The following is a 66,237-nucleotide window of genomic DNA, read 5'->3' on the forward strand; positions in this document are numbered from 1 at the left end:
GTGATTGTCGATCCGAGGAGGCGTAGACGAATGTGGGTCCATCTGCTTTTGTTGCGCAGGATATATAAAGGCCATTTCCACCGTCTCTATACATCTCTGCGTAGCCATCCGGAGTTCTTTCAATATTGTCAGAAGTGCCTTGCTACATTTGATCTTTTGCTGGATATTGTGCGCCCTGGGATCACGTTTCAGGACACGAGGATGCCTAAAGCAATTTCTGCAGAGGAGCAACTTCTCACCTTACGGTATGTCTTAAAGCAATATGTTGATGTGTGAAGCAGCATATTTCATTTCCAGACCTTGAATCTTATAGATTTTTGTCCTTTAATCTAATATATAAAGCTCAAGTGTGTGTGTGTCCGGGATTGGCATCCGCACCGTCGCAGCTACAGCCACAAAATTTGGCACAGTCACACGTCTGGACCCTGAGAGCATCCTAGGCTATGTTGTGAGGCGAAAATTTAACCCTGCGCGTTCCAATTCACCAAACAATTTTGCTCTACGCCGACTCAGATGCCAGCAAGGTGGAGGTGGGGTACTGGTATGGGCTGGTATCATCAAAGATGAACTTGTGGGACCTTTTCCGGTTGAGGATGGAGTGAAGCTCAACTCCCAGACCTACTGGCAGTTTCTGGAAGACTTGAAAAAATAGGAAAAGGGAAATGGATTTGTGCTTACTAAAAATAGTCCTGTAAGCCGGTCGTGCCTATGGATCAAATGGCTGACCACCATGTGTAGCAAATGTAAGAAGAGAAGGAAGATCCGGCACTGAAGACTTGATTTTATCAAGTCTTCAGTGCCGGATCTTCCTTCTCTTCTTACAGTTTCTGGAAGACACCTTCTTCAAGCAGTGAGAAACTGGGTCTGAGCAGAAAAAGTAAATTAATGTGCATGCAAAATGTAATTGCATATGAACACATGACCTTTACACAGAGAAAACCAAAAACAAAACACAAAACAAATATCCTGGAATAAAAAAGTAAAAAAATATATTGCAAAAATTGCATGAAGGTAGTAATAATAGTAATAATAAGGGTATTTAGTTAACATAATTTTGATCAAAATAATGTAGAAGCCATCCCGCCACGTCACGGCAACCCTTGTGGGACAGTCCTAACTCTTGTATTTAAAACCTTTCCACTTGTCAAGTGACGTAAATGTGAACAAGGACAGAGGGACTTGCAACATGCAACATGCTGCATTTCGGCGCGCTCGGCGCACCGTCAAAAGTGCGCAGCACGCTACTTTCACACTGGCAGCGCATGATCTGCGCACCCTATGCTAAAGATAGGGTGCGCCGATCGCATGCGTGCAAATGCGAAAGTAGGCGGTGATCCCGGATGGGGCGGGCAGGGAGCCGGCTCGGGGCGGGGCTTAACGACGCAGGGCGCAGCGTTGTTTTAACGCAAATGTGAAACCAGCCTTAGTGCGCGCCGCGCCCCCTGCAGTCGAACGTCACTGACTGATGACGTGGCAGATAGCGGTGAGCAGCCATGGACGCAGGACAGGTGAGAAACTGACACCCAGCGACGGAGAGGTGAGTATGTCATTTTATTTTTACATGCAGCAGCAGCCGCGGCAGCACATGGGGGAATAAATCTAAGGAGCTTCTAATGGGGGCAGCATATGGGGGAATAATCTATGGAGCTTCTAATGGGGGCAGTATATGGGGGAACAATCTATGGAGCTGCATATGGGGGCAGTATATGGGGGAACAATCTATGGAGCTGCTTATGGGGGCAGTATATGGGGGAACAATCTATGGAGCTGCTTATGGGGGCAGCATATGGGGGAACAATCTATGGAGCTGCTTATGGGGGCAGCATTTGGGGGAACAATCTATGGAGCTGCTTATGGGGGCAGTATATGGGGGAACAATCTATGGAGCTTCTAATGGGGGCAGTATATGGGGGAACAATATGGAGCTTCTAATGGGGGCAGTATATGGGGGAACAATATGGAGCTTCTAATGGGGGCAGCATATGGGGGAATAATCTATGGAGCTTCTTCTGGGGACACCATATGGGGGAATAATCTATGGAGCATTTCCCACCCTAGACTTATACTCGAGTCAATAAGTTCTCCCAGTTTTTTGTGGCAAAATTAGGGGGATCGACTTATACTCGAGTATATACGGTAATTTCCTTTTTCTGCTCAGACCCAGTTTCTCATTTGTTTCATTGTGCATATAAGGGTGTGACCGCCCTGTTTCTGAGTTGGAAAATCCATCCTGTCTGGCCTATACTATTACTGGTGGTTCAGTCCCTCTGTCCTTGTTCACATTTACGTCACTTGACAAGTGGAAAGGTTTTAAATACAAGAGTTAGGACTGTCCCACAAGGGTTGCCGTGACGTGGCGGGATGGCTTCTACATTATTTTGATCAAAATTTTGTTAACTAAATACCCTTATTGCAATAACCTTCATGCAATTTTTGCAATATATTTTTTTACTTTTTTATTCCAGGATATTTGTTTTGTTTTTGGTTCTTCAAGCAGTGGTATAGGAAGAAGTCAGTATCGTTCAAGAAAAACATGATTTTCATGCAGGACAATGCTCCATCACATGCATCCAAATACTCCACAGCGTGGCTGGCCAGTAAAGGTCTAAAAGAAGAAAAAATAATGACATGGCCCCCCCTTATTCACCTGATTTGAACCTCATAGAGAACCTGTGGTCCCTCATAAAATGTGAGATCTACAGGGAGTGAAAACATTACACCTCTCCGAACATTGTCTGGGAGGCTGTGGTGGCTGCTGCACTCAATGTTGATTGCTAACAGATTAAGCAACTGACTGAATCTATGGATTGAAGGCTTTTGAGTGTTATCGTAAAGAAAGGTGGCTATATTGGTCACTGATTTTTTTTTTTGTTTTTGAATGTCAGAAATCTTTATTTCTAAATTTTGCGTTGCTCTATTGGTTTACCTGGGGAAAATAAACAAGTGAGATGGGTATATATTTGGTTTTTATTAACTTGCCTAATAATTCTGCACTGTAATAGTTACCTGCACAAAGATATCCTCCTAAGATAGCCAAATCTAAAAAAAAAAAAACCCACTCCAACTTCCAAAAATATTAAGCTTTTTTGGGTTGCTTGAGAACATAGTTGTTATTCAATAACAAAAAGAATCCTCTGAAATACAACTTGCCTAATAATTCTGCACACGGTGTATATTCTTGTGTATTACTGAACCAAGCCAGGGCATGTAATTTAATGTTGACCATGTATACTTTAGAAGTGATACACTATAAGCTTGATTAAAGCTTTATCAGTTGTTTGTTGGGCTGTGTAGTTTTTTTTTTTTCTTTGCTTCTCAGCTTCCTTTCATATGCTGGTCTGCATTTAGGTGAGGGAGAGAGAGAATTTTTTTCGTCCGCCAGAAAGGATTTCAGGGTTAATTTTCTCCCTGACTTCCTTTCTCCGGGCATGCACAATGGAAAATACGGATCCAACAAAAAAAACGTTGCAAGGTCCGTCCAAGCATGCCGGCGGACGGTAAAAATTTCGCGGATCCTCACAAAAAACGGATCCAACGGATGGCCATCCGTCAAGATCCGCCAGTAATGCAACTCAATGGGGAAAAAAACGGATCCGCAAAAAATGGCGGAACCGTTTTTTTCAGAACCTGGCGGATTTTGACTGATGGTCAAAAACGGAAGTGTGAAAGAGGCCTTAGGAGCAGGGACCCTGTCTCCCTAAAAAAGAGAGAGGGTGGACTAAGTCTCCCATTAGGACATTCCCAGATAGCAAGGGACCTTCATCGACTACTTACAGTAGGAAGGTGGACGCTGGGTTCTGCAGAGGCCGAAAGGGAGGTTTTGTCACTGTCCATAGTTTGTCTGTCAGTGGTCGCACAAAAACACAGACAATGGGCCTTACCTGGAGGCATTTCCCCGACCAGGATTAAATAATCAAGGTCCCAGAGTTACAAAGTTCTGTTCCTCCTCCCCCAGTTCAACAGGGGGGACCCTGAAGGGAACGCCCCAACATGGCAGCAGATACAGAGCTATTCCAGCACATGCCAACGTGGAACACACAGGAAGTGAACCGGAAGTTCGGGCTGACGTTACTTCTGGTGCACGCATCTGGAATACGCCGGCATTAGGAGAGGACGCCGGGGAGCTGCAAGAGGATCCCAGCTGCACATCACCGCACCGCTTACCCCCCCCGAGGAGACGCAGGAAAGGGGTCCTGAGTCACATGGAGACAGGAGCAGCATATGGAAGACAGCAGAGCCCGACCTCAGCTGCCCGGCAGTAAGTAAGCAGTCTCGGGCGCTCCAGATCGCCGGCCATGGCAGCACCATCGGGAGACCTCTTCATGCCCCATAAGGGACAGGAAAAACACTGGTGGTTGTAGGAAGGGGAGGGGTATTCAACCTTTGTGTTTCCTGTCCACCATTAGGGTGGGGAGATATCCTCCGATGCTGCGGTTGTGGAAGGTGACTGGAGAAAGTAGTACTTTACTGTATCGTCACCCATCCCTTGTAGATCGTGAGCCCTCACGGGCAGGTTCCTCTCTCATCCTGTATCCACAATCACTTGTATCGTTTAAGATTACTGTACTGTACTAACAAACTCGTTTAAGATTACTGTACTGTACTAACAAACTCTCCTTCATTCATGACTTCTTCCTTTCTAATTCTCTTAACCTTCTGGCTCTTACTGAAACCTGGATCCAGCAGTCAGATACTACCGCTGCTGCTGCTCTTTCATACGGGGGGCTACACTTCTCTCATACCCCAAGATCAGGCAATAGAGCTGGTGGAGGCGTTGGTCTGCTCCTATCACCAAAATGTACTTTTCAGGTTATCCCTCAAGTACCCTCACTTGTCTTCCCTTCTTTTGAGGTCCATGCCGTCAGACTCTACACCCCCTTCTCCATGCGAGTGGCGGTGGTGTATCGTCCTCCCGGCCCCTCCCATCAGTTCCTGGATCATTTTGCCACTTGGCTTCCACATTTTCTCTCCTGTGACATCCCTACCCTCATCATGGGAGATTTCAACATCCCCATTGCTCTTCCCCTCTCCCCATCTGCTACTCACCTTTTATCTCGAACCTCCTCATTTGGCCTTTCGCAGCTTACTAATTCTCCAACGCATGAAGACGGAAACTCCCTCGACTTGGTCTTCTCTCGGCTTTGTGCAGTGGATGATTTTGCAAACTCCCCTCTCCCGCTCTCTGACCACAATCTTCTTTCATTCTCTATCAAGAACTGCCAGGCTGCTCAGGTCACCCCCACTGTCCAGACTTATAGAAACATACAGGCCATTAACACCCAGAAACTTCTGAAGAACTTGCAGTCTTCATTGGCCCCTATCTCCTCCCTCTCATGTCCTGATTCTGCATTGAAGCATTACAATGAAACACTTCAAACTGCCCTGGATGAATTTGCACCCCCTATAAATAGAACACCACAACGCAGACGGCGACAACCCTGGCACACGGTGCAAACACGTTTCCTGCAGCGGTGCTCCAGGTGCTCCGAACGTCTGTGGAGAAAATCCAATCTACACGAAGATTTCATCCATTTTAAGTTTATGCTTAGAACATACAACACTGCCCTTCACCTCTCCAAACAAACCTATTTCAACACCCTCATCATCTCACTGTCCAATAACCCGAAACGTCTCTTTGACACTTTTCATTCTCTACTCAATCCAAGAGTACAGGCCCCAACCACGGAGCTCCGAGCTGACGATCTGGCCAATTACTTCAAAGAAAAAATTGACCAGATCCGACAGGAAATTATCTCCAAATCCCCTCATACCATGCACTGTCCTCCCTCCCCCACTGCATCTAACTCACTCTCTGATTTTGAACCAGTCACAGAAGAAGTAAGCAGGCTCCTTGCATCTTCTCGCCCAACTACTTGCACCAGTGACCCATTTCCGTCACATCTCCTCCAGTCCCTTTCCCCTGCTGTCACCCCTCACCTAACTAAAATATTTAACCTCTCTCTCTCTTCTGGTATTTTTCCCTCCTCATTTAAGCATGCCATCATACATCCACTACTTAAAAAACCATCCCTCGACCAAAACTGTGCCGCTAACTATAGACCTGTCTCTAATCTTCCCTTCATCTCTAAACTCCTGGAACGCCTGGTCCACTCCAGTCTTATCCGCTATCTCTCAGAAAACTCTGTTCTCGACCCTCTCCAATCCGGTTTCCGCTCTTTACACTCCACTGAAACTGCCCTCACTAAAGTCTCTAATGATCTGCTAACAGCTAAATCAAATGGTCATTACTCCATGCTAATTCTCTTGGATCTCTCTGCAGCATTCGACACTGTGGATCATCAGCTCCTCCTCACTATGCTCCATTCCATTGGCCTCAAGGACACCGTTCTCTCCTGGTTCTCCTCCTATCTCTCCGACCGCTCCTTTACTGTTTCTTTTGCCGGTTCCTCCTCCTCCTCTCACCTTCCCCTTACTGTTGGGGTTCCTCAAGGATCGGTTCTAGGCCCCCTCCTCTTCTCCTTGTACACTGCCCCTATTGGTCAAACAATCAGTAGATTTGGTTTCCATTACCATCTCTATGCTGATGACACCCAATTATACGCTTCTTCTCCTGACATCACGCCAGCCTTTCTAGAAAACACTGGCGATTGTCTAAACGCTGTGTCTAATATCATGTCCTCACTATATCTGAAACTGAACCTGTCAAAGTCTGAACTCCTTGTGTTTCCTCCCGCTACTAATGTACCTACACCCGACATTGCCATTTCCGTCTGTGGTTCCACTATTACTCCCCAGCAACATGCCCGCTGTCTTGGGGTCATACTTGATTCCGAGCTTTCCTTTGCCCCCCACATTCGATCACTGGCTCGCTCTTGTCATCTGCACCTCAAAAACATTTCTAGAATTCGACCTTTTCTTACTTTTGACTCTGCAAAAACTCTTACTGCTTCTCTTATTCATTCTCGTCTCGACTATTGTAACTCTCTTCTAATCGGTCTCCCTCTTACAAAACTCTCCCCTCCCCAATCTGTCTTGAATGCTGCAGCCAGGATCATATTCCTCACCAATCGTTACACCGATGCCTCTACCTTGTGCCAGTCATTACACTGGCTACCCATCCACTCCAGAATTCAGTATAAACTTATTACCCTCACCCACAAAGCCCTCCATGGCTCAGCACCACCCTACATCTCCTCCCTTGTTTCAGTATACCACCCTACCCGCGCCCTCCGCTCTGCTGATGACCTGAGGTTAGTATCCTCAATAGTCAGAACCTCCCACTCCCGTCTCCAAGACTTTACACGTGCCGCGCCAATTCTTTGGAATGCACTTCCCAGGTCAATACGATTAGTCCCCAATCCCCACAATTTTAAGCGTGTCCTGAAAACGCATTTATTCAGACTGGCCTATCGCCTCAACACATTAACCTAACCTATCCCTGTGTGGCAGAGCCAAAAGTTTTACCATAACCAGGTTCCCAGCATCATGTTCCCACATGCTTTATGCATCCATTAGCCCTCTGTGTCTGTACTGTTACACACTTAACATTATGGCTGGTCCATACAATCAGGGCAACTGTTACCACCCACCTTTCGTGTCTACCTCTTTCCTCATAGACTGTAAGCTTGCGAGCAGGGCCCTCACTCCTCTTGGTATTTGTTATAATCTACTGTATGTGATTATTGTTATGCTGTAATGTCTATTGTCTGTACAAATCCCCTCTGAAATGTAAAGTGCTGCGGAATATGTCGGCGCTATAAAAATAAAATTATTATTATTACTTGTTTTTGTTATGTATACCCCTCCTCACATGTAAAGCGCCATGGAATAAATGGAGCTATAACAATAAATAATACTGTAAGTCTTGGGAATCCCTGACCAATAAAAAAAGGAAACAAGACAAATTTTTTTTTTTTACTAAATATTAAGAACAGTTTAAAAGTGGAATAGAACCAGATACAAGATAAAACAATGAACATAAAAACATTTTTCAATAAAATATTGCAAAATAAAAAACTGTTAAGACAATTAAGAACAGTATGGATTCTTTTTGCCCATTTTGAGCAAAATCTCCTTCAGGTTTGGATCTTCTGCCCAGTTAACACCGCTGCCGAGAACCAATCTCTGAAGAAAGAAAAGGGGAAAATAAAGATGGTGAAAATATGGCCTTTTGCAGAACATCCTTATTTTAAAAGTTTAAAGATTTTGACTGCTCAGATAGGTAATTGACAGCAATCAGAGATCTTTATACACATCAGACAGTTTATCATCAGAAACTTGTCAAACATGAACGTCCCTACGGCATCTCCTGAGTCAGTGATCTCGCAGCGCCGCTGATCTCGGCTGTTCCCAATGCTCCAAGTCTAATACTTAGAGCCCGGACAGAAATCTCAACATTGGCAATAACTCCTTACATAAACTTCTATTGGTGAGCAAAGAGAGTAGGTGAAACCCACTGCTAAATATATAACCCTGAAACACAGAAAAGCACAGTAAAACAAACGTATAAAAATACTCTGTTGTAAAGAAATAACAGTAAATATCAAGTGCTAGTAAAAAGATGATAAAAAACAGGGTATTTGGGGGGCGTGGCCTAGGCAGCACACAGGACAGAAGCACATCACCACAGCTCCTAGACAAGGAAAAACAAGTGAATTTGCACCAAGAAATTAATTTAACTAGTTGAAACTGCATTATTACTAATAGAAAGGCAAGTGGATTCAACAAGACTGATCTGGCTTGAACTGCAGCTTACAAAGGGGCACTTTAATCCCTAGAGATCTGCTGGAGAGTGCAAGCAAAGAAACATCCTCACACCAAAAGTAAGAAGTGACTCATCCTCAGGAGACAAGCTAAGGAGGTGAGGGGGAAATCTCTGGTGGGTCTTACCTGGGATTCAGTGCCACGTGCACCCTCTGTCCCCCAACTAATTGCTCTTGACTGTTTGCTCCTTGACCAATTGCCTGGGATCCATTCACTCTGGTCTGGCAGTGTCTGGCCACTCACTCTGTTTCTCCTGAGACTGGCTGTTTATTCCCATCCATCAGCTCACACATATCTCCTGACTGCCTCGAGCTTCTCCTGGCATCCAGCCAGCTGCAGATTGCAGGGGGCCATCCACCTCACTGCTTCCAGGGGCTGCTCTGCTCAGGGGGAGCTGAAACCAACAGGGAGCTTGGGGAGACAGTGAAGCAGTGTCATCTTGCTGCACAGCACTATAGCTGGCAGATCAGCTCTTATTGTCTAGAAGTGTGTGAAACAGATTAGCAGCTCACTATACATCAGAGATTTTCTGCTACAGACTTTTCACAGGATTCACAAGAGAGGAAAATAGTTGAATATACTTGGAAACTGATCCCTAGGTGGACCCCCTCCCCCTCACAGCAACAGCACAAGGCAGGCACCTTTCTAATAAAACATCAATTAAAATCCCCGGCATCTTAAGAAGCACCCCTAGCCGCTGTTACATACGTTGAGACGCAAATTCTCACAAACCTAACTCTATATCTTTGAGCGAAAGAAGAAAGAAAGGGAAAGAAAAAGATAAGTAAAATAACTTGTGAAGTCATACAGATGAACATTCTCATAAAGTCTCATCTAAACATAGTGCCATTTACTGCACCTCTGCTGCAATTTGCAAGACCTTTTAGCACACTTGACCACTGTGTTTTTTTTTTTTTTTTTTTGTACAAATCTAATATAAAACACCAGTTCGCTCACATGATTTAATCACTTCTCCCGGTGTAGTTATATTAAATCAGACCTTAAAATGGGAAGATCCACTAAAACGCACACTGATGAGCCAAGAAAGCCTCATAAGACAACTAAAAAAAACCCAAGATGAAGACAAGGCTCAAAAACGTCTGCCCACTGAAACTCCTATGGGCAGTATATCTCAGACAGCCCCGCACAAATTGAATTTTGGCCCACTTCTAACCAATCATTGGTCAGATAGCGATGAAGATGTGGATTTTATACAAAATGATCCAGATATAAAAGGAATATATTAAAGCCCTACCCACAGCTGAATACATGAAAAACCTATTTAAAGATTTCACCCAAGCAGTAAAGGAAGAGATAGCAGATCTCAGAAATGATGTTAAGATTGTTAACGACAGAGTACAGAATTTAGAGACCAGCTCTGATCAGATTTTAACGCACGCCACAAGAGTCATAGAAATCTTAATAGAGAAACAAAAGAACAATTTCTGCAGAGAATTCACCTTGATGACCTGGAAAACAGGTCAAGGCGGAATAATCTGAGAGTTAGAGGGCTTCCGGAGAATATCCTAGACAAAGACATATTCACTACGTTATCTAGAATTTTCAAATTTTCAACAACATCATTGGAAAAAATGACGACAATGACCTAGGAATAGAAAGAGCCCATAGAGTCTATAGACCAAAGCCTTCTGGACCGGAGAGACCAAGAGACATCTTATGTTGTTTTCAAAGCTTCAGAACAAAAGAGGAGATATACCAAAAAGCAAGAGATGCGAAAAAAATAGAATTTGAAGACAGCGAGATTCAAATATTTCAAGACCTTACAAAGCTAAAACCCTGAATCTGAGAAGACAGTTTCAGCCCTTAACAAGAACAGTGAGAGACAAAGGCATTGCTTATAGATGACTTTTCCCATTTGGCTTGGCAATTCCCCTGAACAACAAAACTTTGTTTGTCAGAACCCCAGATGACCTGCCATTTGTCCTCCAAAAACTAGACCTGACGATTCTTCATGTCCCGGACTGGGCCACAGCAGAAGTTTTTCTTAATCTACCACCTCTTCCAAAAATTTTAAAATGGTCCACAGCAACCCCTTCCAAGTCAAAGAAAAAGAGAAGATTGAATGAGGATCTCAAGAAAACCCCCAACAAGGATATGGAAGAGGAAGAAGAGGTCGGCTGATGTTGTCAATTTAAACTGGTGTATGGCTCTACACGTCTGCTGAGACATTTACCAGCTGACATGTTCGCCAATTTTTTCTCTTTCTCTTCTGTTTTTCTCTTTTTACAAACCTGACACTAATTACTTTTGATGTTATTTGCTGTTTGATATATTTCTAGTATATTCATGGCATTTCTTCCCTCTCCCGCACGGAGGGGAGGGGGTACAGGAGAAATCTGGGCATGTTGTATGCATTTAGCATTATAGTCTAAGTTGACTAGTTTTAGTTACATCCTTGGATTGTAAAATGCTGCATTGTGTTTATGGTATTACCTGTTCAAATAAGACTCACCGGGAGTCTGTTCACCTGCAATTATACTTATTCTCATACACTTTCAAATCAACAGAGGGTTTTGTCATATCTATGTCCACACCCCCACAGGCCTAGACACCACCCTTTTGCATCTATACCTGGTTGGGCTCACATTGTTGCCTACATCCTAACCAACTGCAAAATCTTCTCAGGTTCTGTCTGAGAGTCACAAGCTTGTTGCTCATGTTCTGTAATAAACCTCCATTGTTTAGTTTAACCCCATATAACCCTGCCCCATCCCCAAGTCCTGCTAAAAAAAAAATGAAACTACTTAGTAGGACGCCCCCATTAAACTTTAATGGTTGATTTAAATATTGCTACCTTCAACGTAAGAGGTATGAACATCCCGAAAAAAAGGTCGCAAATTCTGAACTATCTAGGAAAAAATAAGATAGACGTCGTTTTTCTTCAGGAAACTCATTTTAAGCAAACCTATACACCTATCACTAAGAATAAAATTTTTACCAAATGGTGCAATGCCAATTCCCCGATAAAAAAAATAAAATAAAAATAAAGGAATATCCATAATTATAAACAAGAGAATTCCCTTCACACTAAAGAATGCTATATATGACACAGACGGAAGATATATACTATTAAAGTGCACAATTCACAATGAATTGTTTACCTTGGTCAACATATATACATATATATATATATATATATATATATATATATATATTTATTAACCCCTTCCTGACATCAGACGTACTATCCCGTCCATGGGACCCAGGCCCCTATGCCCATGGACGGGATAGTACGTCTACCGCGATCAGCGGCGCCCACGTGGTGAGCGCCGCTGATCGCGGCCGGGTGTCAGCTGATTATCACAGCTGACACCCGGCACAATGTGTCAGGGGCGGTCACGGACCGCCCCCGACACGTTAACCCCTTGCACACCGCGATCAAACATGATCGCGGTGTACCGGGGGTTAAAGGGAAGCATCGGCAGGGAGGGGGCTCCCTCCGTGCTTCCCTGAGCCCCCCGCAGCAGCGCAATGTGCAGCGCTGTAGCAGGGGGCTCCTTTCCTGCAGGCCCCCGAATCCAAGATGACGACGGGGGCCTTCGGGGGCCTGCAGGAAGCTGGCTTCCTCAGTGCCTGCAAAGCGCAGGCATGAGGAAGCCTTTGGCACTGCCTGCGACAGATCGCTGATCTGTCACAGCGATCTGTGATGTGACAGATCAGCGATCTGTCACAGGACAATGATGTTCCACCTGGGACTATTTAATAAAGTTAAAAAAAAAAGTGTTAAAATAAAAAAAAAAAAAAAAAGAAAAAAAAAAAAAAAATCGCCAAATAAGTTAAAAAACAAAAAAAAACACAAAACAATAAAAGTACAAATATTAGGTATCGCCGCGTCCTTAACGACCCGCCCTATAAAACTGTCCCATTAGTTAACCCCTTTAGCGAACCCCTTAAAAAATAAAAATAAAAAACAAAGCAAAAAATAATGATTTATTATCATACCGCCAAACAAAAAGTGTAATAACGCGCGATCAAAAAGACGCATATAAATATCCATGGTACCGCTTAAAACGTCATCTTGTCCCGCAAAAAACGAGCCGCCACACAGCATCATCAGGGAAAAAATAAAAAAGTTATAGCTTGCAGAATAAAGCGATGCAAAAATAATTATTTTTTATATAAAATAGTTTTCATTGCATAAAACCGACAAAACATAAAAAAAAACGACCTAACTGAGGTATCGCTGTAACCGTACTGACCCGAAGAATAAAACCGCTTTATCAATTTTACGGCACGCGGAACAGTGTAAGCGCACTCCCCCAAAAGAAATTCATGAAACGCTGTTTTTTGTTCATTCTGCGTCCCAAAAATCGGAATAAAAAGCGATCAAAAAATGTCACGTGCCCGAAAATGGTACCAATAAAAACGTCAACTCGTCCTGCAAAAAATAAGACCTCACATGACTTGGTGGGTCGAAATACAGAAAAATTATAGCTCTCAATATGTGGTGATGCAAAAACTATTTTTACAATAAAAAGCGTCTTTTAGCGTGCGACAGCTGCCAAACATAAAAACCGCCATAAATAGTAAATCAAACCCCCCGTTATCACCCCCTTAGTTAGGGAAAAATAATAAAATAAAAAAAATGTATTTATTTCCATTTTTCCATTAGGGTTAGGGCTGAGATTAGGGTTAGGGGTGTGTTGGGGTTCGGGTTGGAGTTAGAATTGGGGGTTTCCACTGTTTGGGCACATCAGGGGCTCTCCAAATGCAACATGGCGTCTGATCTCAATTCCAGCCAATTCTGAGTTGAAAAAGTCAAATGGTGCTCCTTCCCTTCCAAGCTCTGTCATGCGCCCAAACAGTGTTTTACCCCCACATGTAGGGTATCAGCCTACTCAGGACAAATTGCAAAACAATTTTTGGGGTCCAATTTCTCCTGTTACCCTTAGGAAAATAAAAAATTGGGGGCAAAAATATCATTTTTGTGGAAAAAAAATGATTTTTTTATTTTCACGTCCAAGCGTTATAAACTTCTGTGAAGCACTTGGGGGTTCAAAGTGCTCACCACACATCTAGATAAGTTCCGTGGGGGGTCTAGTGTCCAAAATGGGGTCACTTGTGGGGAGTTTAAATAGTTTAGGTACATCAGGGGCTCTCCAAACGCACATGACACCCGCAGACCATTCCATCAATGTCTGCATTCCAAAACGTCACTACTTCCCTTCCGAGCCCTGACGTGTGTCCATACAGTAGTTTTCTCCCACATATGGGGTATCAGCATACTCAGGACAAATTGGACAACAACTTTTGGGGTCCAATTTCTCCTGTTACCCTTGGGAAAATAAAAAAATGGGGACTAAAAGATGATGTTTGTGGAAAACATACGAATTTTTTATTTTAACGCCCGGGCGTTATAAACTTCTGTGAAGCCCTGGGGGGTTCAAAGTGCTCACCACACATCTAGATAAGTTCCTTGGGGGGTCTAGTTTACAAAATGGTGTCATTTGTGGGGGGTTTCCACTGTTTAGGTACATCAGGGGTTTTCCAATCGCGACATGGTGTCCGATCTCAATTCCAGCCATAAAAGTCAAATGGCGCTGCTTCCCTTCCGAGCTCTGCCATGCGCCCAAATAGTGGTTTACCCCCACATGTGGGGTATCAGCGTACTCAGGACAAATTGCACAATAACTTTTAGGGTGCTGTTACCCTTGGAAAAATAAGAATTGAGGGTGAAAAGATCATTTTTGTGGAAAAAATATGATTTTTTTAATTGTACCGCTGTACGTTATAAACTTCTGTAAAGCCCTTGTGGGTTCAAAGTTCTTACCACATATCTAGATAAGTTCCTTGGGGGGTCTAGTTTCCAAAATGGGGTCACTTGTAGGGGGTTTCCACTGTTTAGGTACATCCAAATGTGACATGGCGTCCGATCTGAATTCCAGCCAATTTTGCATTGAAAAAGTCAAACGGCGCTCCTTCCATTCTGAGCTCTGCCATGCGCCGAAACAGTCGTTCACCCCCCACATATCAGGTATCAGCGTACTCAGGACAAATTGCACAATAACTTTTGCAGTCCAATTTCTCCTGTTACCCTTGGTAAAATAAAAAAAAATTGAACCTGAAGTATTTTTTTTGTGAAAAAAAGTTAGATGTTCATTTTTTTTTTAAATATTCAAAAAAATTCCTGTGACGCACCTAAAGGGTTAATAAACTTCTTGAATGTGGTTTTGAGCACCTTAAGGGGTGCAGTTTTTAGAATGGTGTCACTTTTGGGTATTTTCTATCATATAGACCCCTCAAAGTGGCTTCAAATGTGATGTGGTCCTAAAAATAAAATGGTGTTGTAAAAATGAGAAATCGCTGGTCAACTTTTAACCCTTATAACTTCCTAACAAAAAAAAATTTTGGTTCCAAAATTGTGCTGATGTAAAGTAAACATGTAGGAAATGTTAGTTATCAAGTTTTTTGTGTGCCGTATCTCTGTGATTTAAGGGCATAAAAATTCAAAGTTGGAAAATTGTGAAATTTTCAAAATTTTTGCAAAATTTCCGTTTTTCTCACAAATAAACGCAAGTTATTTGAATGAAATTTTACCACTAACATGAAGTACAATATGTCACGAGGAAACAATGTCAGAATCACCGAGATCCATGGAAGCGTTCCAGAGTTATGACCTCATAAAGGTACAGTGGTCAGAATTGTAAAAATTGGCCCGGTCATGAACGTGCAAACCACCCTTGGGGGTGAAGGGGTTAATGACCTTGCAGGGGGCAGAGAGAGTAGAATTTCAATATTTGCAGATGACACTAAACTCTGCAGGGTAATCAATACAGAGAAGGACAATTTTACATTACATGAGGATTTATGTAAACTAGAAGCTTGGGCTGATAAATGGCAAATGAGCTTTAATGGGGATAAATGTAAGGTCATGCACTTGGGTAGAATGAACAAGATGTATAATTATGTGCTTAATTGTAAAACACTGGGCAAAACAGTCACTGAAAAAGACCTGGGTGTATGGGTGGACGACAAACTCACATTTAGGCCATGTGCACACGCTGCGGTTCTGGCCCTGCAGAACTGCAGCAGTTCCGCAGACATGGTACTTTACCATGTTAGCCTATGGGTTTTCAAAACCGCAGTGCTCACGCTGCAGTTTTTTACCTGCGGAAAAGCTGCGGGGTTTTTTCCGCAGCATGTCAATTGTTTCTGCGGATTCTGCTGCGGTTTCACACCTTTAACATAGTAGAGGTGTGAAACCGCAGGGCAAAACCGCAGCAAAACCGCAGGTCACTTTACCTGCGGTTTTACCTGCGGTTCCGCGGGAAAAAACCCGCAGGTGAATCTGCAGTGTGTGCACATAGCCTTAGCGGCCAGTGTCAGGCAGCTGCTGCAAAGGCAAATAAAATAATTGGATGCATTAAAAGAGGCATAGATGCTCATGAGGAGAACATAATTTTACCTCTATATAAGTCACTAGTGCGACCACACTTAGAATACTGTGTACAGTTCTGGTCTCCGGTGTATAAGAAAGACATAGCTGAACTGGAGCGGGTGCAGAGAAGAGCGATCAAGGTTATTAGGGAACTAGGGGGGTCTGCAATACCAAGACAGGTCATTACACTTGGGGTTATTTAGTTTGGAGAATCGAAGGCTCAGGGGTGAGCTTATTACAATGTATAAATATATGTGGGGACAATACCAAGACCTTTCTAATGATCTTTTTACTCTTAGACCTGTGACGGGGACAAGGGGGCATCCTCTACGTCTGGAGGAAAGAAGGTTTAAGCATACTCTCAGACGCGGATTCTTTACTGTAAGAGCAGTGAGACTATGGAACTCTCTGCCATATGATGTTGTAATGAGTGATTCCCTACTAAAATTTAAGAAGGGACTGGATGCCTTTCTTGAAAAGTATAATATTACAGGGTATATACACTAGTTTCCTTAATATCGCGTTGATCCAGGGAGCTAGTCTGATTGCCGTATGTGGAGTCGGGAGGGAATTTTTTTCCCTAATGTGAAGCTTACTGTTTGCCACATGGGGTTTTTTTTCCTTCCTCTGGATCAACATGTTAGGGCAGGTTAGGATAGGATATGGGTTGAACTAGATGGACTTAAAGTCTCCCTTCAACCTTAATAACTATGTTACTATATGCCCCCAATAGCAATCATTGCCCATTCTTTAAGAAGATTATTGATATTTTAGATAATTTTGCAGAAGGTCAAATAATTTTAGGAGGTGATTTTAATGTACCTCTACACACCTCTCTAGACACCTCAAACGGTCACTCTACAGTTCCCGCAAAAAAAAAAAAATCAGATACATAAAAAAACTATGAAATAACAGACTCATGATAGATGCTTGGAGAACAATACATCCCCCCACAAAAGATTATTCGCTTTTCTCCTCAGTTCATAACAAATATTCAAGAACTGATTATCTGTTTCTCCCCCATCTATTGAATACCATACAAAAAATTTCTTATGACACAATTCTTCTTTCAGATCATGCCCCATTATTTCTCAAAACAGCCATAGATCCACATAAAAGAGGGCCATTAAACTGGAAGCTAAATACTAAACTACTTAAGAACATCACACAAGAATATATAGCCACAGGCATAAAGAATTTCTTCAAAGAAAACCGCCCTCATGACAAACGCAACTCCAACACCTGGGAGGCTCATAAAGCTGTTCTTAGGGGAATCCTTATTGAATTGGGTTCCAGAACAAAAAAAGTAAAAGGAAATACTACTGAAACTCTTCTCAGATAAAAAAAAACTAGAGGCTTCACACAAACTAACACAGCTTCCCTCTCTAGAGAAAGATCTCTATAACTTAAGAGTTGAACTAAAGGCCCTCCTAAATCAAAAATTTGAAATTTTTTTTATCATATTCTCGGTTCAGAGCATATTCATCTGCAAATAAATGTGGCAAATATAATTAAGAAACAAATTAACTCCACGCACATACTTAAAATAAAGAATAATAAAGATCAGCTACTTTATAAAACAGAAGATATTGCCAAGGCCTTCTCAGATTTTTACTCAAATCTATACAATTTAAAACCCAATTATAGCTCTGCCATAGATAAGACTGTTAAAACACAAAATTTCTTAAAAGACCTATCCCTTCCCCAAATCACGGACCTTCAATCTAATTTTTTAGATAGTCCCATAACTAAAGAAGTGGAATAGGTGATAAACCGATCTCCAGGTGTGAAAAGTCCAGGTCCAGACGGTTTTTGGATTGAATACTACAAATATTTTAAACCTGAATTATCCCAACATTTGACAGATTACTTTAATCATATTAGTAAATCCAACAATTTCAAAAAAAGAGTCTCTAGTAGCCCACATCAGCCTCATTCCAAAAGAGAGAAAAGACCCCACCTCTTGTGGTAGTTACAGGCCAATTTCACTCATTAATAATGATGTGAAATTATACGCCAAAATATTAGCAAACAGAATACAAAAACTTCTTCCAGATCTGATAAACCCAGAACAAGTTGGCTTTGTCAAAGGAAGAGAAGCCAAGGATAATGTCATGAGGACAATCAACGCGATTCATCTAGCAAAACAACACAATATACAAATGTCGATTCTCTCCACAGACGCAGAGAAAGCTTTCGATCGCGTTGATTGGTATTTCATGGAACAAGCGCTTGCAAAATTTGGCTTCCCTCTAAATTTTATACATAAAATATCTGCCCTATACACAGCACCCTCTGCGATAATTAAAATTAATAACACACTCTCCGCCAGCTTTGACATAAAAAACGGCACAAGGCAAGGTTGCCCCCTATCGCCCCTTTTGTTTATTCTCTCAGAGACATTCTTGCAGAAAATACAACAATCCCCTAAGATCAAAGGATTGAAAATTGGCACAGTTGAATACAAATGTGCAGCATATGCAGATGACATACTTTTCTTTTTGGTGGATCCTGACAACTCTATTCAGGTTTTACTCAATGAGTTGCGCTTCTTTAACTCTATCTCCACCTTCAAAATAAATTTCACCAAGTCCAATATCATGCATATTTCTTTATCTCCTGAAAACAGAAGTAATTTAGCATCACTCTCACCATTTAAAGAATGCTCATCCATTCCATATTTGGGTACCAAACTTAGCTGCTCTCCTTCACGCCTTTTCGATTTAAACTTCAAACCATTGTTTCATTCGGTTGAGTCTGCATTATCAAATTGGAGAGATGTCCCGGTTTCATGGTTCGGTAGAGCCAACCTTATAAAAATGATAATTCTCCCCAAAGTCCTATACCTTCTCCAAACCCTCCCAATAGACATTCCTCAACAATTTTTTCAAAAACTTAAAAACTATTATTTTAAAATTTATATGGGCAGATAAAAACCATAGGATAAACCATAAAACCTTGGTAAAATCAAGATGTAGAGGAGGCTTAGGTCTCCCTGATTTTGAAACATATAGATTATCAACCCACATATCAAGAGTGATTGAGCTGCAAACCCCTTGTCCCACAAAACTTTGGGTTCCACTTGAGTTGAATGATCTTCATGATGGTTTTGCACACACCTATGGCCCACCCCATTTAATAGATTTAAATACAATATCACGAACCTGTACACTATGACTACCCTCAGATTATGGCACAAAACAAATAAAAAAATGAATCTTATTCCAAATATATGCAAAGCCACTCCTATCTTGCATTTGAACCCTAATAAATATAGATCCCTTAAGAGGAAAATCAGGCTCTCGATTGCCTTCAGAAACATGCCGATTTACTCATTGGTGCACAAAAACAGATGTATGAGCAAGAAGATGATCAGCTCACTCACTGAAAACCTTCACTTGAAAGATGAGGAAATTCAAACTCTACAGGAAGTAATAAATCTTTATCTCCCAGACATTTCTACCTCAGCACCTGATCAGCCAATTCTTAAATTATGAACACAAAAGGAAAGGGAAAAATGATAGCCAAAATAAATAAAAACCTAACCCAAACAGGAGATCCCAGATTTCATTAAAAAATGGGAATTCGAACTAAACACAAAATTTCTCCCAAAAGATATTATACAATCTTCAAAAACATCCACTTCCTAACATCTTCAGTGAGATTCCAAGAACTTAATTATAAAATTATATCAAGATGGTATAAAACACCTGACATAGTGAATAAAATAGACAGCTCAATCTCCCCTCTTTGCTGGAGATGCACCAGAGAGAAGGGTTCTCCATCTCACATTTGGCTGGAATGCACAAAAATGAAAAGTTTCTGTGAGAGAGTTCGAGTGCATATAAAGAAAACCTTAAACATAGACATCCCATTAACGTCAAATTTCATTCTATTCAATCTGGATCCTTCAAATTTACACTTTAAAAAGGCTCACTGATACCTCACCTGCTCAACGCAGCTAAAATAACTATCGCAAGACACTGGAAAGATGTAGAGATCCCTACCTGCAAAGAATGGATCAAAGAATCCAACCAAATCGGTATATACGAGAAAATTAGACTTTCAGGATCTAAAAACTTAAAGTCTCTAAACGCATGGGTAACCTGGTTGAATGCCTCAGAGAATCACCAAATAAGCACAACCGGTAATCCTTAATTTCTGTCCCTCTACAAATTTCTTTTGTTATTCATTTTTATTTTTCTTTACTTTACATATAGTTTGTTCTGTAATGTTCATGCCTTGATTTGAGCTTGATCTCTCATATCGCTTAGTTAACCTCTATATTTTAAGCAGGATTTTCTGACTCCTTACCCTCCCCCTTCCCTTCCCGTGTCCCTCCCCACCACTGCCCCTTGTCTTTTAAACTCTTCTTACAACCCTTTTGGTTTGCAAATCCACAGCCTTGTATGTTATCGTTGTGGTTTATTACGATTTTTTGTTTTTGTAATCTCATTCTTTTACTATTTCTGGAAAATGGAATTTTCCTTTCCTGTTATATTATTGAAATTTTCTAAATAAAGAATATATACAAAAAGAAAAAAAAAAAAAAGGGTATTTGGTTGATACGTTTTTTGCAAAAAGTGTAAACTAGGCCTCTCTACCAAACGTCAAGGTAACCCGTGTCAGAGAAATCCCTAACCGATGTATTTAAAAACCTGATCATGTGTATAGTACCTAAATGAGCAGGATTCAGACAGGTAATGTCCGATGTGCACACACTGCAGAGGACGGCTTTTATGTGCATGGCCCACAAGGGAGGGGTGGAAAACCTCCCTAATCTTGCAAAAACAATAAAATTAAATTATCTTCTATATATAACCCTGTAATTTAGGCGGTCTCTCCTCACTACAGAAATATCAAAGATGTGGACGCTATACAGTATGTGGTTTAGGCACACTGGGGCTCAGACGGGAGACTGCATTTGGAGCGCAGAATTTGCTGGATTTCTTTTGGCGGGAGAGGACCCATTTAGCTCTTTCAGAGCCTTTGTACTACCAGTAACGTGGAAGCCCACTATACTTCAGCTAACAGATGACAGATCTGAGTGGAGACTTGCTTTATAGGTGGATTGAGTTGAAGCTTTTACTGGGAACATTTTACATAACGTTTGGGATCACATTTATCCGGCGCTCTACACTGAGCACTTACTTTGGGGTTTCCATCTAAATCTGAGTGATGTGATTCAGATGAAACCCCCCGATGGATCCATTCATAATATTGAGGCAGATTTACTCTGGAATCTGTCTGGCCTCTGTTCAGCGGTGTCCTTCCTTTCAAAAGTGCACAAACCTGTGGTCAATGCTCGCCTAAAAAGATGGACACCACAGGATCACAGGTCAGATAGCGTCCACAGGCAGATTTATATTGTTTTTTTGTGTTTAGCTGCTGTAATACCCTAAGGCTATGTTCACACGACGGTTTTCCCCAAGTTTTTATGCAAATTTTCAGCTGCATTTTACAGTACCAGCAAAGTCTAAGGGATTTCAGAAATCTCATGCACACACATTGGTTTTATTTTCCTGACCGTTTTGAAAAATTGTTTTGTTTTCGAAAACCGCAGCATATCACTTCTTTCAGACTGTTCCGTTTTCTTTTTTTTTTTTTTTTTTTAAACCATAGTGAAAGTGTGCAAGTGCAATAATGCAGAAAAAAAGCAGGTATTTTGCACAAGAGACAACAAAAATGCAGGAAAACCTGCTTTTTGTAAGCAGCTTCTTACTGCCAAGAGAGCAGGTTTTGCCCGCAGGAAAAAGCAGCAAAAACGCAACATGTGATCATAGCCTAAAAGATGCTCTTTACACACAACAACAGGATTTTTGGGTTGCTTACCGTAAAATCTGTTTCTCGGAGCCTTCATTGGGGGACACAGAGACCTTGGGTGTATGCTGCTGCCACTAGGAGGCTGACACTATGCACAAAAAAAAGATAGCTCCTCCTCCGCAGTGTACACCCCACCGACCGGCAGAGAATTCCTCAGTTAGTGAGAAAGCAGTAGGAGAAGTAACAGAATAGGTTGACAACATAAACAACTCAACTGTAACCATTCAACCAAAGTAAGAACAGGAGCTGTAAAACATGGGAGGGTGCTGTGTCCCCCAATGAAGGCTCCGAGAAACAGATTTTACGGTAAGCAACCCAAAAATCCTGTTTTCTCGTTCGCCTTATTGGGGGACACAGAGACCTTGGGACGTCCCAAAGCAGTCCCTGGGGTGGGAAACAAATTTCCATCAGGCCAGCGGACTCACCACCGCGGCCTGCAGAATCCGTCTACCTAGGCTGGCGTCCGCCGAAGCGTAGGTGTGGACTCTGTAGAATTTCACAAACGTGTGAACCGATTACCATGTTGCAGCTTTGCAAAGCTGCTGTGCGGAAGCTCTGTGGCGCACCGCCCAGGAGGCACCCACTGCTCGAGTAGAGTGGGCCCTGATACCCGGAGGGGCTCCGCGACGCTTAACACGGTAGGCTTCCAGGATAGCCGATCTGATCCAGCGAGCAATGGTGGCTTTTGACGCCGGGTGACCTTTCCGCGCTCCATCAGGGATAATGAAAAGAGACTCTGTCTTTCGCAAGGAAGTCGTCCTAGACAGATAGACTCTTACCGCCCTAACCAGGTCCAGCTTGTTCAAGGACCGCTCTCGGGGATGAGTTGGATTCGGACAAAAGGACGGGAGCACGATATCCTCGATGAGGTGAAACGAGGACACCACCTTCGGAAGGAACGAGGGCGGAGGCCGCAGAACTACCTTATCCTGGTGGAGAACCAGAAAGGGAGAGCGGCACGAAAGAGCTGCCAATTCCGACACGCGCCGGACGGAGGTGATGGCCACCAGAAAGGCTACCTTCCAAGAAAGGAGAGAAAGGGAAATATCCCTGAGGGGTTCAAAGGGCGGACCTTGCAGAACCTCAAGAACCAGATTAAGATCCCATGGATCCACGGGCGCCCGGTACGGCGGGACCGTGTGAGCCACGCCCTGAAGAAAGGTCTTAACCTGAGGACGGGAAGCCAACGTTTTCTGAAACAGAATGGACAGCGCCGAAACTTGACCCTTCAGGGAACTGAGGGCAAGCCCCGCATCCAATCCTGCCTGAAGAAACGCTAGGACTGAAGGGAGCAAAAAGGACATGGGCGCGACGTCATTGGTCTCACACCAAGTGAAATAGGCCTTCCAAGTACGGTAGTAAATCTTGGAAGATGATGGCTTTCTGGCTCGGATCATGGTCTGAATTACGTGGTCGGAAAATCCTGCTCGTTTCAGAACCTCGGTCTCAACAGCCACGCCGTTAAATTGAGCGGCCGAGAATTGGGGTGGCAAATCGGACCCTGAGACAGCAGATCTGTTCTGTCTGGAAGCTTCCAGGGGGCGTCCGCGAGAAGGTTGACAATGTCTGCGAACCAAGACCTTCTGGGCCAATTCGGGGCGATGAGAATGACCGGAAGTCCTTCTGCCTTGATCTTCTTCAACAGCTTGGGAAGAAGAGGCAGAGGAGGGAACAGGTAGGGAAGTTCGAACTGGGACCAAGGAACGGCCAGGGCGTCGGCGCCCACTGCCAGAGGGTCCCGAGACCTGGACACGAATTGTGGGACTTTCCTGTTGAGGCGAGACGCCATGAGGTCTACATCCGGGGTTCCCCACCGAAGGCAGAGCAGATGAAACACTTCCGGATGTAGGGACCATTCTCCCGCCGCGAGACCCTCGCGGCTGAGAAAATCGCCGGCCCAGTTGTCTACGCCGGGAATGTGAACCGCGGAAATTGTCGGGACGGAAATCTCCGCCCAACGAAGAATCTTGGACACCTCCGCCAGGGCTGAAACACTCCGTGTTCCCCCTTGGCGGTTGACATATGCCACCGCTGTGGCGTTGTCTGTCTGAATCCGTACCGGCAGTCCCTTGAGGAGCCTTTCCCAGTGGACCAGAGCAAGATGGATCGCTCGAATCTCCAGAACGTTGATCGGTAGCGCTGATTCCCGATCCGACCATCGACCCTGAACAGTGTGGTTGCGGAACACAGCACCCCAACCGAGGAGACTGGCATCTGTGGTTACTATCTGCCAGTGAATGGGAAGGAAGGATCGACCCGATAGAATGAGGTGACGACAACCACCAGTTGAGAGACCGCTTGATCCGGTAAAAAAGATGGACAGGGCGATCCAGGGACCGAGGCGACCTGTTCCATTTCGACAGAATGGCCTGCTGGAGAGGCCTGGCGTGAAATTGGGCAAAGGGAACTGCCTCTATCGCCGCGACCATCTTTCCCAGGACCCTCATGGCTGTACGGAGGGATGGGAATCGCGAGGTCTGCAGCGATCGTACTTCCTGCTGCAGAGAGAGAATCTTTTCTTGTGGGAGAAAGACCCTTGACCGACGAGTGTCGAACAGAAGACCTAGAAAGACCAGGCGTTGGGTAGGAATCAGACAGGACTTTTTCCTGTTGACGATCCACCCGAAATTGGAAAGAGTGTCCAGGACGATTGACAAACTTTGGTGAGCCTGTTGGAATGAGGGAGCCTTGATCAGAATATCGTCTAGGTACGGGAAAAGAACGAGGCCTCTGACTCTCAACAAAGCCATCAACGCAGCCATGATCTTCGTGAAGACTCTGGGAGCGGTGGCAAGACCGAAGGGCAGTGCGACAAACTGGTAGTGGTGCTGTCGAATCGCAAAGCGCAGGAACTTCTGATGTCCGGAGAAAATTGGAACATGTAAATAGGCATCTTGGATGTCTATCGAGCACATGAATTCCTGCTCCTCCATGGAGGCGATGACCGAGCGAAGCGACTCCATGCGGAAGTGGCGAAGGCGGACCCTCTTGTTGAGCAGCTTGAGATCCAAGATGGGTCGAACTGCGCCGTCTTTTTTCGGCACTACAAACAGGTTCGAGTAGAACCCCGTGAAGCGCTCCGATTCGGGAACGGGCACAATCACCCCGGAACTGAGGAGAGCGGCGATAGCTGTAGAGAACCCCGGGATCAAGGCTGGATCCTTTGGAGGCCGGGATTCGAAGAAACGATCCCGTGGGAGAGAGACGAACTCTATCTTGTATCCTGAGGATACGACCTCCCTGACCCAGGCGTCCTCCACGGCGGCCAGCCAAACGTCCCTGAAGGAAAGAAGTCGACCTCCCAATTGGAAAGGCCCTTCGCGTGCCCGATGATAGTCATGCTGAAGTAGACCGTCCAGATCTAGATCTGGACGGTCTGCCCTGGGAGGAGTGGGGTCGCCAGGAAGGAGTGGGTCTGAAGGAAACTTTCCTTCTCTCCTGGCGAGCCTGCGGTCTGTTGGCTGGAGGAGTTGTCCGCCGTATTGAAACGGCGGAAAGTCCGAAAGGGTCGAAACTGACGCCTTAGTGGGGGTCTGCGAGGCTTGGACTGAGGGAGGAGTGAACTCGTGCCTCCGGTGGCGTCCTTAATAATCTGGTCCAATTGGGACCCAAAGAGGCGCACCCCCTGAAAAGGCAGGTTAGTGAGGGACTTTTTAGAAGACAAGTCCGCCTGCCATGCCTTTAGCCAAAGTGTACGTCGAATTGCAGTAACGTTGCTTGACGCCTGAACTGCACAGGATGCAGCATCCAAGGAAGCGGAGAGAAGATAGTCCCCAGCATGGGAGATCTGATTGGCGAGATTGGCCAAATGCTCCGGTTGCGCCTTATCTAAGATGCCCTGCCGAAGGTCGTCTGCCCACGTGGCTATGGTCTTTGCTGTCCAGGATGAAGCAAAGATTGGACACACCGCCGCTGAAGCCGCTTCAAAGGCAGACTTCGCCAGGGATTCTATAATCCTGTCATTAGAATCCTTTAGGGACGCCACGCCTGAAAGCGGGAGAACCGTGTTATTGGATAGCCTGGACACGGGCGGATCGACCGAGGGAGAGGCCGACCAGTTGTCCGTGAGCTCCTTAGCAAATGGGTAGAGTATGCCGAGACGTTTTCCTCTTTGAAAGCGTCTGGTCGGATCCTCTCTTTCCTTGGTAAAAATTTTCCCAAACTGGGAATGGAAAGGAAAAACCCTGGAGGGAGTTTCTGCCCGTCTGAACGAAACCTCCTGATCTGAGGATTTCGCAGGGGAGTCAGCAATATCGAAGGTATGATGGATCGCAGCAATGAGGTCCTGCACTGTGACCTTCATGCTTGCATCCTGGTCTGAATCCAGCTCTAAAATCCCCTCAGATGACCTGTCCGAAAGCGCTTCCCCTGACTCAGGAGAGGAGGCCCGAGAGAGAGACTGGTGAGAAGGGCTATGCGGTGAGATGGGACTAGGAGAGGATTCCGGCTGGGAATCTTGCCTGGGTCTTTTGCGACTACCGCTGGCTGATTCAGATGGAACAATTTGGGACCTGCTTGGCCCTGCTGAAGAGTCCAGGGGCAACTTATCAAGAATGGCCACCAGGGACTGAGACACCCTGGTGAGGTCTGCCACTGATTGAGATAGCGAGGAGGCCCAGCCAGGCATGGGGGGCTCACTCTCACCTGGGGCCGCAGATGGCTCCTGGACGGCGTCAGGCTGAATTGGATTGCTACAATCCAGGCAGAGGGGAGTGGACTGGCCTGAGGGAAGTTTGCGATTGCACGAAGAACATGCAAAGTACTTGACTAAAGTGCAGGGGGGGGCGGTAGAGCGGGTACGATCAGACTTAGACATAGTGAAAAGCTGAGGTAATGCCGGAAGGTTGGGGGGCAGAGGGCGGAGAAGGGTCAGTCTGCAGTGCAGAGCTACTCACGGTCCGGTGTCCCCAGAAGCGATGCTCTGCGACCTGTCAGTGGATGCAGGTCAGAGCGAAATCCGGCCGACAGACCTCCTGAAAAAACCAGCTGGAAAAGATGCTGTCCAGTGAGGAGCTGGTGCCCGGCTAACAGGCTGGGAAAATGGCGCCGTCCTGAGAAAAAGCGCGCCTTAGGAGAGGAGGGAGGGCGGAGCACCTCGCAGGGTTAAAATTGACCGCCCTCTAGCCAATAGCAGGCTGGGCAGGTGAAGGACAGGCGGTGGGAGGGCCTGGGAAGAGCGGGAGAGAAGCCCGCTTAGAAGAAAGGGGCGGGGGGCGTGGCCGCGACGCAGCGGTAGGCCCGAACTGAAGCCGGGGCCTAAATTAGTTGCGGCGGCCGCCTGTCAGCAGGGGGTCGGCGCGGAGGTCCGAAAAAGTGGGACGCCGCAGTCGCAAGTCGCTCCCAATGGGAAAAAACCCTGTGCTCCCTGTACCCAGAAAGGGGGGAGGGAAGGGGGGGGGGATGCCCAGCAACATTGAGCTGCCTATAGCCTTGTGGCGACTGCGAGCGACCGCAGCGCCTACCCCTGTGACCATTGAAGAGGTGACCGTCGGGAATGGGCAGCAGGTAAATAAATATGAAGCCGGGGCCTAATACTCACCTATCCACGATCCGTTACCTGTCTGAAGAAGTCTTGCGTCTCATCCAACCGACAGGCTCTGGTAGGCGAGTGGGAGGGAGACTGGCGACAAGGACCCCTGGAGTCGCTGGCACGTCTTGGTGTCGGCGTCCGTCTGGCTGGTCCTGCCGCGGAGAACTGCAAGGATACGGGGTGGCAGTACACGCCGTACTTGCAGACTCCATGTGGGAGTACAGATGTGACTTTTCACTCTGTATCCCTCCGTAGAACCTGAAAAGGAACGACGCACGACGAGGTAGATATGGGTCTAATAAAAGACCCGTGTCCACCTCCTACTGACACTAAGCTAAACTGAGGAATTCTCTGCCGGTCGGTGGGGTGTACACTGCGGAGGAGGAGCTATCTTTTTTTGTGCATAGTGTCAGCCTCCTAGTGGCAGCAGCACACACCCAAGGTCTCTGTGTCCCCCAATAAGGCGAACGAGAAAAAAGTTTTTCCTACAATATAATTCGGAGATATAATTTTTTTTTTTTTTTACATATCTGACAGTCATTGATGGCTTGTTTTTTTGCGGGACAAGCTGACGTTTTTATTGGTACCATTTTCAAGCACATAATGAGCAAAAAACAGCAATTCAGGATTTGAGTTTTTCTTATACCATTCCGCGTGTGGTAAAATTGATAAAGCAGTTTTATTCCTTGGGTCAGTAAGATTAAGATTGGTGCCTTTACACAAGAAAAACTTTTATAGAAACGAGAATTGTTTTTGCATCGCTTTATTCTGAGAGCTATAACTTATTTCTCCACTGAGGGAGCTGTATGGCAGCTTTGTGAAATGCAGGGAGAGGGATGAAGGAGCTTACCTCACGCTGAAAATATGTAGCTGGAAGATTTAGCCCGGGAGTTCCTCCTGAGGGTGCCATTTCCACTGGTGATCACAGGAAGGTAGACGAAAAATGGTCAAAGACTATGGCACAACCATCCAGGGATAAAATAAATTCTTTATTCAAACGTAATTAAAACATTAAAAGGCGAGGCCTCGTACCTTACGCGTTTCAGGTGTACACATACCCTTAGTCATAGGCTAACTGAGGCATAAGTGTAACAATCCAACATATATACATTGTATACATGTTGTATTGTCACACTTATGCCTCAGTTATGTTTGAATAAAGAATTTATTTTATCCCTACCTTCGTATGGCAGCTTTGTTTTTTGCGGGACAAGATGGTGGGTTTTTTTTGTTTTGTTTTTATTACGATGTTCATTGAAGTGGTTAACTAGTGTGACAGTTTTATAGATCAGATTTTTTTTCGTTTATTTTTGTCTTTACAAAAAATATACATATTTATAGGTTTAAAGGGAATCTGTCACCCCCTGTGCGATTTTGAGCAATTACTATGGGCATACAGGTTAATATAGTGGTTAAATCAGTCTTACCTGTATGCATCATAGCTGCTGTGTAGATCTTGAGAAATTCAATTATAATGTTTTCCGTTAATATTTTCTTCCAGGCTCTGGGTCGTGCAGTGCCTGGAATAAACCTCTGCCTCCTGACTTCTTTATAATGTCCCCCCCCCCACATCAGCGGCACACTGACCTGTTCGGCACTATAATCCCGCACATGCGCCATGCACGAGCACGGTTACTTTGGCCTTGTCCGCCCTCCTATAGGCAGCATCTGCATTGATCTTCTGCACAGGCGAGTCTCTGCTACTGCGCAGCAAGAAACGTCAGCGCTGTACAATGTTCAGCGCGCGCTGACATTTATTTTTAGTCGTCTGTTAAGGGGATAATTATGCCAACAGCTTGGCTGTTCTAAAATCTTGTCTTAGAGCCAGTGCACATCATTAATTACACTTTTTAACTACTTTTTCTGACTCTTTCAACAAGATGACATTGCTCAGCTGGAAAGGAAGCAAGGCTGGGTGTGCAACACTGAGTAGCAAAATTTTTCCACAAGTTGACTAAAAGCTTGTTCACACTTTTCCTTTTTCCTCTGCACTTTGCATCACCAGCAAAGTGAAAGATTTCTGAAGTCTCATGCACATTTTCCTTATTATTTCCTTGGGAATTTGAACCAAATGTTTCACCCATTTAAATGAATGAGAAAAAAACAACAAAAAAAAAATAATAAAGATACGTCAAAAATGTGCGTATTTTACGCAGCACTTTTTCTGCCAACACTGTTTTTTGTACAAAAAAAATCTGCTGTAAATATTCAACTTGTGCACATAACCCAATAAGGGATGCAATATATCAGACACAGACTTTTAGTAAGTCTGCGCCACTTTCAGTGTTCTCCTTCACTTTCTCTTTCTGTGGGTCCTGGTTTGTGAGACTAGCTTCTGACTGCATGCTCTGGTGTGATAACTTCCAAAAGAAAAAGGACGTAAAAGCGGGCAAAATTTTTAGATGCTGCCGATTGCTATAACATGGGAGTTATCTCACTCTCTCAAAACTCCTTACATGCCACAGTCACCAATACCTGTACCATGTGAAGGGTTAATGGACCTGCGGCAAACACTGACAGCACTCCCTCTCTGCTGCGGTGTCTGGTAGCACATCAGACAGTGGGAGCACTGAATAATGATCTCGGGGTGCAGACTCACTGCCTTTTCAAATCCCAATAGAAAGTAGCAAATCGATTGTGAAAACGCAGCTACAGAACGTGGTTAAAGTGAACAGCTGCTGTTTGTTAGCATCTTTCTATCGCGGTGTACATAGAAGGGGCTTCAGTGGATGAGTCCCATAATCTATCCATATGTCTCAACAGAGAAAGTTTTAAGCTTTATTTCAACAGGTTTTCTGAAGCGATGTATTAATATAAACACCACATTTACCTGGAAAACATTCTGAAGCACGGTCACAGTGTCAGATTCCTTTTTTATATAGTCACGTATTTTCTTAAATTCAGGGTTATCCAGCTGAACAAGGTCATTCTTCTGCTTTTCCTTCATAGCTCGGAGATCTGCCATCAATGTGGTACAGGTCTCTCTAAGTTCTGCCGATAAAACGAGAAAGGGAAAATGTCAATGTGAAGAGGGGGGCAACTGTATAGGGAGATGATATACTGGGATAGGGGATCGGACATGCAGCTCTAGCAAAAGGGACCTACTATCAACGTGTTATATCAAGCTAATGACTGCCAGCAGTCCCACAGTGCTGGTGAGAAAAGAAAAATACTGAATGCAAGTAATTCAAGCGTAAACTACATCGAGAATAAAAATAAAATAAAATAGATGGCACTAGACTCAAGAAGCAGCAAAACAAAAAGCGTAAAATAAAAGCAGCTTACGCATCCTCTGCTTTCTGATGTCAATCATCTTTTCTGCTAACATGCGAGACTCCTTCAAGAAAAAAAAAAAATCCATTCAACTCTCCACGAAGTACAGTAATATAATGAAATGGGGTGAAAGTACTTGTGTGACATGACCTGACTACCCACAGGTCTCATGCAGGAAAGCTGACAATTGAAGGTGAATGTAGGTTTACATTAATCAGAGGGAACCTCTCATGTTGTACAACACAGTATACAGGTGGACAGCACGGTATAGAGAAGGAAAAGCAGATCAGAACGACATAGGTTTGTTAGAAAGAATTCAGTGCAACTTGTATATAATTCATTGAAGTCCCTGGTGTCAGAGACATCGGTCTTGTGCACACGACTGATTATGTCGGACGAGTGTTAGGCCTGTTTCACACATCCGTTTTTTTTTTTTGACGACCGCCAAAGTGTGAAAAAACGGATCAGTTTCCGTTTTGCCACAAACGGATGCTACCGGATCCGTTTTTTGGACGGATCCGCTTTAGCCACTAATGCAAGTCTATGGTAAAAAAAAAAAAAACAGATCCGCCATAAAAATGGCGGATCCGTTTTTTTCCCCAAAACGGCAGATTTTGACGGACGTCAAAAAACGGATGTGTGAAACAGGCCTTACCTGTGGTTTTCACGGATCGCACTCATGCTTATGATATTCTATGGGGCTGTGGACATGTCCAATTTTTTCTTCAGGCCAAGTGGTCCAAGGAAAAAAAAAAAAAAAAAATCAGACATGTCCAATTTTCATCACCGTGTCGGATCAAAATCACCAGAACAAGTCAATGGGCCTGTGAAAAACATTGGACCGCACTAGGATGACATCCGAATGTGGTCTGACTGACAGAATGGGTATGGTGTTGAATTTTTTTTTTTTTCTCTCCACCACCGAATAAAACTGATGCCACTCTGATCAGAATTATCAGAATATTTTCCTGGGCATTCATAACAGAAAAATAAATTTTCCAAAATCCATCTACAAAACACAGTCCCTGTTATAGGAGTTGTTAAGTTCGGTTTCATAAACCTGCCATCTGGCCAGTATACTAGGGTGCATTCAGATGTTCAGGCTGAAAACTGGTATGTGGCAAAACTGACAAATCAATGTAAAACCTCAGGTACTTTTTTTAGATCGCCTCAATTGCAATATAACAGACAGAAAATATCAAAAACCTTTAGGACAGATCAGATGCTCCTTAGTTATCTCTTACCTTCTGTAACACATGTATTTGATCACAAAGACCTCTAGTGTGCTCCATGGTCTTGTATATCATCCTAAAAAACATGATGAGAATCATCCATCCAGCATTTCCCAAATTCAAAGAGCTGACTCCATTTTCTATTGCATCTACTATCAGCAAACTAGGATATTATACAGTCTGTAGACCAGTAGCACTGCGGATATCTCATACACTGCTGACAACCACTGAATGTGCCCTTACATACACTGAGCACTGGAGAATGATTATCATATCTACCAGCTAATTATATAGGTCAAAAGCAAATCCATTTATCAATTCAACCTGAATAGTCTCAATAGTACAGGTAACACAACCTGCAAATACAGAAAAATCCCAGAACCTGCAGCATAAGTGCCCGGGAATAACACTTACTGGGACTCTGGGGTCTTCTCGGATAACTTATTAAGTATCGCCTCGTATATATGCATCCTATAGGAAAGATAAACTGGTAATGAATATGTCATTCAAATAATTAAAAAGCAAAATAAAATAGTGTTTAGGCGGAATTGAGATGTCTGCATCTGACAGTCTAACTACAGACTGAGATGCATAGGCTCATAGACAAACGGGGCGGCGAGGTACAGGGCAGCGAGGTACGGGGCAGGGGACCAGCATGCATTCTGTATCCCCCATGTGAATTTGGTCTGTAAGTATACTGTAATATATTTGACCTTTATTTTTTGTCATGATTGAACTTACGTTTGTTTTGATACTTCGTATTAAATCCATTTATGCCCTTTACACCATGTTATTCCTTGTTGTGTAAAGCGCACAGGTGTCAGATCTTATAATGAACAACAGTCACACTTGCACATAGCAGGCTGGGCAGAGCTACATTAGCTTTACAAGAAAATGAAACATGTTAAAGCATCCTTTCATTGGACCCGTTGGGGCCCCCCAGTCAGCAAAATCGGAATTCGGACGTAATGCACCGACGGGGTCATAGACTATAATGGTGATGACAGGGTGAACGTACGCTCTGATGTGGGTTTTTTTTGAGGGGCGAGGGAGAAGAGGGTCAGACGTAAGCTGCGCTGGGACAGAGTAACGTGTGACAAAAACGCGATGTGGAAGCACCCTTAGCCTCAATTGAATTGTCAAATCTATAGGGTAGACGAACACTTTATGGTTGGCGATGGTCAGATTTTTGGGACCCCCACTGATTTTGCAGCTCTGTCCCCTTGAGGGGAATGGGCTTGTTGTATCTCTCTCCATAGGCAGTCAAGAGCACCACTGTGCAGGGGAAAGCGTAAAAGGAGATGCCCCGCCACACCAGCACTGGGGCTTCAAAAAGTCAAGTCCATAATGAGTATAGTGATGGCATATGCTATCGATATACAATCACTGCTTAACATGGGAATGGCCACCTCAAAAAAAAAAAAATTATATATATATATATATATATATATATATATATATATATATATATATATATATATATATATATATATATATATATATATATATTTTTATTAATTACAGGGATTTTTGTGTGTACTCACTGTAAAATGCTTTTCTCCGAGCCAATCATTGGGGGACACAGGACCATGGCTGTTATGCTGCTGCCACTAGGAGGACACTAAGCAAAACACACACAAAAAAAATTAACTCGTCCTCCGCAGTATACACCCTCTGCTGGCTCTCTCCTGAACCAGTTCGGTGCCAAAGCAGTAGGAGCTCACAAACAGAATTATAATAATCTTTATTTTTATATTTTTATATAGCGCTAACATATTCTGCAGCGCTTTACAGTTTGCACACATTTTCATCACTGTTCCCGATGGGGCTCACAATCTATATTCCCTATCAGTATGTCTTTGGAGTGTGGGAGGAAACCCACGCAAACACGGGGAGAACATACAAACTCCTTGCAGATGTTGTCCTTGGTGGGATTTGAACCCAGAACTCCAGCGCTGCAGGGCTGCAGCACTAACCACTGAGCCACCGTGCTGCCCAGAATTGCAATATGTCAAAATAAACAATGACTACAAGCCAATGGGCTAACCGGGCGGGTGCTGTATCGCCCAATGATTGGCTCGGAGAAAAGGATTTTACGGTGAGTACACACAAAAATCCGTTTCTCCTTCGCCTCATTGGGGGACACAGGACCTTGGGACATCCTAAAGCAGTCCCTGGGTGGGAAAACATCACAACAGGTGAAACCTCACGCACCCAATGCTTAAAAGATTAAATGAAGCCTACAGATGCGAAACTGCCGATTGCAGAAACTGTCTGCCGAGGGGCGCATCTGAAGAGGCTTGAGAATGAATGTTGTAATGCTTATCAAAAGGGTGAAGACTAGATCAAGTCGCAGTCTTACACACTTGCTGTGCGGAAGCCTGGTGCCGAATGGCCCAGGAAGCCCCCACTGACCGAGTGGAGTGTGCCTTAACCCCCGCGGGGATAGGCTGACCTTTGACACGGTAAGTCTCTTGGATCGCTGAACGGATCCATCTGGCTATCGTGGCCTTAGAATCAGGCAGACCTTTTCTGTGTCCCTCCGGAAGCACAAAAAGGGCATCCGATTTGCGGAAAGACGCTGTTCTGAAAATGTACTTTTGAGAGCCCTCACCAGGTCAAAAGTGTGAAGAGCTTTCTCAGTATGATAGACCAGACAGAATGAGGGCAGAACTATGTCTTCATTCAGACGAAAAGCCGAGACAACTTTAGGCAAGAAGGACGGGGACGTCCTGAGCACCACCTTGTCCTGGTGGAAAATCAGGAATGGAGGTTTGCACGACAAAGCCGCCAGTTCCGAGACCCGTCTGATGGATGTTATTGCCACAAGAAAGGTAACCTTCCACGAAGGGAGAGAGAGAGAGAGAGAGAGAGAGAGAGAGAGAGAGAGAGAGAGAGAGAGAGAGAGAGAGAGAGAGAGAGAGAGAGAGAAGGATCTTAGCTCGAAGGGGGTCTCTTGTAGGGCACTGAGGACCAAGTTAAGGTCCAAAGGCATCTTGTATGGAGGGACAAGATGCGACACTCCTTGCATGAAGGTCTTAACCTGCGGCTTGGAAGCTATCCGTCGCTGGAAAAGGACGGATAGAGCTGAGATTTGGCCCTTGAGAGAGGCCAGCGCTAGGCCCGAATCCAATCCCGCTTGAAGAAAGTCCAAAATGGAGGGGGTGGAAAACACCAACAGTGACCTTTATTTTTACACCATGAGAAAAATGTTTCCCAAACGCAATAGTAAATGCGCATGGAAACAGGCATCCTAGCGTTGATCATGTTAGATGCCACTCAACGCGAGAACCCGGCTTGGGATAGGATCCAGGATTCAATGGCCCGGCCGTTAAACTCAGCACTCTCGAGTTCTGGTGGCAAATGGGCGAGGAGATCCAAACGGTTTGGTAACCGCTAGGGGACGTCGGCGACTAGATGTACTAGCTCTGCATACCAAGCTCAGACTCTCAGAAGAGCAGCGTGATACCTATCCCCCTGGGGGCAGCGGACCATCCTGAGGGGAACCCCCCCGACACTGCTCCCAGGCCAGATGTAACAGAGCTGGGAATGCACAGAGGAAAGCTGAAAGGCTGGGCTCGGCAGATCATCCTCGATCCACCTTCCCTTTGATATGCAACATCCACGTTCTGCAGTGGTGGTACAGAGGGGCGCACAGACACTGATGAAGGCTCTATTACCTGAGGTAAACCATCGAGGGTTAGGCGGCGAAGCCATAGGGCAGTCCTTGTCTGGCTGAAAGCCTGGCTCCGGAAGGGGGTTTGAAGGGGGCGACACCCCATGTTCCCGTCCGTTGTAGGTGTGGAGAAAGCGGGCCCATTAAAGGGATCCATCGCCCCTAAGAGAGCTCAGGCATACAGTAACATTGCAGGGGGGGGTACGGGGAGGCGACACTCCGCGTTCCCACCCGTTTATGATTTTGGGAGATCGGGACTTTGAAAAGCCCCATCTCCCTTCCATTCCATGGGAAAAAATGTAAAAGGAAAAAAAGGAAGAAAAATATAAATTTTCAAAATACTAATAAAATTGGGGTCTGAAGACAGACCCAGTGCTTCCTACAGACACTAAGCATGAACTGGTTCAGGAGAGAGCTAGCAGATGGTGTATACTGCAGAGGAGGGGTTAACTTTTTTGTGTATTTTGCTTAGTGTCCTAGTGGCAGCAGCATAACACCCACGGTCCTGTATCCCCCAAGGAGGCGAAGGAGAAATGTGAATGCTATGAAAGACAGAGCAGAGATAACACTTGCCTTCGTAATAACAGCGACTTGTTATGATGCGTAACCTCCTCCTTTTCAATCTCATTTTTTAATTTTTCAATTCTATATTAAGAAAAAAAAAAATCAACAGTCAATTTATATGATTGACCTGATCTTTGCTATGGGCAATTGATTAATCCCAAACTTTTATGCCTATATACAAATCACAATTATATCAGTATAAAATATTTTATTCTGTAAAATAAATAATGTTCTTAAAGCAGTTTTCCCACGAACAAAAGATAATTTTAATCAATAGATTTTGAAATAATAATTTCCACAATTGGATGGGTTTAGACAAAATGTTCCTGTGCGGAGATAATCTTATAAATGTGCCCCTGCTGTGTATTGTGTAATGGCTGTGTCTGACCGTGCAGGAACATGATCTGATCATACCACAGCTCCTGGGAGGGGAGGAAGCAAAAGAGTATACAGACAGGACAACATGGGTCACAGCTGATTCTTTTTGTGAGTAAAACATTTTTCTGCTTGTTTTTAGACAATGTTTTACTTCAAAGAAAGAATCATTTGCGATTCCATGCTGTAATGTCTGTATAATTTGTTTTTTTTCTCCTCCACTGGAAATATAGTATGATCAGCAGGGCTGTGGAGTCGGTAAGCCACAGTTGCGACTCCGACTCCTGGATTTTATCAGGCTCCGACTCCTTTATAAATGGCCAATTCATAACAACAAATTTACTGTTGTAAAATATTAAACATCGTGCTTATTCAGTTTCTCACCATCATATAAGTAATCAGACCACTTAGAGCAAAAACTACATTTATTAGAATACAATTAGAATATAGCAAATAACTTTTATAAACTTTTCTAAACTGTAAGTAAATATGCAATAAACACTTTTATGCAGTTAATAAGACGAAATCTATAAATTTGTCCTCAGAAAACATGGATTTTTGTGAGTACTCACCGTAAAATCCTTTTCTCCGAGACGCTCATTGGGGGACACAGAGACTGTGGGTGTGTGCTTCTGCCGTCTGGAGGCCGACACTAAGTATACAAAAAAAGAGTTAGCTCCTCCTCCGCCGCATACACCCTCGCCCCCAGGCCGGGCGTAACTCAGTTTAGTGCATAAGCAGTAGGAGAACGCGCCTTAAACTCAGGCAAGAAACTATATGTCTGAAAAAGGGGCCACCCTAACCCTTGTACAAGGATTTGTATAACTCAAAATAAGTAAATGCCAACTGGCTGATAGGGTGGGTGCTGTGTCCCCCAATGAGCGTCTCGGAGAAAAGGATTTTACGGTGAGTACTCACAAAAATCCATGTTTCTCCTTCGTCTCATTGGGGGACACAGACTGTGGGACGTTCTAAAGCAGTCCTCTGGGCGGGATCTTAGCTCACCCATTCCATGCTAATTTGCGCCCCTGATTAGAGGTGCGCAACTGCTGCCTGGAGAATCTTTCTTCCCAGGCTTGCATCCGAGGATGCCTGGGTATGTACGTTATAATGTTTGACAAACGTATGCAAACTGGACCAGGTAGCTGCTTTGCACACCTGCTCCGCTGAAGCCTGGTGTTGCAGTGCCCATGAGGCACCCACTGCTCGTGCCGAGTGAGCCTTGATCCCTGCCGGAACCGGCGTGCCACTGATTTGATAAGATTCTTGGACCGTCAGGCGAACCCATCTGGCCAAAGTCGCTCTGGACGCAGCGAGCCCCTTCCGCCGCCCTTCTGGAACCACGAATAGAGAGTCTGTCTGGCGGAATGGCGCTGTCCTTGTCACATACCTCCTAAGAGCTCTTACCAGATCCAGGGTGTGCAAAGCCTTTTCTACCCTGTGCACCGGTGCCGGGCAAAACGAGGGTAAGACAATGTCTTCGTTGATATGGAATGCAGACACAACCTTCGGCAAGAAGGGAGGAGCTGGCCTTAAAACTACCTTATCTTTATAAAAGGTCAGGAACGGCGGTTTACAAGATAAGGCCGCCAATTCCGAAATCCGCCTAATAGACGTTATAGCTACTAGAAAAATGACCTTTCTGGACAGGTAAGGTAAGGAGACCTCTTGCAATGGTTCGAAAGGAGCCTCCTGAAGGGCCCTGAGCACCAAGTTCAGGTCCCATGATTCCGTCGGCGCTTTATAGGGGGGTACTAAATGTGCGACCCCCTGCATAAACGTCCTAACCTGCCAGACGGAAGCGACTTTTCGTTGGAAAAGCACCGACAGGGCCGAGATTTGCGTTCTGAGCGAACTCGGAGCCAACCCTGCGTCCAGCCCTGCCTGTAGAAAAGCCAGTACGTTGGGGATCGAAAAAACCAGAGGAGCCACTTCACGATCCCTACACCAACGGAAAAAAACTTCCCAAGTTCGATGATATACTCTCGCCGAGGAAGGCTTTCGGGCACTCACCATCGTGGCCGCCACATCGCGCCTGAATCCTGCCTGTGTTAACAGCCAAGATTCAATGGCCACGCCGTCAAACACAGGGCCCCTAAGTTCGGATGGCAGATCGGCCCCTGGGACAGTAAGTCCGGCCGATCTGGGAGACGCCAGGGTATGTCCACCACTAGTTGAACCAGATCTGCATACCAGGCCCGCCGGGGCCAGTCTGGGGCCAGCAGAATTGCCGGAACCTTCTCTCTCCTTATTTTCCTGATGACTCTTGGAAGCAGCGGCAGCGGGGGGAACAAGTACGGGAGACGAAACTGGCTCCACGGGAGCACCAGAGCGTCTGCTGCGATTGCCTGCGGATCGAGGGATCGAGAGACAAACCTTTGTACTTTGGCATTCTCTCTGGATGCCATAAGGTCCACGTCTGGTGTCCCCCACCGTTGGCAGATCTGCTGAAAGATCTCGGGGTGCAGGGACCATTCCCCTGCCGCGACCCCCTGTCGGCTGAGAAAATCTGCCGCCCAGTTTTCGACTCCCGGAATGTGCACCGCTGAAATTACCACGCGGTTCTTCTCTGCCCAACGCAGTACCAGCCCGACCTCGCGCATGGCTGCGCGTGCCCCCTTGATGGTTGACATATGCTACTGCTGTAGCATTGTCCGACTGAATGCGCACCGGCCGGTGTCTCAGGAAACACTGAAAATGTTGCAGGGCCAATCGTATTGCCCGTATCTCCAGAATGTTGATCGGGAGAATTATCTCCTGAATGGACCACCACCCCTGGGCTGTGTGACTCTGGAAAACTGCTCCCCAACCATGCAGGCTTGCATCGGTCGTCACCACCAACCACTGCTCCGGGGGAAAAGGTTTCCCCTGGACCAGAGACGAGTCGCGAGTCCACCACCGGAGTGAACGTCGGACCAGCAGAGACAACTTGCACCGATGACTGAGAGACAGCAGCCTCCGGTCCATTGCTGACAAGAGCGCATGCTGAAGCGGACGGAGATGGAACTGGGCAAACGGGATTGCCTCCATCGCCGCCACCATTCTGCCCAACACACTCATGCCGTACCGGATGGATCTGGTGCCCGGCTGTAGAAGGTTCCGTACCCCTTGCTTGATTTTTCGCGCCTTGTCCTGAGGGAGGATCACCAGCCCCCGGGAGGTGTCGAAAATCATGCCTAGGAACACGATTCTTTGGGCTGGAACCAAGGACGACTTGCTCCGATTGATCAACCAGCCTAGACGGGCCAGGGTATCCAGAGTGATACTGACATTGTCCTGGCACTCCTGAAACGACGGCCCCTTTACCAAAAGGTCGTCCAGGTAAGGTAACACTGTTATGCCCCGTGCATGCAGGATGGCCATAACCACCGCCATTATCTTTGTAAAGACTCTGGGGGCAGTGGCTAAACCGAAGGGCAGAGCCACAAATTGGAAATGTCGTCCTCCGATCGCAAATCGCAGGAACCTCTGGTGTGGGGGAAATATCGGAATATGTAGATATGCATCCTGCACATCGATCGAGGCCAGGAATTCCCCTGGATCCATGGCTGCAACGACCGAGCGGAGGGACTCCATCCGGAATCGCCTGACCCTGATGAATCTGTTCAGGATCTTTAGATCCAGTACTGGCCTCACAGTCCCGTCTTTTTTGGGGACCGAAAACAGGTTGGAGTAAAACCCCTGCGACTCTTCGCCCTGCGGCACTGGGGCGATGACCCCTTTGCGCTGTAGCGTCATTATAGCCTGTAACAAACTTTCCGCCTGCGAATCTGTCTTGGAAAGTTGGGAACGGAAGAATCGCTGTGGCGGGCTTCCGACAAACTCTATCTTGTACCCGGACGATATTAGTTCTGCCACCCAAGTGTCGCGTGCCACTGCGACCCAAACGTGGCTGAACCCTAGTAGGCGTCCGCCCACTCTGTCGTCCGTAGGTACGGAGCGCCTCCAGTCATTTAGCTGGAGGCTTTTGGGATCTGGCCCCCCTCGCTCTGGGCAAACGGCCTCGGCCTCTACCCAGCGGATTGGCCCTGTAAGAGGTTTGCTTTTCCCTACTCTGGCCATCGTTTGCGGAGGAGTATGCCCTGGCCGAAGTCCCCCCCCAGGGGCTACGAAAGGGCTGAAAACGCCTCTGCGTTTGCCTGAATGCCGGGCAACTTCTCTGCTGCGGGAGGAAACTACTTCTCCTCCCTGTGGCTTCTGAGATAAGCCTATCAAGCTTCTCACCGAACAGCCGATTGCCCTGAAAAGGCAATGAGGTTAAGGATTTTTTAGAGATAGAATCCGCTTTCCACAACCTCAGCCATAATGCACGCCTAATGGCGATCGCATTTGCTGCCGCCACAGCCGAACACTCGGCCGCGTCCAGTGAGGCGCTGACAAGATAATCACTCGCTCCTGATATCTGATTTGCCACCTCCAAGACCTCCGCGGGCAGATCCCTGTCTTGGAGGGCCTTATACAGAGCGTCCCCCCATGAAACCATGGCTTTAGCCACCCAAGTTGCCGCAAAGGAGGGGGCCAGAGCCGACCCTGCTGCCTCATATACCGAGCGGGCAAGCCCGTCCATGAGGCGATCAGTTGGGTCCTTTATAGAAGAAACACTGGGTATCGACAATAGCGATCTTGATGCTAAACGTGATACCGGTGGGTCCACTACTGGCGACTCTACCCATCCCTTATGGAGCTCAGGAGGAAACGGATACTTTGCTTGCAGCGCTTTTTGCATTGCAAAACGCTTATCCGGGTGTTCTCTATGTTTCTGGACTAGCTCCTCAAACTCCGGATGCGTGGCAAACCTTCTATGTGGTCGCCTGGATTTCTTGAAAGAGACCTTGTGACCTGAGGCTGTGGGCACATCGTCCTCGATCTCTAATGTCTGGTTGACTGCCTCAATGAGACTGTCCACCGAGTCCTGGTACCCCAGGCTTTCTAGATTCCAGGCCTCCTCCTCCTCGCCCTCATCCTGATCGCTCCCTGAGCTCAGCGACGGGGAACGAGATGCCCTAATACCCGCCGCCGAAGCCCCGGAGGGCCCGGCCGACGGGGAACGAGCCCTTTTGATATGAGCTTGCCTGGTACTGGAGCGGCCTCTAACGGCTGGAGGGTCCGGAGACGAGGACGAGCTATCTTCCGCTGGCAGACCACCATCCTTGTCCCTGCCCGGGCCTCGAAGGGATTCAATTGCCCTTGTAAGGGACAGCATAGAATGCGATAAGGACACCGCCCATTCCGGGGGGGTCCTGACCCCTGGGTTCTGAAACAGTGGGGGGCTCCTGGGCGCGCTCCGACTCGCAGGCTTCACAAAATTTACCCGCCTGTGCCTTTGGCAGCCTGACCCCACAAGACACGCAAACCGCGTATAGGAAAGAGTGAGCTTTCCCTTTGGCAGACATATTTGCACAAGCTGAAGGCAGGGTAGAAGGAGGAGGAGGGTAACCCCTTCCCTGACAACCAGTGCGGTTCTCCAAACGGAGTTGCACTTACCCACCGGCAGCGTCCCACTCCTGTTTGAAGTACCCCGGGAAACTCCGGATGCGTGGACGCGAGGTGGTAGGGTGGAAGTCTCCGCTCCGGGACTTGTGCGCCCGCCGCTCTCCACCCCCTGACCTGCCGATGTCAGTGGGCGGGACTTCCGGCTACCACCGAAAGTCGGCGGGCGGGGCCTCGCGCGATACTCACGGGCCTCCTCCTGCAGCGGGGGCCGGGGCCGCGGCCGCCGGCGGGCTTCCGGCCGCACTCCGGTACACACGGCGTGCGGGTGCAGCGCCACTCTGGGCAAACGGCTTCGGCCTCTACCGTTACTCACCGGGGGCAAACTTGCGGTGCGCTCCGGGAGAGAGGCGACGGGCGAGCGAGAGAGACGGATCTCCCTAATATTAAAGGTGAGCAGGGCCTTCCGCCGTGGGCTCCATCCCCGGCAGGGAGGGGGAGGCTTCTGGTACCGGCTTCTTCCCCCTGTACTCGGCCACGTCCAGTGACTAGATTCCTTGGCTCACCTGCGCCTCCAACTCAACCCCTGGACTCACTACCTAGGGGTGGAAGGGGCCTCTATAAATTGTGTTGTAGGAGAGGAACAACGTGGAGGCTGACCCCTGGGTTCTGCTCACACGTGCTCGCCTGTTGAAGTTATGGGGAAACCGAATCCTCTTATCAGGATGCGTTGCCCCTCTTTACAAAATAAAAAAGAAAAATGGATGTCTGGGGAAAAGTCCCAGATGTGTCCCTCGGTGCGGGAGAGGACACGTGGAGGGTTACTCACACGTGGTCGCCCGTTGATGATTTGGGGAGATCGGACCCTCTCTATAGGATCCGTCGCCCCTGTCTTATCTTCATAGAAAAGGGAGGAAAAAAAAAAAAAAAATCTAGTCTGGAGCTCCAGACTGCGTGTGCCTCCATCAGACACTAAGCAAAAAACTGAGTTACGCCCGGCCTGGGGGCGAGGGTGTATGCGGCGGAGGAGGAGCTAACTCTTTTTTTGTATACTTAGTGTCGGCCTCCAGACGGCAGAAGCACACACCCACAGTCTCTGTGTCCCCCAATGAGACGAAGGAGAAAAGTATTGCCTCTGTCAGATCCTCCTTCATGGATGCCCTCAAATCTGATCTAATTATTTTGAGAGCAGAGAACAACCTCTCTACACTAACTTGTGTTGGTGGCAAAGCAGTAACCTCTCGGGCAACATCTCTGACAATGTCAGGATACAGAGGAATCGCTTGTTGCACTGTTATTTTTGATGAACGGTCAAATTTCTCAATTTCTTTTAGTGCACATGAAAAATTCTGCTGAAATGTACTGGCTGTGTTCCTTGATGGGGATGACTCTTCTTATATGCGGGAACGCTTTGCACGGTCCTTGTGATCCAAATATTTTTCGAAATTAAATTCTTCATCAGTTGATGATGAGGGTGAAGATGTGGCAGGACGACCAAATTCTTCTTGTTCCTCCTGACTGTTCTGCAACCCTTTCATCCTTACTGCTATTTCAAACAGAGCTTCTTTTCCTTTACTTAGCTGTTGATCATGTAGAAGAATCCGATGCATTGGGTCTACATAAACAGCTGCCAAAAGAATGTTATTTTGTAATAGTAGCTCCTCTCTCCGTTTCATTGATGTAGCAATGCCACTTGCAATTAACCCTCTTTGGGACAGGCGAAACATCAGGTTCTTCCACTCCTTTAAGAAAATACCTGGAGTTAAGTCCTCTGCTTGTAATTTTTTAGTCACTGTAAATGGGTGCTCTAGCAATTTTTCCAGCTCAGTCACCTGATTCCACTGACTTTCATTTAGCGTCAGTTGAGGGTTAGCCATGTCTACAAGAAAGGTTTTCAGTTCAACCAAGCGCTGAATCATTAAGTAAGTACTGCCCCATCGTGTGGCTTGATCAATAATTGCCCCTTTTCCAGCACGTCTCTTCAAAATTGAGTCAACTTTAGGGGTTCTGGCAACAGTAGCCAATTTTCTCACCTTGCCAATCAGTGCAGCAGCATGTCCTTCTTGCAGACTGTCTCTTATAGCCAGCTGTAGCGTATCCACAACACAGCGCATGTGATGAATGAAAGAACATATTGACACAGTTTCAACAAGATCATCTAAACTATCATGTTGCTGTTCATCTGAAGCAACTTCAGTTTGCTCCTCAGTTACAATACTGTGTTCCTCTATTTCAAACATTTCTGTGTCTGTGGACCCAGAATGTTCTTCTAGCTGCTGGTCACCATCATTACTCTCATTCATTAGCTTAATAGTACTTATCATATTTGAAGCATTGTCAGTTACGACAGAAAGAACTTGCTCTTTTTTAAGTTCATAGTCTTGCAGAAAATTTTCCACCAAGACCTGGAGAAACTCACTGGTGTGATGAGCTTTGGTGTCTTTTACTGCCAATGTCTTGGTAACTATTTCATTTTTGTCACAAACAAATCAGACATTGATGGCAAAATAGTTCACTCTGTGACGTGTGCAGGCATCCATTTTAAGAAACAGAAAGCGTCCCTTGAGAGTTTTTTTAAGTTCTTCCTTTTGTTTAAAAGCTTCTTCGATTACTAATTTTCTAATACTCTCTCTCTCCAGAGAAACACCAAGCTTGCGGGCCATTTCCCCATTCAGACACATAAAAGCTGGTCGTGAAAATAATGAAATAGGCACACTATCCTTTACAACAAGCTCTATGATCTGTTTTTTAAATGTATCTACTGTCATTGTCACAGTAACTTTGTCACTGACAAAATATCTTGCAACTGATGGCTGCAAAGTTCTCTGCTCCTTTGTTTGGCTGGAAGAGCTGGGCACTGGTTCATTGGTTTGGATGCAGTCTTTCTCATCCACTGCTTTCAGTACTTCTGGATGAAAGCGCTGTAAATGTCTCTTTAGATTAGAAGCTCTGGTAGGAGCATTTTTATCTTTGCCTGAATATGCACTCATCTTGGCTTCACAGCATTTGTCTTCGTCTGGATCATTTGTCATACACTGACAGACATAATGTTTTCTATCTTGAGTGATGGTGAAATGTTCAAACACAGCTGATTTAATGTGATGCTTCTTTGACATTCTCAGGTTTTTAATTCTGCATTCACAATCCAAATGACAATTGTTTTTCCTAAAAACAATTGTACAAAATTATTGCAAGGTCGTACAACTGATATAGTGGTCAGTAATACTGTTATTATTCCTCATGTACTCACAGTTAACTGATGCAAAGTTTGTTGAAAGGATAATACTTCTTACATTCTTCCTCTTCTGAGTAGCAGGCAGCTGTGAGATGCTTGGAAGACGCACACCTAGTATGATCTAGTCTAGAGGAGGAGCTTTACTACTAAGAATTTGCAACACATTTTCACTTTCAGTTTCATACATTGTAAGTAGGGGGGTTGGGGCAGCATGAGGTTAACCAAGTATAAGATTAGATAAGGGCAGTGGAGAACAGGGACACACAAGAAGTAAGAAATGTCTCTATCTCCAGCAGAACTGCTTATCACTGTTGTTCATAGTTTGATAGAACATATATATTTGAGTAACATTTATAAAATTCATATGAAAGTTCAATTATGAAATATTAATACATTTTTTTTTAAAGCTGGAGTCGGTACATTTCTACTGACTCCAACCAAAACTAACTCCGACTCCACAGCCCTGATGATCAGACCATGTTCCTGCACGGTCAGACACAGCAATTACACAGTAGGATGTCTGTCTGTAACCGAAATCCCACTGCGCCGATTGGTTGCGGCCACAACGAATCAGCAACAGTCCACAATTAGAAGGACGGTTGCCACGGGTCATCTCCGGGCACATGGGCATCAGCGGCGACGCAGGTACCCAGGGTCCAGAGGAGAAGAGACTCCGTCGGACCCTCGGTACCATAAACGTGTAAAAAATAGAATTAAAATAAAAAATAGTGATCTACTCACCTTCCGATGGCCCCCGGAATCTGTCCCTCCTCTACACGCTCCCGGCATCTTCCGTTCCCAGTACTGCTTTGCGCGAAATACAGCTGATGACGTCACGCTCTCGCGAGAGGACGTCAGCAGTGGTCTTTGGCACAAAGCAGTACTGGGAACGAAAGATGCCGGCAGCGTGGAGAGGAGGGACAGATTCCGGGGGCCGTCGGATGGCGAGTATATCACATTTTTTATTTTAATCTCCCGCTGGCCATATTCTAGAGTACCCGATGCTTTAGAATCGGGCCAGCAGCTAGTTATTAATATTCCAAGATCTACTGATTAAAATATACTTTTGTTCGTGGGAAAACCCCTGTAACTGTAGCTCATTCAAAGGAGGAGATAGCTGGCCAGACCTTCTTACCGCAGAGAAAATTAGAGTATGACATTATGAACGCAACTGCTACAGAGGGGCTGTTAATTCTGGCCACGTGACGCCCATATGCTGTAGTAGAAGGGGTGTGAGGGTTGTTTGATATCCCTAAGACCTCTTTCACACTTCAGTCTTTTGACGTCAATTGAAATCCGCCGTTTTTAGAAAAAAACGGATCCTCCATTTTTTTTGGGGCGGAATCCTTTTTTTCCCCCATAGACTTACATTACTGACGGATTGCAACGGATGGTCACGCATTGCATCAGTTTTTTGACGGATCCGTCATAATTTTGCCATCCGCTATCTCGAGTGGACGGACAGTGAAAAGTTTTTTTGTCTATGTTGAATCGGCGGATAGCAATGGATCCGTCGCTGTCCGCCATGTGTTATAATGGACGCTTATGGGAGATGGATCTATTGCAAACCGTTAATTGACGGAATCCGCCAACGGATTCCGCTTTTTTATTCTCTCTCTCTATGCCCGGAAGAGCTTCCAATTAATTAATATCTCAATTTCACAGCAGAGGTGAGCGGTGCAGAGGATATTACCATCCCACACACCTACTGGGACCCATGTACGACTGGCAGGTATTATGCATGCAGAAATGTGGGGTCCTTGTTATTGGCACCGCTGACCTCCAATGCGGAATTAGTTACACTGTAAACCTAGCAATGCTAGAGATGTAAGTGTAGATTGTAGTACTCGGTGCTTGTCCTTCGACAGCACACGTATGTGTATATATAGTCATGGGGGGTTGTCCTGTAAGAACACAAATGGCTGCAGGGAAATTGCTTACATCTCAGTCAGATTTTCTGTGGTGAGGTTTTCTGGGGGGATATCATCAGTTGAAAGTTCCTCTGCAAAGTAAAAAGAGTAAACAGACAACATGGTACACAATCAGATTCACTATCCCACCATACAACTACCAAAGACCCCAAAGAACCGACACTCAGAATGACTGGGACTTTGGGGGGGGGAAACATCTGGGATACAAGCTACGAGAAAACTCCTCAATATTTTCAGGATCAAGCCCATTTTCAACATGTGATGTTTTGCAGTACGGTGTCATTTTTTTTTCAGTGTACATTTGAGCATTTTAAGTAAAGTGTATTTAATTTTACAATTTTGGGGGGATTTTACAATGTGATTGAGCGCTTAAATATTCCTATGCAACACTCGGTGTGCCGAAGTTATGTAGCCTGTCATCAACAAACAAACTTTGGCACAAACTAACAGGTGTTTAGCCATGGCAGGGGTAAGAGGATAGTCGGTGTTATAGTGATGAGTGAATGTGCTCGGATATCACCATATCAGGTGTTATTTGAGCATCTGGGAGTGTTCGCAAATTATGTTCCGAGTCTCGTTGGCTGCATGATTTGCGGCTTTAGTCAGCCTCAATACATGTGGGGATTGAGTAGAAAATGGGAAATCCCCACGTGTTGAGGCTGTCTAACAGCCGCAGAGACTTGAACAGAACATAATAATGAGCAAACCTAGATGCTCAGATAAGCAAGTTCGCTTAATCCATTCACAGGGCCCAATCCATCGGCTCAGTGATCTCTAGCAGCTGGACAAAAGCCACGAGAACCACCTCATACATGCCAGCATCAGTGGTTTTGCTTCTGGTTAGCCACCTGGCGCAACATCACACACATCATACCGTAACAACGAAGTCACTACAGAAACGCTAATAAAAAAAATAAAGAATTGCAGATGACGGAAGGTAGCAGGCAGCTCTCTGGGCTCCCATCCAGCGGTCAGATTATGGATGTGGTCGTTGAACTGTATCCTGTGAATCAATTAATAGCAACGCAATCACAAAGCACATCCAAGGTGAAAGACCCTATCCCCGCTGTCAACATGCCTAGATGTCACAGCCAAGGTACCGTGCCCACACCAGCCACAGCAGATGATGCTGGCACAGCTCCTATGCCCATTCCATCCACTGGACTTCTGATTATTGGTGAGAAGTAAGAATCCCTTTCCTGCTAAGGCAAACTGTTTGCATTTTCTTTTTTTTCCTGTTATTACTATGCTAATTGTGTGGTAAAAACGAAATGGCAGCCGGATCCTCCAGGTCAGTATGGATACGGTAGTACCAAACGTATATAGTTTTAAGACGATAAAAAAAAAAAAAAAATACCTTTGGGTGTGTAAGACATGTTGATTTTTTTATTGCATTACCATATGGGTATATTAATTTAATATTTTGATAGTTAGGACTTTAAGGGTAGATGCACATGTTCAAGAATCGGCAGTACTTTCTTTAGATGCAGCACAAATTCACTGCGTCCAAAGCACTGCCGGCTACTGAACGCAGGTGAATCTGCATGTGATCACTGAACCGTGCGAATTCACCTCATCCAATACATTGTACGGTTGAAATTTATCTTGCAGAGTCTCACGTCAACCCATAGTCTAAATCCTCTGAACCAAACAGGTCAGCAGCCACATCTCAAATCTCTGTCCTCTTCTTAGTTTCTTGCAGGGTATTGGGGTTATTCTGGGGTCAGATTTGCGAGTACAATGCGAGAAACACGCGCAAGTCTCTCGCATCAATACCCGGCACTCGGAACCGGAGTATGCAGTTGCATAGAAATACATGCAGCTGCATGCGCAAGTTTCTCGCAAGTCTGACCCCGGCCTAATAAGTGTATCGGCCCGAAGTCTTCACACAGGACTGCCCAGACAATGCTACTGGATGACTGAAGTACTGGTCTGTAGCGATAATCGAGTATACTCGTTGCTCGAGTTTTCCCGAGCATGCTCGGGTGTCCAAGTATTTTGGCGTGATCGGAGATTTAGTTTTCGTCGTCTCAGCTGTATGATTTGCGACTGCTAGACATGCTGAATACATGTGGGGAATGCCTGTTTGTTAGGGAATTCCCACATGTATTCAGCCTGTCTACAAGTCGCAAATCATGCAGATTAGACGACGAAAACTAAATCTCCGAGCACGCCAAAATACTCGGAGGACACCCGAGCATGCTCAGAAAAACCCGAGCAATGAGTGTACTCACTCATCACTACCGGTCTGCACAGTCTCTTGGTGTAAATCTGAATAGCCCCATTCACCGACAGGAAGCAGAAATAACGAGAAATTGAGAAATCATGCCTAAACCTTATTCACAGAAAATATAAGAGGTAAATGTGGCAGAAGCACATAAATGGCGCTGCAGATTATATACAGTGAGGTGATGTAACTACGGCCGTGCAGACACACAATACCTGCTCTAATCCTGGTCTCCAGATCAAACTTCTGCTTCTTCAAATTTTTCAGTTCTCTGGGGGCAAAGAAAACAGACAGGAACTGGATACAGTAACTTCTCTTGTGTTTATTTTAGGAGTGATCTCATGAAGACGAACCATGTTAGAAGTCAGAGCCATGATCAGCACATTGTCAGAGGTCCAGTGCTGAAACTGATATATGCCAGAAGGCCCAAATTATGGCTGCTGAAGAGAAAACATGCCCATCCATGCATCAAGTGTGCCACAGTGGAAGCTACAGGTACTTAAAAAGGGTTATCCTCTACTCAGACCACTCCTTCTCAATCCCCATATCTTTCCACTGTAAAATAACATTCATGCTCCCCTCTGGTGCCGATGCTAGCTCTCCCGGAGATGGCATGACATCATTATTATGTCAGTCAATCCCTGCAGCCAATCAGCGCTGGCTTCTCTCTCCCGGCCTTTCGGGTATCACACACCTCTGGAAGAATTGAGAGAGCCGCATACTTTGGGATTCCTCACGCGATGCCCACACTGCTGGAATGGCAGCAGAGGCGAGGAGAGGTGCTATTATTTTACAAGAGAAAAACATGGGGACTGAGAAGGGGTTGTGCGAGTAGTGGGCAATAAAGGCGTTCTCCACAATTAGAAAAACATGGCTGATTTTACTCCCAAACACAGGTTGTGCGCTCTTCCTAGAAGAAGGCAGCCATGTTTTCTAAATCCTGGAGAACTCATTGCTCCTAAACCCTTGGGCCGGGTTCGCACTCATGTTACGTTAGTTTGTTGTTGTTCTTTGTTACGGGGGCAGCACCGCTTAGACCTGTTTCACACTTCCGTTTTTTGACGCCAGTTGCAATCAGTAAAAAAGTCGAAAAACGGATCAGTTTCCGTTGTGACACCAACGTGTGCCACCGGACAGTTGTTTTGACGAATCCGGAGAAGGAGAGAATTTTTTTTTCTTTGCTCGGCTGTTCCAGAACGCTACCCAGGGGTTAAAAGCCCTGCCACAGCGAATGTGCCGGGCATGCCAGTATAAATTAGCGGACCATCGTTCGAAAAAACGTTGCAGAGTCCGTCTCATCCGCCCGGGAGACGCTAAAATCTTGACGGATCCGTCAAAAAACGGGTGGGACGGACGACCGCCAGTCAAGATCCTCCGCTAATGTAAGTCTATGGGGGAAAAAACGGATCCGCTCCCTTTTTGGCGGATCCGTTTTTTCAAAAATTGGAGAATTTTGACTGACGTCAAAAAACGAAAGTGTGAAACAGGCTAAGCTAAAGGGGTTCTCCAATTCTACAACATTGGTGACCCCATAGGCACCGGTCAGCAGCAGGACGACACCACTCCATCTGTCCGGCAACTCCGCACAGCCTCGCACCCTGCAGGTATCTGTCCTACCTGCTGCTCTGTGGGGGCGCCACTGCTGACCAATACTGATAACCTACCCTGAGGAGATCATAACTGGACGACCCCTTTAACAGCACGACATGACAGCAGCAGGCACCGGCAGCAGGCAGACCCCACTGACTATAACGGGGGGCGCACATTTTCCCATCATGTCGCCGGTGACCCCGATGTGAGCTGGTGGCGCAGGATCCCCAGTCAGGGTGTGCGCCACGCCTCCATCAGAGACTCTCTCACTCTTTTTTACCCTCTAAGGAAGGTTCCAGGAGGAATCAGCCTGGCAAAGACGCAGAGTGTGCACACAGCCTACAGTCCTCTAGCAGCACTGTCATCACAGCTGGGACTTGTAGTTCTCCGGACACTTACTTCAGCAGGCGCAGTGTGCTGACTGCGGGCTCCGGCTTGTGAGCTCTGCTCCCCATCAGCGCCATTCTCCCGAGCTCCACACTCTGCCGCTCCAGAGACGCTAACACGTCCGCCGCCCCCATGTCTGCCCGCTGCTCCTCGCCAGCCATGCCGCCGCTCCTGGGATCCGTCACAGAAGGAGACTACGCGCCTGACATCCGGGGACTTTCAAAACAATTCCCGCCGAACCGTACGGACAGTCTACGGGCGCCTGAGGTGCCGGGTCACGTGTCTGGCTGGTCACGTGGGCCGCTTGTTATGATTCTCGCGGGAAGGCGGGAGAGGGGCGGAGCATGTGGAGGCAGCGAAGACAAGAAAGGCTGCAGACAATGCTCCATGTGTGAGGGAAGGGGTGTAGTGTCCTCAGGCAGTGTGAGAGGTGGCTAGGACGATGGAGGGGGTTGCAGACTTTAGGGTGGTCTGGGGGGCACTTGGGGAGAGTGGTTTATTGGATAGATTTGTGTATGCAGTGGGGTCCCCTCCTGTAATGTATAAAAAGTGTGTGCAGTAGTGAGTAGAGTGAGTTTTCCCCTGAAGGGTTCCTGCGGTCAGTCAGATCTGTAAGGCTACTTTCACACATCAGGTTTTCGGCGTCAGGCGCGATCCGGCGTCGTGCCGGATCCGGCAAATGTTTTGTAAAACCGGATGTGACGGATCCGGTTTTCTGCCGGATCCGTCTTTTTCTTGACAAACAAAACCGGATCCGTCTCATCCGGTTCATCCGTTTTTCTATCCGTTTTTCGACGGATTACGCCGGATCCGGTTTTTAAAATTGACCCTTGTGGCTACTGAGCATGCTCAGACCAAAAAAACCGGATCCGGCGCATTGCGGCGCTCATAGGCTTCCATTGTGTGAAAAAGCCGGACGCGCCGGAGACAAAAGACGTTACAGTAGACGTTTTTTCCAGACGCCGGATCCGAACACATTGCCGGATCCGGCGAAAACCGGATGAAACGCATGGCCATCCGGCGCAAATGCAAGTCAATGGGGGGGAAACCGGATCCGGCATTGCATTTCGCCGGATCCGGTTTCTGTCAAAAGCGCCGGATCGCGCCTGAAGGCGAAAACCTGATGTGTGAAAGAGGCCTTAGGCTACTTTCACACATCAGGTTTCCTGCAGTCAGTGATCTCTTATGGGGTCCTGCGTGCTGCATTGCTAGAGCTCTGCATTGGATCTTGTCCATGTGGTGTATTGGGGTCGGCTTCGATATCTGTCAGATGGGTATATACTATAGTTAGTTCCGGTCTCTGGTATCTGTCAGTAAATGGCCCTCGTCACATATTTCAAACTGCATCCCGTCTTCATGTGTCAGCACGAACTGTCGACTAAAGAAACACAATTCAAGACGCGTCTCAACTGTCAGAGGAGTATCCGAGCAAACGCCTCGCTCAGCCCCAGAGCAGGGTTGTGAAATTAAAAAAAATAAAATTTCCCTGCTGGTTGATTAAAACATTTTTTTTCTCTATCCTCAGTTCCCTGCTGTAGCTGCAAGGTGATTGAGCACCACTATATAAAAATAAGCATAGAGGAGGATGAAGCAGAAGATGAAAAATAGTTGTACCCAGCAAGGGAAAGTTTTGTTTTCTTCTCATGTCACAGCCCTGCTCCTCAGCTGAGTGAGGTCTGTTTGTTCACCATGCTGCTCTTCTGACAGTTGACTATGTGAAGAACTTGGCACTCAAGTATAATGTGAGAAAATAATTTTAATCGCAATCCACTACATGATGTTTCAGCCTATTGTGGTTGCTAGGCGTCGGGTTCCTGTACGGCGGTCTTCCATTCCTCCCCAGCTGCAGAGGAGGTTGCTCAGCAAACTCATCGGTGACCCGGCACTCTGCCCAGACCACCTCCGTGGGTTTGCTTGCTGCTGCCACCTCTGGCACAGCTATGGCAATGCAGGCTGATCAGCAGCGAGATTCTCCAGAGACTAAGCCTAAGTGCACACATTGCAGAAATTTTCTGCTCAAAAACCTGAATCCTCCCAGAAACCGCACCTATTTTTCCGCTTGCTTTTTTGCGTGGTTTTGATGTGTTTTTTTTCCGCAGCGGTTTAAAACCGCATGGAAGAGGCCTAAAACGGGGAAAATCCGCAAAATTAATGAGCATGTTGCGTTTTTTACCGCACTGTGCAATGTGCACAAAAAGTGCAAAATGCATAGAAATGACTGTGCAGCTTATTTTTAGCGGTTTTATAGCGAAAACCGCGGTAAAAACCGCTAAAAAAAACGCTGTGTGTGAACACAGCCTAAGTCCTCTTGTCGGGCCACTGAGCATGCCCGTGGAGTGATCTCCCATTAGAGATCGAAAGTCATGTGCTCAGGTCCTGCTCGGATTGGCCCTGCTCGGATTGGCCCATCCGAGAAGCCAGGAAGGTCCCGGACGCTCGCGGCTATAAAAGGTTCGCATGGCCGCTTGGCCATGCGCTAGGATACACTGTATTTTCAGACTATGAGGAGTGAGTGATGTATGCACGTATGAATGTCTCTGGTGACTGACTCATGAAACCCCTACCCTTGGTACGCATGTGTTGTGCAGCCCAGCTTGCTAGCTCCCAGGCTTAGGTGTAGGTAGGGCAGAGTCGGAGTCAGGCATTAGCCCCCATCAGTTACTCGGCACGCCACAGTGCACGTGCTCCACACTCCGTAGCCAGCGTCTATAGCGGCGTTCGCGGCAGCGACGCCGTGCTCTCAGAGGGCCTAGAGGAACTCTAACCCTGTGTCCTTGGGGTAGAGTTCTGTGGCTGCTTTCTGTGCGCTTTTTGGCTGGGCTCTGTGAGCTAAACAGGCTCCGGTATTTGCGTTCAGCGGCTGTGCGGCTCTGTGAGTCAACAGAGTTCGCTCCTGTTCACACTGGGTGACGTAACCCACGTGTGACTGTTTTCACGCCGCTCTATCCTTCCGCCATTACCTAGCAGCAGTGTACCACCTCTGCACGGTGGACCCCGGGCTGCGAACGCACCTACTATTATTTATAATTTGGTGCGTTCCGCCAGCCCTAACAGTAGTCCTTCTTCAGACAAACAGATTGCTCATAGAGTATATGACACAAAATGATGCTGAGAACTTGTATGAAGTGCAGCGTGAGGCTGACTTGCATAGACGCAATACCTGCGGTGGGATTCTACCATCACCTGCACTTCATTTTACTGTGGATTGCAATTAAAATTATTTTCTTGCATTATACTTGAGTGCCAAGTTCTATATTTCTTGGATTACGGATTGGGCACCTTCATTAAGGAGTGCCTTATTCTACTATAATTCTGACAGTTGAGACACATCTCAAGCTGTGTTTCTTCAGTCTTCAGCCCATCCTGACATGTAACTAAGACGAGTTGCAGTGAGAAATATGTGACAAGGGCTGTACTAGTCAGTTTTATTTCTTTGGCATATCTACTGTAAATGCTATGTTTCCCCATACAGAATAAGGAGAACCAATTAGTCTGAAGGCTTCTATTAGTCATCAGCTGAATATTAGAAGTGGCTGTCCAGGACTGACATTTAGCAAAGGCAAGAGAACAGAACTTCTAAATATAAGCCACTCAGACAGATATCAAATTAGAGAACAGTCTGATAAAGAATAAAGATATCAAAGCCCACCTCAATGCACAACAGAGACTGGCACCTGCTAAAGCTGACCACCCAAAACTCTCAAAATAGAGACCTATAGAAATGCATTTTGCAGAACCCTAAAACACAGAACCGACATCTACCTTATTACAAGAAGCTCTCACTTAACTGAATCCCAGTAGCAACTAGTTATTAACACTATTATTTATTCCTCTATCTCTTACATTTGGTTATTTATATCCTGCATGTGAATGGTGACTGATACCTACCGTAAGTAGATACATGCATTGCCTTTAGCGATGGGCGAGCGTGCTTGGCATTGCTCGGGGCTCGATCCTGGTGCTCGAGATGTTCAGCACTCAATCAAGTATCCCGGTACTTGGGCGCCATGCTCAATTCCTCGTCCACCATGTTTGACACATGATTTTCAGCCACTAAACATGTGGGGATTGCCTGCCAATCACGGTAATGCGGTAGCCATGTTGGCCTCCCACATAGTGTCATCTGGTCTTTATAAGACCCGATGACGCCATCTTGAAGGCATTGTATCTGGAAATAGTGTAGGGTGAGTTGCTTTTGCAGAAGAGACAGTGTGTTATATGGCGTTCCAGTACCTGCTGGTGCAATATTAAACCAACAGCCCTTTTTAGGGCTATTTCAAATCGATTCTATTCTATAATACTGCTCTAAGCAGCAATTAGGGTAGGATTAGCTGCTGGAGTAGGAATAGTGTATTAGAGGCACTTAGAGCAGGGTTGAGTGCATTACAGTCCTTGGTGCTGCTACATTAAACATTTCTTTTCAGGGCTAGTTCAAATAAATTATATTTTCTACTAAAAGGGTTAACTGATGGAGAAGGGGTAGTGTATTACAGGCATCTACTCAGGGTTGATTGCGTTACAGACCTTGCAGCTGCCACACACAAGCAAAATTCCTTTCAGTGACAATTTAAACAGATTCTATTCTCTAATAATACTGCTCTTATCTGCAATTCATTAGGGTATATGCCCACAATCAGGAATCAGCAGCGCTTTGGATGCAGAACATGTCCACTGCGTCCAAAGCGCTGCTGGCTTTTGAATGCAGGTGATTCTGCACATGATCATTAAACCGTGTGCAATCACAGCGTCCAATACATTGCATGGGTGAAATTTATCTTGCGGAGGAGACTCGCATCTCCGCAAGATAAATAGACATGCTGCAGTCTGGAAAGACACGCTGCATGTCCGTCTCCGCAGGTAAACCGTGGACGTCGAAGCCCTCATCGTGGGCATGGGATTTCTTGAAATCCCATCCACTATGCTGTAACATCTGGACGCTGCGGATTTACCCAGCGTCCAACCCGCAGCATTTACTGACCGTGGGAACGTACCCTTAAGGGTTGGCGGGTGGAGTAGTGTTGTGAGTTCATTTTCCGGTCCACCAGTTGTGAGTTCTCCTTCCAGGCTCCCTCTGGTGGTAACTGGAGGTAGTGAAGCTGATTTAATCAGTAGTGATCTGCCACCTGATAATGAGGATGACGATTGGACCTCAGGAATCTCAGACTGAATTTAAGACAGCCGACGCCCTAGTCTGGTGCTGGTGATTCCTTCTGGCTTGTCAGGTCTTTGTTTTCAGCTCTGTTCCAGTAATCTAAAGCTAAGTTTTTCTGCTAATGTTCACACTTGATTTTGTTGGTCTATTCAGTTTTTTGTGTGGTCAGACAGCCCCGGCTGGGGCTGCGCTAAATTTCCACACTTATTTATCTGTATTTGCCTATTTGCTTTTTGTCCCTTATTAAATTGGCCTCTTTTTGCTCTGTCTCAGAATATTTCAGAGTGCTGATATAGTGGGAGAAGTCTAGTGACTTCAGGGTTAATTTTGCTATCAGAAATGTTGGACTTTATTTTTGTAGGGTTTTTTGCAGATTGCAGACAGTGTCTTTCCTTTCCTATCCTTTCTAGTTAGTTTGGGCCCCATCGTTTGCTCAGCCTATTTTCCTGCCTGTGTTTGTGCTTTCATCTTGTTTCACCGTTAATACATGTGTGGGGGCTGTCTTTCCTTTGGGGTCTGCTCTGGGGCAGTTAGTTTTCCCCTTTTCTTGCTTCAGGCTTATTTAGTCCTCCGGCTGTGACGAAGTGTCTAGGACCATGGCTGCTGCTAGTTGTGTGGTTAGGATCAGGGATCTGCAATCTGCATAGTTACCAATCTCTCTGGTTTTCTGTGACTTAGCTTGTTTTTTTCTCCTCGGTGATCCATTCATAACAGAATCACCAGCCATACCACAGATTCTAGGGTACTCAAAAGCAGGAAGAAGTTGTTAAAGAAAGAAAATAAAAAAGTGTCAGAATTTTTTTTTTTTTCCTCTTTTTTTTCTGGGGCCGTAGGAGGTTTTTTTTTTTTTTTCCTAATGGAGATTAAGCAATTGTCTGATCGTGTGGAGCAACTTGCTGCTGAAGTACAGGGAATTTCCACCTACCTCATTCAGTCACATGCTGCTGAACCTAAGCTCCCTACTCCTGATGTATTTTCTGGGGATCGGTCTAAATTTCTGAATTTTAAGAAGAATTGCAAATTATTTCTTGCCTTGAAGCCTAACTCATCGGGGAGCTCTGTGCAGCGGGTTAAAATTGTTATCTCCTTGCTGCGCGGCGATCTCCAGGATTGGGCTTTTTCTCTGACACCTGAAAATCCTGTTCTGACTAATGTGGATGCATTTTTTCAGGCCTTGAGGTTGTTGTATGATGAACCTAATGCTGTTGATCAAGCTGAGAGAACCCTGTTGGCATTAAACCAGGGTCAGGATTCTGCAGAGTTATACTGTCAAAAATTCCAAAAGTGGGCGGTCCTTACTACATGGAATGATAGTGCATTGGCAGCTCTCTTTCGGAAGGGTTTATCAGAGACCGTAAAAGATGTTATGGTGGGATTTCCTGTTCCCTCTGGTCTGGATGATTCTATGTCATTAGCCATTCAAGTTGATCGGCGTTTACGTGAGCGTTAGACTACACGGGAGGCACTGCCACCTTTTGAACAAACGTCTGAACCTATGCAATGTGATGGGGTTTTGTCTAGGGCACAACGTCAGGAGTTTAGAAGGCGTAATAAGCTGTGTTTTTTCTGTGGAGATGCCTCTCATACTATTTCTGTCTGCCCTAAACGAGAGAAACGTTTTGCACACATATTTGCTGTGGGCAGTGTACAACCTAAGTTCCTTTTGGCAATTACTCTGATCTGCTCCTTATCCACGTTTTCTACTAAGGCTTTTGTGGATTCAGGAGCAGCGTTGAATCTGATGGATTTGGACTTTGCTAAACGTTGTGGTTTTTCCATGACGCCTCTGCAGACGCCTATTCCTTTGAGGGGTATTGATGCTACTCCTTTGGCGGAGAATAAACTTCAGTTTTGGACCCAGGTGATAATGCGAGTTGCCCCAGACCACCAAGAGAATTGTAAGTTTTTGGTGCTGCATAATTTGCATGATACTATTGTTCTGGGTTTTCCCTGGTTGCAAACTCATAATCCAGTTTTGGATTGGAAGTCTGGGTCTGTGGTGAGTTGGGGTTGTCAGTGTGTTCTTAGGGACGCTCCTGTTTTCTCCACCTCTCCTCAGTCTCATGATATTCCTGATTATCTAGCCTCTTTTTCTGATGTATTTAGTGAGAGTAAGTCTGCGTCTTTGCCTCCTCATAGGAGTAATGACTGTCCAATTGAGTTGATGCCTGGGTGTAAATTTCCCAAGGGTCGGCTTTTCAACTTATCAGTACCCGAGCATGATGCTATGCAGTCCTATATTAAGGAGTCGTTGGAGAAGGGTCATATTAGACCATCCTCGTCAGCTTTAGGTGCTGTTTTTTTTTGTGGCCAAGAAAGATGGTTCATTAAGACCGTGTATTGATTATCGTTCCCTTAACAAGATGACGGTTAAATATCAGTACCTGTTACCTCTGATGTCTGATTTATTCTCCAGAGATAAGAGTGCCTGCTGGTTTACTAAGCTTGACCTCAGGGGGGCGTATAATCTTATTCGCATAAAGCATGGGGATGAATGGAAGATGGCGTTTAATACTCCGGAGGGACATTTTGAGTACCTGGTGATGCCTTTTGGGCTCACTAATGCCCCTTCTGTCTTCCAGTCCTTTATGAATGATATTTTCCGTGACTTTGTGGATAAGTTTTTGATCATCTATCTGGATGATATTTTGATCTTTTCTAGTGATCGGGATTCTCATGTGAAACACGTCTGGACTGTGTTCCGGATTTTGAGGGAGAATTGCCTGTTTGTTAAGGGATCGAAATGCCTCTTTTGTGTACAGAGGATTTCATTTTTGGGATTTATCTTCTCTCCATCGACTACTGAAATGGACCCGGCCAAGGTACAGGCCATTTTTGATTGGGTTCAGCCTACTTCTTTGAAGGCCCTCCAGAAGTTTTTGGGTTTTGCCAATTTCTATCGTAAATTTATTGGTAATTTTTCTGGTATTGTCAAGACACTGACTGATCTGACCAAGAAGGGCGCTGATGTGCTGAATTGGTCTCCTGAGGCTGTCTCAGCATTTCAGGAGCTTAAGCGGAGATTTACTTCAGCTCCAGTTTTACCGCAACCTGATCTCTCACTTCCATTTCAGGTGGAGGTAGATGCTTCTGAGATTGGTGCAGGAGCTCTTTTGTCCCAAAAAGACCCTGTGACTTCTAAGACGAATCCCTGTGCCTTCTTTTCTCGAAAGTTCTCCCCATCTGAATGCAACTATGACGTGGGGAATCGGGAATTGTTGGCCATGAAATGGGCATTTGAGGAGTGGAGACATTGGTTGGAGGGAGCTAGACATCAAGTTGTGGTCCTCACTGATCACAAGAATTTGATTTATCTGCAGTCGGCCAAACGCTTGAATCCTAGGCAGGCTAGATGGGCCTTGTTTTCCACGCATTTTCATTTTGTGGTCTCTTTTCTTCCGGGCACTAAGAATGTTATGACAGACGCCCTTTCTAGGAGTTTCTTTGCCGATTCTCTTAATGTGACCGAGCCTACTACCATCCTAGGTGAGGGGGTAGTTCTTTCTGCCATTTCGCCCGATTTGAGACACGCCCTGGAGGAATTTCAGGAGGATAAACCTGAGCGTTGCCCTATGGGAAAATTGTATGTTCCTGACCAGTGGAGAAAGAGAGTGATGTCTGAAATTCATTGCTCCGCATTGGCTGGTCATCCAGGTATTTTTGGTACCAGAGATTTGGTGAGTCGGTCTTTTTGGTGGCCTGCCTTATCTCGTGACGTTAGGAATTTTGTACAGTCCTGTGGGACTTGTTCTCGGTCTAAACCCTGTTCTCGTTCTAGTGGGTTACTGATGCCCCTGCCGGTGCCCAAGAGGCCATGGACCCATATCTCAATGGATTTTATTTCTGATCTTCCTGTCTCTCAGAGAATGACTGTTATCTGGGTGATTTGTGATAGATTTTCGAAGATGGTCCATTTTGTACCACTCCCAAAATTGCCATCTTCCACTGAGTTGGTGCCCTTGTTTTTACAACAGGTGGTTCGGTTACATGGGATTCCTGAGAACATTGTGTCCGACAGAGGAGTCCAGTTTGTTTCCAGATTCTGGAAAGCCTTTTGTTCCAATCTGGGAATTCAGTTATCCTTCTCCTCCGCATTTCATCCCCAGACCAATGGACAGACTGAGAGAACAAACCAGACCTTGTAGTCTTATTTAAGATGTTTTATATCTGCTGATCAGGATGATTGGGTCTCATTTTTGCCCTTGGCCGAATTCGCACTGAACAATAGAGTTAGTTCTGCCACTTTGATGTCACCCTTTTTCTGTAATTTTGGGTTTCATCCTCGATTCTCTTCAGGGCAAGTGGAATCTTCGTCTTGCCCAGGTGTAGACACTGTGGTTGAGAGAATGCAGCAGATATGGGACCAAGTGGTGGATAAGTTGTCACTCTCTCAGGAAAAGGCCCAGCGATTTTCCAACCGGCATAGGACCATTGGTCCCCGGTTTAAAGTGGGTGATATGGTTTGGTTGTCATCTAAGAATATTCCTATGAAGGTTGCATCTGCAAAATTTAAGCCAAGATTTATTGGACCTTATAAGATTTTGGAGATTCTTAATCCTGTTTCTTTTCGATTGGCTCTTCCAGTTACGCTCAAGATCCATAACGTATTTCACAAGTCTCTGTTGAAGAGGTTTGTTGAGCCAGTGGTTCCTATGGCAGCACCTCCTGACCCTGTGTTGGTTGAAGGCAATATGGAATATGAGGTAGAGAAAATTTTGGATTCTCGTTTGGTTAGACGGAGACTCCAGTATTTGGTCAAATGGAAGGGTTATGGCCAGGAGGATAATTCTTGGGTCTCTGCCTCCGATATTCATGCCAATAGATTGGTTCGTGCTTTTCACCGGGCCCATCCTGATCAGCCTGGTGGCCTGGATGAGGGTTCGGTGACCCCTCCTCAAGGGGGGGTACTGTTGTGAGTTCATTTTCCGGTCCACCAGTTGTGAGTTCTCCTTCCAGGCTCCCTCTGGTGGTAACTGGAGGTAGTGAGGCTGATTTAATCAGTAGTGATCTGCCACCTGATAATGAGGATGACGATTGGACCTCAGGAATCTCAGACTGGATTTAAGACAGCCGACGCCCTAGTCTGGTGCTGGTGATTCCTTCTGGCTTGTCAGGTCTTTGTTTTCAGCTCTGTTCCAGTCATCTAAAGCTAAGTTTTTCTGCTAATGTTCACACTTGATTTTGTTTGTCTATTCAGTTTTTTGTGTGGTCAGACAGCCCCGGCTGGGGCTGCGCTAAATTTCCACTCTTATATATCTGTATTTGCCAATTTGCTTTTTGTCCCTTATTAGATTGGCCTCCTTTTGCTCTGTCTCAGAATATTTCAGAGTGCTGATATAGTGGGAGAAGTCTAGTGACTTCAGGGTTAATTTTGCTATCAGAAGTGTTGGACTTTATTTTTGTAGGGTTTTTTGCAGATTGCAGGCAGTGTCTTTTCTTTCCTATCCTCTCTAGTTAGTTTGGGCCCCATCGTTTGCTCAGCCTATTTTCCTGCCTGTGTTTGTGCTTTCATCTTGTTTCACCGTTAATACATGTGTGGGGGCTGTCTTTCCTTTGGGGTCTGCTCTGGGGCAGTTAGTTTTCCCCTTTTCTTGCTTCAGGCTTGTTTAGTCCTCCGGCTGTGACGAAGCATCTAGGACCATCGTAGGTACACTCCACGGCTGCTGCTAGTTGTGTGGTTAGGATCAATCTGCATAGTTACCAACCTCTCTGGTTTTCTGTAACTTAGCGTGTTTTTTTCTCCTCGGTGACCCATTCATAACAGAGTAGTCACTGCAGCTGTAACTTAAAACCAACAGTACTTATCAGGGTTACATCTATTCCCTTTTAATACACCTGTTAGCTGCATTTAGTGAAGGAATAGGTGCTGGAGGAGGGATAGTTTTGGATTAGAAGAGGAGGAGGACAAGAAAATAAATAAACTGGAGAAGTGGGCAGCAACTAACAGAATGGTTTTTAACAGGGAGAAATGCAAAGTACTACATCTGGGGAATAAAAATGAAAAATGCAGATATAGAATGGGAGGAATAGGGCTAAGTGACAGCACATGTGAAAAAGACTTGGGTATACTAATAGATCACAGACTGAATATGAGTCAACAGTGTGATGCAGCAGCAAAAAAGGCAAATGCAATTCTAGGATGTATTAACAGAAGCATACAGTCTAGATCACGTGAAGTCATTATTTCCCTCTACTCTTTGGTCAGACCTCATGTGGAATATTGTGTCCAGTTTTGGGCACCACATTTTAAAAAAGACATCAACAAACTGGAGCAAGTTCAGAAAAGAGCGACCAGAATGGTGACCGGTCTGCAAACCCTGTCTTATGAGGAAAGGTTGCAGGATTTGGGAATGTTTAGTTTGCAAAAGAGAAGACTGAGAGGAGACTTAATAGCTGTCTACAAATATCTAAAGGGCTGTCACATTGTAGAAGGATCAACTTTATTCTCATTCGCACAAGGAAAGACTAGAAGCAATGGGATGAAACTGAATGGGAGGAGACACAGATTAGATATTAGAAAAAACTTTTTGACAGTTAGAGTGATCAATGAGTGGAACAGGCTGCCACGAGAAGTGGTGAGTTCTCCTTCAATGGAAGTCTTCAAACAGAGGCTGGACAGACATCTGACTGGGATGATTTAGCGAATCCTGCTTTGAGCAGGGGGTTGGACCAGATGGCCCAGGAGGTCCCTTCCAACTCTACGATTCTATGATTCTATGATTCTAAAAAGAAGAAACCATGAACCGCATACCCTTTTTTGGGGTGGGAAGGGGTGCATGTGAATACACCAGAAAAAAAAAGAGCATTTCAATTAGCTTTTCTTTTCCGATGCTGTCATCCAGTGGAATTGAGAGAGGGAAGCAAGAAAAAATCCTAGACATTTTAAAGAATGTTTTGACAATGTATTAATACTGTCACACATCATTTTGACTACCACACAGGTTGAAGTTCTGGCCAAAAGTCTCAGTTTTCTACTTTGCCATAACATCAACCTGTTCAACATCATCCAGGATGTAAATAGATTTGCCAGGTTCCTCACTCTCAAGAGACACTTTGCAAACGAATCAAGTGCACCTTCCGCTTCTAGTTCTAATGTCAATCATTCTGTCAATGAGTTCACCAACTTACAATTTAACCCCTTTCCGACATGTGCTGTAATAATACACACATGTCAGAATCCCCTGTTCGGTGCAGGCTCCGGCACTAGCCTGCACTTTTCTGGGCACATGACAGCTGATCTCTACAGCTGACATGTGCCCGCAACATCAGAGGGTGGAATCACGATCCACCCGCTGCTGTTAACTAGTTAAATGCCACTGTCAATCTCTGAAAGCGGCATTTAACTCACTCTTACAGAAAGCGCATCACTGGCTCCACCCATCGGTGACCTCTTCACGTGATCACGGGTCTGGACCTCAGACTTGGTCGAAGGTTCACCTTCCAACAAGACAATGACCCTAAGCACACAGCTAAAATAGCAAAGGAGTGGCTTCAGAACAACTCTGTGCCCATTCTTGACTGGCCCAGCCAGAGCCCTGACCTCAACCCAATTGAGCATCTTTGGACAAACCTGAAAATGGCTGACCACCAACGTTCACCATCCAACCTGACGGAACTGGAGAGGATTAGCAAGGAAGAATGGCAGAGGATCCCCAAATCCAGGTCTGAAAAACTTGTTGCATCATTCCCGAGAAGACTCATGGCTGTACTAGCTGAAAAGGGTGCTTCTACTCAATACTGAGCAAAGGGTCTGAATACTTATGACCCTGTGATATTTCAGTTTTTCTTTTTCAATAAATTTGCAAAAATGTCTACATTTCTGTTTTTTTCAGTCAATATGGGGTGCAGAGTGTACGTTAATGAGAAAGAAAATGAACTTTTTTTAATTTACCAAGTGGCTGCAATGAAGCAGAGTGAAAAATTTAAAGGGGTCTTAATACTTTCTGTACCCACTGTACCTCTCTATTCATTCTCTTTCAGGTTCCCATTGAAGGACAGATGCAACCAAAGGATCTCTAGCCAGATGCGTTATATATGCAATTGCATTAGCTTACACAGGTTATGGACATTCCCATCCTGATAATTTGAAACCTCATTCTACTTGAGGAGTATCTACCTCCTGGATGTAAAACTAATTCTACTCTTGAGCAGATCTGTACAGTAACTACTTGGTCTTCACTGTCTACCCTTTTTAAGCACCATTGATTAGTCTGGGGGTTTTCTGATATTTCCTTTAAGAGAAAAGTACTTCAAACAGTGGTCTTTCCCTAAGGGATTAATTTGTTATCTCTCTATGGTGGTGTAGTGTGGATGGGAAAAATGATAATTACCTTATTTTTCGGATTATAAGATGCACCCCAAATTTTGAGGAGGAGAATAGGAAAAAATGTATTTTTAACAAAATGGTGGTGCTTCTTAAAATCCATGCGTCTCATTGCTTACCGGGGGTGGTGGCTGCGGTGAAGGGGGGTCCCAGGGTCACTGCTGGAGAAGGCAGGAGTGGGGTGATGCTGCAGGCCGCAGGCTGGGATGAGGGGGTGTTCCGATGTGTGGCACGCCACTGCGGGTGTCCGGTTCTGCGGGGGCGTCCGGCACTGCTGCGGGTGTCTCTGGTGTTACAGGGGGCTCTGCCGACATTTTGTGAAAGGCCAGAGCCCCCCGCAGTTCCATGGTTTCCTGGCGGTGGACTCTGGGAAAATGGCCGCCGAGAGGCAGCACATGCGCAAATGGAGATCTCGGCACCAAGATTTAAGGAGATGAGATCTCAGCGCTGGATACCCTGTAGCAGTGCCTGGCACCTGCAGCACCGCCGGACACCCCCTCATCTCAGTCTGTTGCCAGCAGCAACGGTACCAGTAAGGTACATATGCATTATAAGACGCACCCCCATTTCCCCCCAAAATTTTTAGGGAAAAGTGCGTCTTTTTATCTGAAAAATACGGTACTTACCAGTAATTTGATTTTCCAGGACCCTTACTTATTCCCTCCATTCATTGGTTATGGTGATTTTTTTCTGCAGTCTTCTTGCACACTGGGAGTATGTAACTATCCCTTTTTTTCCTTTAGCTATTGATCAGTACTTATGTTCGGGAAATGTGGGGCCATATTACTGTGTGAAAGGATTGTGGGAGTCATAAAACTGTGTGGTGGTTATTATACTGTGTGGGGACTGACGGGATTATAATTGTAGGAGCATCATACTGTGTGGGGCCATAAATAGTGTGTGAGCAACTGTGTTGTCCATCATACTATGTGTAATTGGCAGGGAGGTCTATTATAATGCATGGGAAAGGCTTCTGAAGCTTCAATATACTGTGTGTAGGGGGCTGTGGGGTCATCATTGTACTGTGTGTAGGGTGCTGTGGGGTCTTTATTATAATATGTGTAGCGGACTGTGGAGTCCATCATACTGTGTGTCGGGGATTGTGGGTTCTTTCATTATAATTTGTGTAGGGTGTTGTGGGGAGAGCTATTGATCAAGGTACATCTATACTTATTAAATATACTATAGGCTGAATAACAGGATTAATATAATTTACTACTTTTTATACATTTTACAAAATTCTACTCAATATTAAGTGATACAAATTTATATAAAATAATAATAAGTAGAATTAAATTCGACCTGTTGGTCCGGCCTTCCACAACCATCAGTCTCTCTTGTGCCCATCCCTGCTCTGGGCCCTTCA

General features: G+C 45.6%; 1 protein-coding gene across 3 annotated transcripts; it reads right to left on the reverse strand.

The window, feature by feature from the left end:
- Positions 1-7,861: 7,861 nt before the first annotated feature.
- Positions 7,862-51,772, reverse strand: CENPH (centromere protein H). Of its 3 annotated transcripts, none has more exons than XR_012233859.1 (10): positions 51,409-51,772; positions 49,635-49,690; positions 47,203-47,263; positions 36,231-36,302; positions 32,396-32,452; positions 31,994-32,057; positions 30,762-30,813; positions 30,307-30,467; positions 8,851-9,118; positions 7,862-8,085 (listed from the first exon to the last, which is right to left on the reverse strand). XR_012233859.1 is itself a non-coding variant. In XM_073584181.1 (9 exons), the coding sequence occupies exons 1-9, from the start codon at positions 51,555-51,557 to the stop codon at positions 7,990-7,992; spliced, it is 768 nt and encodes a 255-aa protein (XP_073440282.1). In that variant the 5' UTR covers positions 51,558-51,766; the 3' UTR covers positions 7,862-7,989. The 3 variants fall into 3 exon arrangements, 1 of the variants encoding a protein (XP_073440282.1); XR_012233860.1 differs by having other exon boundaries at positions 8,851-9,135; positions 51,409-51,766; XM_073584181.1 differs by lacking the exon at positions 8,851-9,118 and having other exon boundaries at positions 51,409-51,766.
- Positions 51,773-66,237: the final 14,465 nt, after the last annotated feature.

This window comes from Dendrobates tinctorius, unplaced genomic scaffold, assembly GCF_039654945.1.
Source record: "Dendrobates tinctorius isolate UK_male_01 unplaced genomic scaffold, ASM3965494v1 ptg000083l, whole genome shotgun sequence".
Classification (NCBI taxonomy): domain Eukaryota; kingdom Metazoa; phylum Chordata; class Amphibia; order Anura; family Dendrobatidae; genus Dendrobates; species Dendrobates tinctorius.

What these genes read in the sequence shown, in the direction of transcription:
- CENPH (XM_073584181.1), bottom strand. Translation starts at nt 51,557, where the DNA reads ATGGCTGGCGAGGAGCAGCGGGCAGACATGGGGGCGGCGGACGTGTTA. An exon ending in AGCACACTGCGCCTGCTGAA is followed by an intron (nt 49,691 to 51,408) that starts GTAAGTGTCCGG and finishes CTTTGCCCCCAG; the next exon opens with AGAACTGAAAAATTTGAAGA. An exon ending in GGAGACCAGGATTAGAGCAG is followed by an intron (nt 47,264 to 49,634) that starts GTATTGTGTGTC and finishes TTTACTTTGCAG; the next exon opens with AGGAACTTTCAACTGATGAT.